General features: G+C 39.8%; 2 protein-coding genes across 2 annotated transcripts; one reads left to right on the top strand and one right to left on the bottom strand.

Annotated features, from left to right (window-relative positions):
* The first annotated feature begins 20,320 nt into the window (after nucleotides 1-20,320).
* rpl36 (ribosomal protein L36) lies at nucleotides 20,321-27,478 on the top strand. The gene is made up of 4 exons (XM_052037570.1): nucleotides 20,321-20,379; nucleotides 23,648-23,742; nucleotides 26,391-26,525; nucleotides 27,340-27,478. Exons 2-4 carry the CDS (start codon nucleotides 23,650-23,652, stop codon nucleotides 27,475-27,477), a joined length of 366 nt encoding a protein of 121 aa, XP_051893530.1. The 5' UTR covers nucleotides 20,321-20,379; nucleotides 23,648-23,649; the 3' UTR covers nucleotide 27,478.
* A 15-nt stretch (nucleotides 27,479-27,493) lies between these two features.
* On the bottom strand, nucleotides 27,494-60,859 carry lonp1 (lon peptidase 1, mitochondrial). Its single transcript, XM_052037569.1, has 18 exons — nucleotides 60,290-60,859; nucleotides 57,246-57,334; nucleotides 56,016-56,135; nucleotides 54,250-54,487; nucleotides 52,181-52,242; nucleotides 50,354-50,483; nucleotides 48,844-48,927; nucleotides 48,131-48,351; nucleotides 45,554-45,692; nucleotides 44,483-44,661; nucleotides 39,705-39,792; nucleotides 39,307-39,429; nucleotides 38,107-38,223; nucleotides 37,537-37,677; nucleotides 35,900-36,065; nucleotides 33,829-34,037; nucleotides 31,737-31,901; nucleotides 27,494-31,357 (listed from the first exon to the last, which is right to left on the bottom strand). The coding sequence occupies exons 1-18, from the start codon at nucleotides 60,770-60,772 to the stop codon at nucleotides 31,208-31,210; spliced, it is 2,904 nt and encodes a 967-aa protein (XP_051893529.1). The 5' UTR covers nucleotides 60,773-60,859; the 3' UTR covers nucleotides 27,494-31,207.
* Nucleotides 60,860-72,089: the final 11,230 nt, after the last annotated feature.

The following is a 72,089-nucleotide window of genomic DNA, read 5'->3' as shown; positions in this document are numbered from 1 at the left end:
AGTAGTGGGAAACTGGAAGATTTGGAAAACTTTAAAAAGCAACAAAGAACCACTAAGCAAGCAATAAGGAAAGGGAAGAGAAATTATAAAAGTAAACCAGCACAAAATATAAAAACAGATAGTAAAAGTTTTTATATAAAGCAGAAAAGGGTGGCTAAAGTGAACGTAGGTCCCTTGGAAGATGAGGAGGGGGGATAAATATTGGGTAATGTGGAAATGGCCGAGGCATTAAACGACTATTTTGTGTTGGTCTTCACAGTGGAAGACATGTCTAACATGCCAAAGAGAGATGTTATGGATGCGATGGGAGGTGAGGACCTTGATACAATCACTGTCACTAAAGAGGTAGTGATGAGCAAACTAGTGGGTCTAAAGGTAGACAAGTCCCCTGGTCCTGATGGGATGCATCCCCGGGTACTGAAAGAAACAGCGGCAGTTATAGTAGACACGTTTGTGATAATTTACCAAAATTCTCTGGAGACTGGGCAGGTCCTGGCAGGTTGGAAGACAGCAAATGTCACACCACTGTTTAAAAAAGGGTGGAGGCAAAAGGCAGGTAACTATAGGCCAGTTAGTTTAATGTCTGTAGTCAGGAAAATGCTTGAAGCTATCGTTAAGAAAGAAATAGTGAGACATCTAGATAGAAATGTTTCCATCAGGTAGACACAGCATGGATTCAGGAAGGGCAGGTCCTGTTTGACAAACTTACTGGAGTTCTTTGAGGATATAATGAGCACAGTGGATAGAGGGGGACAGGTGGATGTTGTATACTTGGATTTCCAGAAGGTGTTCGATAAGGTGCCGCATAAAAGACTTATCCACAAAATAAGGATGTATGGAGTTGGGGGTAATGCATTAGCATGGATAAAGATTGGTTAACCAATAGAAGGGAGAGAGTTGGGATAAATGGGCATTTCTCTGGTTGACAATCAGTGGTGAGCGGGGTGCCGCAGGGGTTGGTGCTGAGCCTGCAAATGTTCACGACATACATTAACTATTTGGAAGAGGGGACAGAGTGTAGCATATCTAAGTTTGCTGATAACACTAAATTGAGTGGAAAAGCAAATTGTGCAGAGGATGTGGAGAGTCTGCAGAGAGATATAGATAGGTTAAGTGAGTGGGCAAGGGTCTGGCAGATGGAGTACAATGTTGGTAAATGCGAGGTCATCCATGTTGGAAGGAAAAATAGAAGATCAGATTATTTAAATGGTGAAAGATTGCAGCATGCTGTCGTGCAGAGGGACTTGTGAGTGCTTGTGCATGAATCGCAAAAGGTTGGTTTGTAGGTGCAACAGGTTATCAAGAAGGCAAATGGAATGTTGGCCTTCATTGCTGGAGGGATCGAATTTAAGAGCAGGGAGGTTATGCTGCAACTGTACAGGGTACTGGCGAGGCTGCACCTGGAGTGCTGTGTGCAGTTCTAGTCTTACTTGAGGAAGGATATACTGGCTTTGAGGCAGTGCAGAGGAGGTTCACCAGGTTGATTCTGGAGCTGAGGGGGTTAGCCTGTGAGGAGAGATTGAGTCGCCTGGGACTATACTTGCTGGAATTCAGAAGAATGAGCGGGGATCTTACAGAAACATAGTATGAAAGGGATAGATAAGATAGAGGCAGGAAGGTTGTTTCCACTGGTAGGTGAGACTAGAACTAGGGGACTTAACCTCAAGATTCGGGGGAATAGATTTAGGATGGAGATGAGGAAAAACTGCTGTTCCCAGAGAGTAGTGAATCTGTGGAATCCTCTGCCCAGGGAAGCAGTAGAGGCCATCTCGTTAAATATATTTAAGACACAGTTAGATAGATTTTTGCATAGTTGGGGAATTAAGGGTTATGGGGAAAAGCCATGTAGGTGGATCTGAGTCCACAGCCAGATGAGCCATGATTTTATTGAATGGCAGAACAGGCTAGACAGTCTACTCCTGCTCCTATTTCTTATGTTCTTATGACTGGTGTGCTCTACAAAGAGCTGTCACAGACTTGAAGGGCAAATTTCACGTCATATAAGACAGGGATAATAAACCTGATTCTGAAATGGCCTCCTTCTGTGCTGTAGTAATTTTAAGCCAGAATAATTGTTGTTGGCTGACTTCCTCCTTAACTTTAATAATCTGAATGAGTTTTTTATGGCAATATTGTAGATTCAATTCACCCTCGTTGAGAATATCGTTTCTCAAATTGCAGATTCTGACTGATTTAAATAATCATTGGCTACATTTAAGTTCCTCATCTGGCATGATGGGATTGGAACAGTACAGGTTTCTGGATTTCTAGTAATGGAACCATTATACCTTATTTATTGTGATAAAGACTAGAGTACATTAAGCACAAACTATGCACAAAAATTAAGCAACTGGAGGATGTTGAGATCTATTTTAATACTAATGCATTGCCAGTCACTTTTGTGTAATTCAGTTATGGGCATACAGGAAATGAGTAATATCTTTCTGGACTCTGTCCCAAATGACAGACATTTTGCAAAAGCTACCAAAGTGAACTATGCACTCTAACTAAGATGTAAATCGGTGTAGATTGGCACCTCACAATACCTTAAACTTCTATCACTGCTGCATCAGGTTGAGCAGAGATTAAATATTCATGACAAATAGAATTTTTACCACAAACACTGTATTGTACCTTCATCAACGTGTGATTCACATCCAAACATTACACTCTTGTCCTTTTAACCAGGTTTGAACAGAACTTTCTTTATATGGAGATGAAATATTTTTTCAACCAATGAGCATTGCAGAGTTTCGAGTGCTAGGGATGATATTCTCAGTGTAAGGTTCCTGAAGTGTCTGTTGGTTTCTTCTTTGTTGCTGCCAATTTTAGCAAATAGACAGAAGTACCTATAAAACAAATTTTTAAAAGGTAGCTGGCACATAATGCACTACTCTCCTTTTTTGCTGCTTTATTTTAAGCATATCGGGCTGCTTGTTCCTTTGTTATCTTAGTGGTGAATTAAACAAAACACTTCCTGTGTTGGTTCTGGTTTCTTCATTCCCGTGCAACTCAGTGCCCTTATTGATCTAGATTAAAGTAATTAAGGAAGGAAGAACGATATGTAAAGAGCACTCTGACACCTAATGGTTTATTTACTGAGTGTCACTAAGGTGAAGGGATTACTTTGAACATCTTAACAAAATGACAAAACAGAAACCACAGTTTAACAATTTGTTACGTCTTTGTGGGGAGGAAAGAACTTTTGTCAGCTCTTCATCTACCACTGAGGAACTCTGATTTTGAGTAGACTGTGGCTTTGAAAATGAAATCAGTGTACAGTTTGATTACACAAGTTTTCTTTCAATTGATGTTTCACTTCAGAATGTTTTAAACTTAGAATTAATGTACTTACTTGCACTGTTTCACAGAGGTCAAATGTCAATTCTCAGACGCATCCTTGTACTGCCCTCTGGACTACAACCCTGCCGTTTAACATCAATCCATTTTCTCCCATACAGCTATGGACCTCATTTCCTCAGGAGGTCTTCCTTCCTCATCTTCCAGCCTCGTAGTCTCCCAGCTGCATCAGCCTGCTGACCAAGATGCATAGGCAGGAATGTATGGGCAGACCCATTATTTCAGTCTGCTCTTGCTCCACCAAACTTTTTTTCTTTCCACTTTGACTCCATTCTTTATCCCCTGGTCCAGTACCTCCTAACCTACATATCTGGTACTCCTCACATTGACAGTTTCCAATTCTCTTGTCCCAACAGACTCATCTTCACCATGGACATACAATAGCTCTACATTTGCATCCCACATCAAGATGCTCTGAGGGCCCTCTACTTCCTTGAAAAGAGGCCTAACCAGTTCTCATCCACCAACGCATTGATTGAGTGAACATTCTCACATTGAACAATTTCTCCTTCAACTCACTTTCTCCAGATCAAAGGTCTGCATGGTCCCAAGCTTTGCCTGTTTTTTTGTGTGGGATACATTGTTTCAGTTCGACTCTGGTCACTTCCCCCAACTCTTTTGCTGGTACATTGACTATTGTATTGATGCTGCTTCCTGTACTTGTACAGAACTTGAAATTTTCATCACTTTCACTGCCAATTTTGATGATGCTCTCACCTACACATTCCCTCTGACCATCCCTTTCCCTTTCTGGCCTCTCTGTCTCCATCTCAGAAGATAGGCTTGCATTGCATGTTTGTCGTTAGCCTACGGATTCTGCAACTAACTTGATTATACTTCCTTCTACTCTGCCTCCTGTAAAGACTCCATTCCATTCTCCAATTCTGGGAGGGAAGGGAACAATGGGATCTCCTGGTGGCCAGCTATTTTAATTCCACTTCCCATTCCCACACTGACATGTCTGTCCTTGGCCTCCTCCACTGCCAAGTCAAGGCAAATTAGAGTAACCGTATCCAACCTGGTGGCATGACATTGAATTCTCAAACTTTGGGTAACTGCTCCCCCCTCCTTTCCCTTTTCCCTCTCCTCCTGATCCACCTGGCCTCCATCACCCTATCTCTTTCCCCTCCCCCACCCTCTCCATCTGCCCATCACCCACACATTCCTCTCACTGGTTCCCCTCCCCACCTCCCTCCCTTTATTCCATACTCCACCTTCTTCACCTATCAGATTCCATCATCTTCAGCCCTTATCACTTCCACCTATCACCTCCCAGCTTCTTACATCATTCCCACTCTCCCCCCTCCCTTATCAGCCGATTACCCTCCTCGCCTGGATCCACTTATCACCTGCCAGCTTTTGCTCTACCCCTTCTTTTAGACTGGCTATCTCCCCTCTTTCTTTCAGTCCAGATCAACCCGAATCGTTGCTGCCTGACCTGCTGAGTTCCTCCAATGCTTGTGTTGCTCCAGATTCCAACATCTGTGGTCTCTTGTCTCCCAGTTCCTTTGTCTCTAACTGTTTTCCCTCAGTGATGAGACTTTCCACAGTAGTGCCACTGAAGGAAGAAGGTCTTCCTTCTTCATGAACTGCGGTTTCCCCTCTACCATGGTTGACAGAGCCCTTAACTGCATTTCATCTAATTTCCATACCTCTGCTCTTAACTCCTAGTGGACAGAGCAGGACAGAGTTTCCCCGGTCCTCTCTTTCTCCCCTATCAGCCTTTGCATTCAACTGACCATAATTTGTCATTTCTGGCAGCTTCAACAAGGTTGTATCACCTAACACAACTTCCACTCCCCTCCCCTTTCAGCATTTTGAGTGGACTGTTTCCTGTGTGATTCCCTAGTCCACTCTTCTGTTCCTGTTAACCACTCCCCTTCTCAAGGCTCTTTCCCATCAACTGCAGGAGATACCACAACAGTTCTTCTACCTCTTCCCTTCCCACCATCTGGGGATCCAAACAGCCCAAGTGAAGTGGTAATTCTCTTACACACCTTCCAATTTACTGTACTGGATTTGGGGTTCACAATTCAGTCTCCTCTAAATTGGAGAAAGTAAATCCTGATTAAGTGATCACTTTGCAGAGCATCTGCATTCAGTCTGCAGGGATGACTTGGAGCTTCCTATTGCCTGCCACTTTAATTCTCCAATCCACTCTCATTTGGACATCTGTCTGCAGGGGGTAGCACCGTAGCACAGCCAGTAGAGCTGTTGCCTCATAGCTCAAGCAACTTGGGTTTGATCCTGCTCTCTGGTGCCATTTTTGTATAGTTTGCATATTCTCTCTGTGACTGTGTGGGTTTCCTCTGGGTGCTCTGGTTTCCTTCCACATTCCAAAGATGCGTATGTTGGTAGGTTAATTGGCCACTGTAAATTGCTCCTAGTTACACGGGTAGTAGAATTGATGGGAATGTGGGGAGAAATGGCTAGAGGGAAAATCAGTGGGGGAATGAAATCGCTCTGTGAACCACCATAGACTCAATGGGCTGGATGGCCTTCCTCTATGTTGTAAGGAAGTATGGAAAAGAACAATACCCAACGTAAGCTTGAAAGATGGCATCTCATTTTCTATCTGGACACGTTTGTTACTTCATTTGGCATTGTTTTTGTTTTCCCTTGTACTACCTCAATGCACTGATGTGATATGATATGATATGTATGGATGGCATACAAAACAAAGTTTTTCACTGTACCTCAGTACATGTGACAGTAATAGACCAACTTACCAATCTTCCAGCCTCGATATCGAATTCCACAACTTCAGGTAACTTGCTCTGTCTATATGTATTAATTCTGGGCATTTCTGCTGCAAGTCATCCATCTCTGATACTGGCTCGGTTTTTCTCTCTCCATTAGCAGAGCCGGATCTGCTGGTCATGTCCTGTAATTTCTTCCTTATGTTCCTTTATCTGTATTCTCACTCTCTCACTACCCTCATCTCATACCTCATGTTCTTTTTTTTCCTAAAGACAGATATTCCCTTTGTCTTATCTGTGCCTCGCCAGCTTCTCCACAATTTGTTTTCTCTTTTCCAGTTCTGAGAGAGTTTTCAATCTGAAACATTAACTTTGTTTTTCTTTTCACAGATGCTGGCTGACCTGTTGAGCATTTTTTGTTTTTATTTTTCTTCTACTGTCATTTGTCAACTGAGTGCATTCACATAAGCGTATTTATTAAGTGTGTGCTGGGAGAATATTTTCATATTTCCATCATGTTTTCTCACAATGCAGAAAGGGGGCATTGGCCCACTGAGTCCAGGCCACAAATCCTATTCCCCCACTTATTTCCCTGTAACCTACCCTCTCTCACATGCCCATTATCTTCCCTCTGATTCTTCTACTATCCACCTATACTAGGGCTAAATTTACAGTGGTCAATTAACCTATCGACCTGCACAGCCTTGTGAGATGGGAGACAACCAGAACACAAGGGGGAAGCCCATAGAAGATGATGTGTCTGTCAATTGACAGTATCTTAAAAAAATTCCCTACAAACCAAAAAGGGGTTAACTTTTGGCAGTTCAATCATGTCCAGTCAATGTTTTAATATGCATTTCAATATGCAAATATGGGCATATCTGCTATGTCACATCTGATTCCTGTTAGGTGTGACATGCAGGCTATGATCTTAACCAACAAGTCCACACAAGACCCAAATTCAATGCAGACTGGTGTCAAGAAAGGCTGCCTTTCGCCCCAATACTTCCAATCATAGAATCATGTAACATGGAAACAAGCCCTTTGGCCTACCACATAGTCACCAACTAGCAAGCAACCGTCTACCCTAATCCCATTTTCCTCCTACATCCCCGTCAACTCCCTGCTGATTCTCCTGCCATCCATTAACACAAGGGGCGATTTACAATATCCAGGTAGCCTACCAATCAGTAAATCCGTGCCATGTGGGAAGAAACCAAAGCATCTGGGGGAAATCCACTGGGTCACAGGGAGAATGGGCAAATTTCATGCAGACGGTACCCAAGATCAGGATCAATTCTGGGTCCCTGGAGCTATGAGGTAGCAACACCAATTGCAATGTCACTGTGCTTTATTGCCACAGTGCTGCACTTCACTTCCAAGAGGTTTCCCACTGGAATGGAGATAAACTGCAAGGTAAAAGTGAGACACTGTTCAGCTTACATTACCAGAATCAAGATTAATCCAGCTTCAATAATTGAGCAGAAATATGCAGAATGCCTTTTACACACATTCCGAGGCTAAGCTCCAGTCATTGTTGATCTCTTCACTTAAGTAAATGAGAGAATAAGATTTACTCTGAACATCTGTGAACGAAAGGTCCACTACTAACTTTGCCCCACTTTATAACACTGCCTCTGACAATAAGACCCTGGAAAAAGAAACCTGCTTTCTATAGCTTATGAGCTGTCTTTCAATGAAGGTGGATGTTGGTGATGAAATTCACAATCATTTGTAGTGTGCTAGCAGAGCCTTTGGTCATCTGAGGAAACAGATGTTTGAAGATCAAGACCTCAAACCCAGCATAAAGCTCATATCTACCAGACAGCAGTGACCCAGCTTACGGCATGTCTCTGAGTCAAGGACTACCAAAAGGAGGCACCTCAAAACACTGGAAAAGTAACACAAACAATGCCTCCGCAATACCTTCCAAATCTACCGGCAAGTAAACCAAGATCAGCTTCTCCTCCCAGTCTAACATCCCTAGCACACTGATTATACTCATTCGGCTCCTCTGGACAGGCCACATTGCTCGCATGCCCAACACCAGATTCCCAGAAGAGACACTCCATTCTGAGTTCTATCACTGCAAGAGATTTCCAGGTGGATAGAGTAAATAATTCAAAGATGTTGCCAAAGCCTCCAAGAAAATGTGTAACAATTCCATCAATTTGTGGGAATACCTATTCTTAACCACTCAAAATGGAGGAGTACTTAGAGTGGCTTTGAGAACATACAGCCCATTTGTTGGGGGTACATAGAAACTCAGAGCAAATGGTAGAAGGAACACATCACTTCCCAACATTGTTAATGGAATCATCTGATTAATAGATTAATGGTGGCAGTTAGAGGGAGTGAGAAAAGAAATAAAGGGACACATAAAAGCTGTGAAATGCAGGTCAGTGGGGTTGTTGGGACCTGAAACCAAGAGGATATAAATGAATCCACTTTCCAGTTTTGGTATGTAATTCTGTAGGTTATATCACTACTGAAAGTGCTCATCCACATACCCTAGAAATGTATTGAAGCTTTCTTCCTTCACTACATTCTCAGGCAGTGAGGGCTAGATCCCTGCCACTCTTTGGGCAGAATTATGATTCCGCAACTCCCCTTGTTGAATTACCTTAAATTTATGTCCCCTAGTTATTGACTTCTTTGTTTATATGTCCTTCGCTTTTACCACGTATATCACTTATATTTCTATAATTAGTTCTCTTCAATTAACTTCTCCCATTAGCCTCCTTTGTTCCAAATAAGACAGCCCCAAAGTGCTTCATTGTCAGTGAACTACCTTTGGAAATGTGGTGCACTGTTTTATAATATAGGTTGTTAAAGATGAAATTAGACAAGTGGAAAATTGAATCTTTATTATTAAGAAACCATTTAATTATGTCCAAGCAAGACTGAACAACTTCAGCAGAGGAAGACAAACAGGAAAAAGATGATACTTCATTGTATGTTTCTCTTATCCGTTATCTACCTATCTCTTACCTGCATCTACCTATCACCGCCTTGTGCCCACCCCGCCTCCTCTCTTTTGTCTACCTATCACTGCTCTGTTCCCACCCCCCCATATATTGGGCTTCCCCTTTTCATATCTTCAGTCCTGAAGAAGGGTCCTGACCCAAAACGTTGACCATCTGCTTTTCTCTATGGATGCTGCCTGAGTTCCTCCAGCATCTTGTTGTTTTTTCATCTGGATTCCAGCATCTGCAGTCCTTTATTTCTCTATTCTCTTCTCAGTATTTAGGTTAAAATGTTAAGAGCCACTGAAACCAGAAATTCACATGTATTAGCAAGGTTCAACTCCTTTAGCTGAGGTGGAGTGAAAACGTTGAGAGGAAGAGAAGTAGAAAAAGTATAAGATTATATAAACATCCATTTTTCCTTTTAAGTAACAGTATGATTTATTTGGTCTGCTGCAACAACTCACATTGTTTTTAAGTAGTAATATCTTTGAAAGCAGTGACCTTCTTGAACTCCAGAGTATATTTGCAAGTTTCTCCTAAAAAGGGAATGTTTATGCAAGAGGTTCCTTCATCTCCATAAAGTGTGCTTGTCATCCTCTAGTGGACAGAGTACAACAACGTGACTTGGCAAAAAGTTGTTAATTATATTTGTCAATTTCTGTTCATGTACCATTAAGTATGAAAAATGTATGAATGTACTAAATCCTTTATTTGCAGTTTCTAGTTTTTGGGGAACCTTTCTGTTGCACAAACGTCAAAGTTGAGTTTATTGTCATCTGCACAAGTACACATATGCACAGGTGCAATGAAAAATGTACTTGCAGCAGCATCATAGCATCATATAAACAGCATTCACAAGAAAAAAATACAATAAAGTATCATCTTTCTCCTGCTTGTCTTCCTCTGCTGAAGTTGTTCAGTCTTGCTTGGACATAATTAAATGGTTTCTTAATAATAAAGATTCAATTTGTCTAATTTCATCTTTAACAACCTATATTATAAAACAGTGCACCACATTTCCAAAGGTAGTTCACTGACAACGAAGCACTTTGGGATTTCCTGAGGTCATGAAAAGCTCGATACCAGTACAAGTTCTTAATTAATATTGTTTAGCTAGGAGAATGAAGTATCATGATCCCAATGCTGCTCTACATCCAGTCACTTGCAGAGGTAAATGTGGTCACTAATAACTGAGGTTATGTTTGGAAACTTTTCATGGCAATTGGGCTGAAGATGGGAGCTTCAGTGGTGAAAAAGTATGGCAGTAAATCTGATCCTCACATCTTTTTAAATTCAAGCTGAAGCTGCTCATCTTGTTAACAGCAGCCAGAAAGGGAGAATAAGACAATGTATGAAACACAATAGCATAGGATATTAACTTCTAGCTCCACTAAAAGTACTTGCATAACTGCAAGGTTTGCTTATTGGGTAAATAAGACAAACTGTGGGCAGCTGAGCAATTTCAATTGGGAATGTCCAGACTTGACCTCCCTTTTGATGATCTTGCTGACCACAGTCAGGGCTTCATCAGGAAGGTTCTATGGTTGGTCTAAATGGTCCATGATAAGAAGAAAATCATCCTGGATTCTAATTCCTAACCTCTGCTGGAAACTGCAAAGCATCAGAGTTCTAATGCATCCAAATGTGCTAGAAGGTCATAGCACTGGCATGCCAATGACTATTTCAGTCTTGGTCCTGCCTCTACAGATTTCTGTATATGGAGAGACTATTGAAAGGGCACTGTATAAAAATGTTCTTTTTCTTGGTAAATGGGGAAGACAGGTTCATCAGTCAGAATCTGAGAATCATGGCTTGGCATTTGGTTGGTGAACAAGTAGCCAGGGATTGGGAAGAGAAGTGGTTCAATAAGAAGGATTGGGCTGCAGGTGGGTGGGGTATAAAAGTTGGGGCTGTAAAGACAGTGGGGAGCATGGAGAATTGGACTTCTTTCATGGGACTGGTCTTCAGAAGCAAGATGGGGAGGTATTGGTGCTATATGACGAATAACCAAAGATTCAAAAATAAGTGTGGGGGGAACCAATTCAGCACTGTTTTTAAAACCCTGTTATCCTGAATATACCCAATGATGGGCCTCCCAGAGTAACTTGACCTAATTTCCTCTACAATGCTCCAAAAGAATGCATGGGTAATGACTTCATCCTGTGCATGATTGAACACCACCAACTAAATATTTTTATCATGACATGGAAAATATATCACCAGTCCTTCATTGTCACTGGGTCCAAATCCATGCCCAGCAACATTGTGAGAGTACCATCACCAGAAGACAGCAATGGTTTAAGAAGGCAGCTTACTGTCACCTTTTAAAAGGCACTTAGGGATAAGCAATAAATGCTGGCCTTGCAAGTGATGCCTTGATCCCCAAAATGAATTAAAAAATAAAAGCTAGCTGGCACAATGAACTGCTCTGCTATTATATTGCTCAATCCACAATTATTTGCTTTTACCTAGCATGTTAGAACGGATTTGACAAAGGTAAAAGTTTCAGTGAAAAACAAATATTAAGCTTCACACTAAGTGTGGCACACCCACAGATTGAAATGCATTACTGCAGTTTATTAATTTAAATCTGTTCTACAGAGATATATTAATTTGATATTGAGAAATTAGGCACAGTTGTTAAAACATTGTTTAAAAATATATAGGAAACAGGAGCCGAGTAGGCTATTCAGTTCTTTGAGGCTGCTCTGCTGTTCAACAAGATCACAGCTAATCTTCTACCTCAACATCAACTGCTCTATCCCTATATCCCTTGATTTCTTTAATATCAAAATATCCATCAATCTCTGTTTTCAATGTAATCAATGATAAAATCACCACAGCTGTGTGGAGTTGAAAGTTCCAAAGATTCATCATCATGTGTGAAGAAATTCCTGTCCTACATGGCCTCTCCCTTATTTTAAAATTGTCCCTTTGTTCTAGACTCCTTTGCCAAAGGAAACATCTCATTCTATCAAGCTCTCTAAACATTTTTGGTATGTAAATATGAGGTCACCTCTCACTCTTCTAAATTCTATAAGTTGAGACCTAGCTTACTTAATCTCTCCTCATATGACAGACCCGCCATCTCTGAAACCAGTCTGGTGAATTTTCCATAGTATCTTCCCCACGTATATCCTATCTTAAATCCTGAGACCAAATTTATACATGATACTCCAGATCTGGTCTTGCTAAGGCTTTATATAATTGTAGAAAGACATCTTTACTCTTGTACTCAAATCCTCTTGCAATAAAAGCCAAAATGCCATTTGCCTACCTCAGTGCCTGTGCATTTGCACATTAACTTTCAGTGGCTTATGCGCAAGGACACCCAAGTCATCAACATTTCTCAATCATGCACCATTTGAACAATAAGCATTTTTTCAAGCTAAGTGGAGGATGTCACACTTCTCTACATTGTATTCCATCTGCCATGTCTATGATCATTCAATTTGCTTATTGATATCCCCTTGAAACTTCTTTGTATTCTCATCACTACTCACATTCCACTTAACTTTGTGTTATCAGTAAACTTGGAAATATTATATTTGGTCACCTTAGCTAAGTTGTTGATACAAATTGAGAATAGTTGAGATCCCAGCAATGACCTTTGTGGTACCCAAATAATCACAGCCTGCCAACCTGACAAGGATCTGTTTATTTCTACTCTTTGCTTTCTATTTGTTATCTCACTCTCAATCATTGTAGAATATAACACCCAATCCCAAGTGTTTCAACCTTGTTCATCATCCTCCAGTATGGGATCTTATAGATTTCCCCCATGAGAATCCACAAACACCTCTAGTTCCTTTCAATCACCCTATTAGCTACCTCTGCAAAGAACACCTATAGATTTGTTTAACATGATTTTGTTTTCATAAATCCATGTTGACTCTGCCTTAATGTATTATTATTCTTATGTACTGATATTGCATCTTTTATCATAGATTCCAGCATTTTTCCATCTACCAACGTCAGACTAAAGATCAGTGTTTACTCTCTCAATACTTTCTTACTTAGTGCTTACATATTGTAACTCTCCAATCTGCAGGAATCATTCCAGTATCTATATTATTTTGCAAGATGATAATCAGAGAATGCACTATCTTCATAGCCAACTCTTTCAAAACTCTTGGCGTAGATTATTAGGGTCTTGGGATTTATTGATTTTCAGGCTTATGAACTTTTCAAGTAGTACTTTTTTTTACTAATACAAATTTCTTTTATAACCTTATTTGTACCAGACCCTCCATTCTCCGGTATTTCCATGAGGCCTTTGTGTCACAAGTACAATGTATTTGTTTAATTCCTCTGGGATTTCCTTATTCTTCATTATAAATTCTCCCAACTCTGTCTATGCAGCTGTCACACAACTCCAAAGGGTTTGAATCTGACCTCTGGTACAGTCAGTATGTTTGCCCTGTGATTGCTTGGGATTCCCCCAAGTGCTCTGGTTTCCTCTCATTAAACATGTGCTGGTTATTAGGTTACATGGCTATTGTAAAGTGTCCACATTATTGGGTAGTAATCAGAGGTTGTTTTAATGGGCTTATGTGACAGAATAGGATACAGGGAAATCAGTGGGGAAATGGGGTTGATGGGATTCCTCTACGAGTTGGCATTGACTCAGTGGGCTGAATGTTATCCATGTATGTCATGAGGAAATATGACTATGGTATGAAAAATGCTAGTCCTTTCCTTTTTCCATACCTACAGATACCTTGCAATCTGTTTTTAATTTTCTTGACAGTTTACTTTCATATTCTATTTTCCCTTCCTTTATAAATTCCTTGGTTGTCATTTGATAACTTACAAAGTACTTCCAATTCTCAAGCTTACTGCTTTTTCTAGCAAACTTTCTTTAGATTTAATAGTCTTGAATTCTTCCAATAATCCACTTTTCCTGTTCTGTTTTTTTGTGCCTTAAAGGAATACATTAGTGGCAAATCATGCTAGTTATTGCCTGTCCAATGCCCTATGCTTTAATGTCGTTTCCCAATCTACCACAGCCAAACTGCTCCTCATACTTTAAATAAAACAGAAAATGCTGGGAAAAGCAGATTAGGCAGCACACAAGGAAAAAGAAACGTTTCTGTCAAAGATCCTTCATCAGCTTCTTCAAGGTTGGCATTCCTGGAAATGAAGTGGCAGTGAATTCATACCTTCATAGTTTGCTTTGTTTAGGCACAAAAAAGCACAACAGGAAAAGTGGATTACTGGAAGAATGCAAGATTGTATTAAACCTAAGGAAAAAGCTTATGTACATCACATTCAAACAATGCAATATTCTACCAGATTATGGTCCCTCTTTCTCTGTTGTAAAGGGAAGTCCCTTTACAACAACATTATTAATTAAGCCTTTCTCATGTAGAGCCTGTTGCCTATTTTGTTTCTCAATGTACTGTACCCATACCAGGAATCTATTCTCTACATTGTTAGTGCCAATTGGAATTGTCTAGTGTATATTAAGGTGCCCCACGATCTAGGGTAATTTGGCAAATCAAATCCAAAGTTAGCTTTATAATTGGAGACAAAGGGTGATTAGTCAAGGGTGCTTTTATGACTAGAAGTCTGTGACCTGTGGTATACAACCAGGATTGGTGTTGGAATCCTTGCTGTTAGCTATACACATTAATGATTCGGACGTGAATGTTGGAAGCACGATTGTTAAGTTTGTGGATGATGTGAAAATTCGTGGTGCTGCTGATAATGAGGAGAGTAGTTCTTTGACTACAGGACAATATTAATGAGTTGTTTACATGGGTAGAGCAATGGTAGATGGAATTTTATCCTGAAACATGCAAGGTGATGCATTTTAGGAGGACTACTAGGGCTAGGATATACATAATACATGTATGAAGTACAGAGGAACAGAGGGACCTTGGAGTGCATGTTCAAGGATCTCTAAAGGCAGCAGCCCGGGTAGGTGAAGTGGTTAAGAATAGTTGCAGGATACCTGCCTTTATTAGCCAGGGAGGTTATGGTGCAAATTTATAAAATATTAGTTAGGTCACAGCTGGAATCCTGTACACAGTTCTGGTTGCCGTACCATAGGAAGGATGTGATTTGCATTGGAGAAGGTGCATAGGAGATTCACCTGGATGTTGCCTGGAATGGAGTGTATCAGCTATGAAGAGAGAAGGGATAGGTTGGGGTTGTTTTCTTTGGAACAGAGAAGGCTGAGGGGGCACCTGAATGAGATATTCAGAATTATTTGGGGCATAGATAAGGTAGAGTGAGAAACTTTTCCCCATATCAGAGGTGTCTATGACCATAGGGCATTGGTTTAAGAGAAAGAAGATTTAGAGGGGATTTAAGGACAAATATCTTCATCTAGAGGGTTATTGAAATCTGGAAGTAGTTGCCTGAGGGAGTGGTAGAGGCAAGTATTCTCGTGATTAGCATAACAGACTATAGCTGAGTGCTGGAAAATGGAATTAACAATAGAAAGGCACCTGATGGTCAGCATAGACATAAGTGGGCTGAAGGGCCTGTTTCTGTACTATAAGTCTCTCTCTCTCTATGATTACTGCATTGTCCTGTTACATACACCTTTAATTTCCTTATGTAAATTTTACCTTACATCCGAGGGCCATAAGTTACTCCATAAATGGCTCTCAGCTGCATTCAAACTGATTTCAATTCTATACCATAATCTGTTGTGCCAAGATCCTTTCTAAATACTGTACTGATGTCATCCCTTGTCCCACCTTCTTTACCTTTTTGCCTGTCTTTCCTAAAGTTTGAAAACCCTGAAATATTTAGTTCCCAGTTTTGGGTCACTCTACGGCCACTTTTCTGTGATGGCCAGAGATATACCCATTAATTCATCCTCTTTCTTGCAGGTGTAGCATGCACATAGATATAATTAAATATTGAACTTAAATGCAATGAAATTAAAATAAGAACCAGCCTCTAACACACTATCTTGTGATGGAGATTCTGTTAGTTAAGCTACACACACAGACAATCTCAACTTGTAATAAACTAAAGAAAGAATTAACTATAGATAGGCTATATTCTCTCTAAATGTACAAATGGAGACCGTGGAGTCAATGCAGATTATTGATGAGACACATAAAATCCTCATTTTGCTGGCCAAAACCTCTGCTGATAGCAATGAACCAGATTAAATACAACTAACAATATAAAAAAATGTATTTAATCATGAAATATTTCAAGCACTGGCTTGGAACCCCAGCCACAAGGCTGGTAGTGATTCAGGTTCTATAACTGACATTCTTCCACTATTCACGCTTGGAAGAATGGTGAACTCAAATTCTGTCCTCCATTCTTACAGGAGTGCTGTTATCAGTATGATAAAACTTTTAAAATTTCTATTAGAGTTAGGAAATTACAAACTACAATACTTCTTATCTTCTAGTTTCCCTTCTTCATTAAGACCACTAAATTGTTGTCAGGCAGCTTTGTACCATCTCTCCCATCACTTTCTCTTCAAATTTATTTAGTGTCATAGAGCAATACTGCACGGATACAGGCCCTTCAGCTCAACCAGTCCATGCCGACCACATTGTCCACCCAGCTAGTCCCAATTTTTTGCGTTTGGCCCAGATCCCTCCAAGTCCCACCCCTCCATGTACCTATCCAAGTGCTTCTTAAGTGATATTATTGTACCTGCCTCAACCACTTACTCTGGCAGCTCATTCCATATATTCACCAACCTCTGCATGAAAGTTGCCCTTTTAAATCTCTCCCCTCTCAACCGAAACCTATGCCCCCTAGTTTTGGACTCCCCTACTCTGGGGAAAAGACTGTTACCATCCACCTTATCTATGCCACTCTCTTCAGTACCACTTTGAAAGCATTCAGTCCTGTTTCCACAGTGCAAAGCATTTTAAAAAAACTAATAATGTATTTTTAGACTGTAGCTGCAGTGCAGAATTTCTCTTCACTCTGTTAAGATTCCTGTGACATCTAAAACAGTCAGTCATTTCAGTTTCCTCCATCATCTTCATATGATCCATTTTGATGTTTCTGGTTCCCAACTAATGTAGGCTAAAAATGCTAATATTTCTTCGACAGTTTCTCCTCCAACCTCCCGACATTTACCTCAAAGCTCCACCTCTATTCTATTCCTTACCTATTATCTATTCCTTAGTGTTTATTGAACCATCGAATCAGATATACGATGTCCAATCATGGCAAAGTCAAAGTCAAGTTTATCGCCATATGCACAAGTACATGTATGTACAGGTGCAATTAAAAAATTACTTGCAGCAGCATCACAGTCACATAACATCAGAGACACAACATTCACAAGAAAAACATAAATTATACAAAATTATGCAAGAAAGAACATAATTAGAATGAAAAAAAACAAAATCCATTGTTGTGCAAAGTGGTCAGAGTGTTGCTATACTGAGGTAGTGATTAGGGTTGTGCAGGTTGGTTCAAGAACTGAATGTTGAAGGAAAGTAGCTGTTCTTGAACCTGGTGGTGTGGAACTTCAGGCTTCTGTACCTCTTGCCTGATGGTAGATGCAAGAAGGTGGCATGGCCCAGATGGTGTGGATCTTTGATGATAGATGTTGCCTTCTTGAGGCAGTGCCTTATGCAAATGTGGGATTTAAGTTTAAGATATTATAAGCATCTGGAATTAAAAAGCCAGTCTCAGTAATAGTGACCATAAAACTATTGGATTGTCATAAAACCCCTCTGGCTCACTAATGCCCTTCAGGAAAGGCAATCTGCTGTGCCTCACATGTGTGGCCCATATGTGACTTCAAACTCAGCAACGTAGTTAATTCTAGGGATGGATCATAGATGTTGCTATTGCCAGTAATATCCACATCCCATGAACAAAGAAATAAAGATACAATTTAAAATCAGGAAGATCACTTTGAACATATATTGATGACACCCAATTCTTCTAGCACCATCCTCGAATCCTTCAACACAGCCATACCTGCACCAGTGTAAGACAGCTTGTGCAATTTGTCTGACATTGCTTTATACTTTATAACAGTAACCACATTTCCTTTGTAAAACACTTTGAGATGACCCGATGTAGTGAAATGTGTTAATTAAATGCAAGTCTTACAACTGTTTTTGATTCCTGCCAGTTCTTTGAATTCTAAGGTTCAGAAAACTGCAGTGCCCAATGTCTCACTTCCCAATCACCACTCTTCTCCCCAAATTACCACTTCTTCAAATTAATGCTTTGATTTGGAAATCCTCATCCATATTACTCTGTGCTTCTGCAACATTATTGCAGGACTGACTCCCCACACCTACAGCACAAGGATATCATAGTTTCACACCAGCATTGACAGGAAACAGGTGTTTCTTTTTCATCTTGTTCCGACTCCACGAATACTGTATCGTTCTGGATAACACAGTCTTTGTTTTCATTTTCATATTTCAACCAGGGCTCATTCCATTCTGAGCGTGTAATCTTCATTATGCTTATAAGTGATGCTATCTTTGGCTTAATCGTAGACAATACATTTTTTTTTAGTGTTTACCTCTCTGTAAATCTTCTTGGAAGATGATTCTTACTTTAACATTACTATGCATTGTTATTGTGGTCAAAACTAGTAGAGATCCTGAATCAAAATACTTCAGATTTTCACTCGAAGCAGCAACTGCTACAAATACTCAATAGATCAGACATCATCAATGGAGAGACAAAGAGTTAACTGTTTAGGCAGAACATTTTTTGATACATTTTTGAATAATGGTCATCAATCAGAACCAGTAAATCCAGTTTCCCTCTTCACATATAATGTCTAGCCTAACCTGATAAATATTTACAGCAGTATATTGTACGAAAGTCTTTAAGTTGTTTCAGGAATATGGTAGCATAATGGTTATGTTCTGATGACAGTCTTCAACCTGAAATGTTAACTCTCTCTTTCCGCAGATTCCACCTGATCATCTGATTGCTTCCAGTATTTATACTATTATACCAATGCCTGGACTATAGATCTGAAGGCAGGAAGGAGTTTGAAATCCAATAGTTGAAGAATTTCAAGTAATGAAATAATTTTGAAATATAAAACCTGCACGAGTAATGATGAACATGAAAATGTTGGATTAATTTTAAAAAATCTAGCTCACTGTCTTAGAGGGAAGGAAATTTACCATCCTTACCTCATCTGGCCTATTTGTAACTCCAGACCTACTAATGTGGTTACTCCTAACTGTCTTCTCCTTTCAGGCGCAATTAAATATGTCCACATTCTGCAAATAAACAAATAAATAAATAAGGTCTTGTCACAAAGTGGTTAAATTACTGGACTATCATCCAGGAACTTGGGGCCATTGATCCAGTGATCAGAGTTCAAATCCCACCATACCAGTTGATTAATTTAAATTCGAGTAGTTAAAATGGCCATGAGATTACCAGATTGTTGTAAAAACCCATCTGCTTCACTGATGTGCTTCAGAGTGCAGGGAATCTGACATCCTTACCTGGTCTTCATAGAATAGCACAGCCCAGGAACAGAACCTTTGGCCCACGATGTTGTGCCCAATTAATTAAACTAGTAATTAAATGCCAAACTAAACTAATTCCTTCTGCTTACACACTATCTATATACCTCCATTCTCTGCTAACATTCATGTACCTAAGTGCCTCTGTCATATTTGCCTCCACTACCACCCCTGGCAGTGCATTCCAGGCACCGACAGGCACCTCTGTGTAAAAGATGTGCCCCACACATCTCCTTTGAACTTACCCCCTCTTACCTTAAATACATGGCCTCTAATATGAGACATTTTGACCCTGGTAAAAAGATACCGGCTGCCCACCCTATCTATGCCTCTCATAATCTTATAAACTTCTATCAGGTCTCCCCTCAGCCACTCCAGAGGAAACAACACAAGTTTGCCCAACCTCATTTTATAGCACATGCCCTCTAATCCAGGCAGCATCCTGGTAAACATCTTCTACACCCTCTCCAAAGCATCCATATAATGAGGTGACCAGAATTGAATGCAATACTCCAGATACAGCCTAACCAGAGTTTTATAAAAGCTGCAACATAACTTCCTCAATAGTAAAGGCAACAATAGACTCCTGTCCATCTCCTCAATTTGGGGACAAGTAGGAAAGAACAATACTTTGTCAAATAAAACAAAATGGTGGCATTGAAAAAAAACGATTTTATATTGATAATAGGTGAAAGTATTATTTCAAAACCAACCAAACTACGGTATTTTTTCCAAACAGAAAGTTTCTGTAAAACAAAACGCCAACAACACAAGTCCCCGCCGAGATGGCGGGTTGGTTTCCGTTCACATGGTTACCGTCGCCACTGGTCGACGGCTCTGAAATCCCAGCATTCCGCGCCCGCCCAGTCCTTCCGGCCCGGGCGCCATAACCAAGAAGTAGGTAAAGGGGAAGGTGCTGGAGGGGGTGGAATTTAAATCGGGGTTTTATCCAAACCATCCTGAGGCTGGGTGATTCTTGCTGGATGCGGATGGAAAGGGCGGCATTATATGCGTTGTTTCGACACGATATTGTATGCGTATGTGATGCGCTGGAGCTGTTATTTGCGAATTAAGGAGAGGAGCTCGTCCTGGGGTCTCCGCTTGGCGAATGGGACCAGACGTCGGTGCTGCTCCTTCTCCCGGAGCTTCCGATTCGTATTTCACTTCATGATTTTATTTCATTCCTTAAGACCTTGCCTATAGTGGGTGGCAAAAGTATTGCTGAGCGCACCCCCCCCCCCCTTCCTTCTCCAACACACCACCACCACCCCCACCCGGACCGTCTGCCTGCCGATTGTGCAGCCACAGTGAACTAACCAGCGTGGCAGGTCCAAAGGGTTTTAGCCCCATCTCGGAGCTAGGGTATCCAATAGGAGATACTTTTACTCTGTTTTGAAGGCTTTTTCCCAGTGACCTGCTGAGTTTTGTCCCGTATCCAATAACACAAATTGGGTGACGTTTCCAATATTTCAGTGATTGTGGCTGTATTAAAAAACGGCAGTGGCTGTATTCAGAAGTGATTGGCTGTTGTGTTTTAGGGTGCCCTGAAGGTGTGATTGAACCTTAGTTTTCACTTTAATCAGTGAAATAATAAAATATTTTTAAAGGGGTGTGAGTAATCTAAGCACTTCCTACAATAATGACATCTTAAGTATTTATTGTCAGGTGCTTTGGGGGTGTTGTGAAAAGAACTACAGAAATGCAGGTCCTTTTCATATCTGTATAGATTTTCTCACATGAAATGCCTATTGTGTTATTGTATGTGTGTAAAGGAAGACCTATGTAGTACAATACCTTTTAGATTTTTCACATAGAGCTTTACAGCCAACTACTTGAATGTAGTCACTATGCTAACATTGCAAATGAGGCAGCCAGTTTGTGTTGAATAAGCTTTCATAAACATAATGTTGACAAGATGATACATTTTAGAAACATTGGTTGATCTTGGTCAGGAAACTGGTGATAACCAATGCTACGAGATCCTTTGCAATCAACTCATTCATCAGCTGGTTCATCATGACAGTAGCTTTGGAGCCTCTAGCGTGCTTTGCACTTGCACAACAATGGCTAGATTTACTGGAGTATCTGGCATAGAACTTGCATTCAATGCCCCGGACTCTTGCAAGAGCACTACCAAGCAGTGAGTGAAATTTTGAATAGCCAGTGAATTTTTTCATTGAGGCTTTTCCATGTGATCTGAAACATTGGCACTAACTTCCTTCCCACAATTCTGCAGGCAGACTTGAATTCTACAGTATTTTCAGTTATCTTTGATTCCAGTTGTAATGTGGAGTCACAATTATAATTTACAACAGTAAATTTACAACCCTCTGGGGGAGAAATATTTCTTGTATTGGTCTTAGGTGGCTGACCTGTTGTCCTGAGTCTTGCTTCTTGTTCCGAGACTAATCAACCAAAAGGACCTCTTATCTCATCTACTCTTGTTAAAATCTCCTTACGAGTGTAATGTTTTAATGATGTTACCTCTTAAGTAAACTCCAGAGCATATTGGAGCACGCTTTTAAAAATTGAGTTGTTTTCCTTCCTCAATTTTAATAATGCTAGATAAGTGGAGGGGTAGCATACAATGGACAAAAAAAAGTTGCATTAACATTATTTAAGTGTTAAAGATGAACATTAGAACTTGTCATTAATCTTGCCATCTTTTTAATAAGAGACAATTTTGGCATAGTGAGGGATTGTGATAGAGTGGCAGATATAGAAAGGTTATTTTGTCAGAGTTTTGAATTGTTGACAGGTGATTAAAGGGAAGGTGAGACTTGGAAGCATCGAAATGTTGTACTTGATGGGCTTAATGCTCACTTCATAAATTTTAAGAAGTTGTATGGATACTTGGAAATTAGGGAAGTTGTGGGGTTACAGAGGAGTGGGAAACTGGGTCTGTACTTTGGTAGTTGCCACTCAATATCTTCATTTGCACCAACTCAGACACATTTTGGCCAAATAGCTGTTGATTGATTTGAAAGTTTCTTATTTGAATCCATGATTCTGTGTTAAGGAGTTATGTTGAAAATCATGGAGAACAAACTTACTTTGAAGTAGCACAAAATACATGGCTAGTATAGCCAAATCAATTACCTCTGAGATGGAACCTACTTGCTCTCTAGGCAAACGACAGCACTTTGTGGATAAGGTCAAGTGCATAGTTCTTAAAAATATTTTTAATATATTTGCATTTGGGGTTAAAGCAGAACTGCAAATGCTTTGAAATTTGAAAGTGTAGAAAACAGAAACTTAAAGATAGTAGGATTAAAGGGAGTTGGGGATGGGGGGGGAGAGTCACCAAGGGATAAGAGGTTTCTGAAACTGGATGTTTGAGGCTGAAACCAATTTCTTTTCAATTTACCCAGATGAGCACTTGATCATCCTCTTTTGGTCAGCATATACTCAGTGGACTGAATGGCCTTGGTCAAGGATTCTGTTGTACAGTGATTAGGTTATTTGCATCGAGATACCTGAATTTAAATCCCATCACAGTAACTGTGTGTTCAAATTCAAATGAGTAATTTTTTGGAATGAAGAACTAGCATCAACGCAAGTGACAATGAACAATAGCATGTCTATGACTCTGGTGAATCCTCACTGCCCTGAAAATCTGGTGAATTATTTAGTTCAAGGCAGTTAAGGACGGATAATAAATTCTGGCCTTGCTATTAACATACATATCCTGTGAACTCTATGTATGTGTGTGTATAGTCACAAAATGGATGAAGTAAAACACAGTAGTGTGAGGTGATACATTCTGATGTGAAGAATTAGAAACCATTGTTCCCACTAGGTATAATTTTAAAGTAAGTGCAAGAAGAAAGAGACTTGGTGATTTGTTAATAAATCTTTGATTTAGTCAATAATGTAGTTTGGTCATATTTAGTTAGGTTGCATTGGATGTTTACTGGTATAATTCCAGAGATCAGGGGACACATGAATAAAATGGAGAATTAGTGTTTTTCCCTTGAGGAAAGACGAGATTAGGCAGAAGCATTTGAAGTCAGTTTCCAGGTCATCTAATTTCTGTTATTGAGGTTGACAGCACACAGCTGAGGTGTCACAGAACGAAAATTCATATACAAATTTCCTCTGTTTTTGCATTCACTCTGTTAATTTGAATGACTTTAAATACTTATTTCCTACTTTTTCTGTATAGAAATGGCAATCAGGTATCCTATGGCAGTTGGCCTGCACAAAGGTCACCCCGTTACCAAGAATGAGGCAGGCCCAAGGCAGAGCCGCAGACGAGGGGTGAGTAACCACAGTAGCTGCATCTTTAATTTTAATGCCTGAAGTTATTTTTCCAGGCTTGGCATTCTCAATTCTCCCCTCCATCAGCAACCCCTGACAGCACCATAGTACTTTTCTAAAGAAATGCCATGCTGCTTAAATTTTTGAAGTCTTAATTTTAAGAAGGTGATTGTGAGGAATTAGAATAATATTTTTGGAGAAATATCAGTGGTTGCCATCACAACAATTCATTTTTTTTTTCTTTTTTTTGTCTTTTTGAAAATTTTTTCTTTTTGATTTGGTTTGATATATTGTTATAATTTTTCTTATTGATTGGGGATTTTTTCTTTTATATACACAATAAATCTTTTTCTTTCCTTTCTATTATATTCATTTACTAAGAGATCGTGGGATCTACAGATTTTTTTTATATTTTATTATTCTTTATGATTATCTATGCCATGACTGTTCTCCTGATCTCTTTGTATTACATGTGCAAACATCGATGTTATATATTAATCTGTATTAATTTGGAAACTAATAAAAAGATTGAAAAAGAAAGAAACAATTCATTCCTGCTTATGAAATGTATAACATTTTGCTGGAGTTGGCAGGATGGATGGCGGAGATGACGGAAATGTTGAGAGCCGTGGACCAATCTCAAAGTAAGGGGTTGGCCTTTTAAAATGGAGTTGGGAAGAATTTTTTTCAGAGAGGGTAGTGAACTTATGGTTAGTACATGGAAGTGACACTGAGGTAAAAGATCAGTCATGATCTTGTGGAATAGCAGAGCAAGCACAAGGGATGTCTACTTCTGTTTATGTTTACTTATTCATAAATAACTTGAGTCTTAGCAAAGGAGTTTGACTGTCTTTGCCCTCTGAGTTCAGCACCACAATTTAATGAGGGAAGATGAAGTTAATGGGAATCCCTTTAATTTGAGTACTTAAGCTTCTGGTCAGATTTCCATGTCTCATAGCATGAACTCCCAAAAGAGACTGTGGTGCCTTTGCAAACACTGATGAAGGCATTTGACGAGTTGAGAATAAAGCAATGTAACAGTGCAGGTTCATGCCTTCTATTTGTGGTTCATTCTGGTTTATAATATAAGGAATAGCAGAAGTAGGCTTTATAGCTTATGAGCTTGCTCTGATATTTGATTAGGCCATGTGATCTGATCTTTAGCTTTGATTCCCATTCTCCTGCCTAATCTCCACAGCCCTAAATTTCATTGTCCTCCACAATCTCTTTTAGTCTTGAATATACTAATGGAATAAATCTAGCTAGCCGTGGCCATGGGTTCCATAGAGAAATTGCCACTCTGGAAAAAATGTCAGATATTCGTAAACTTCAGTTTCTTCACAGTTTTGACACAAGCCAAAACTCTGCCTCAGCTTTGTATTTTATCAGTGGTGTTCTGGAGGTAAAATCTTGGGACTGCACTGCCAGAGATTTGCCACTGGGACCTTGTTGTGCCATGCCCGATACCTTCAGGATCCAACGCCCAGTGAGATTCCACCTGTGCCTCTGTACCAGCTTAGTGTGGTTGGCAGGTTCAGGTAGCAGGCTGGCTTCAGCAAAACTTACTCATGACTCAACCACAGGTCTTTTTGGCAATGAACTTCAAAGATTCGCCACCCTCAAAAGATTCCTCATATATGTCAAGAGGCCTGTTCCTTAATTCTAAACTCCAATGAAGGCAAACATCCTTGCAGCATTTATCTAGTCAGACAGAAATGAGAATATTGTTGTTTAGGAGAATGGGAGGTTTAAGTCCATTCTACTCAATTGTTTCTCATAAGTCAAACCCTCATCCCAACAATCAATCAAGTGAACTTTTGCTATGTGCCCCAAGACAAATATATTCCCAATAATGAGATTAAATCTGCAGATATTGAGTTATATTTTGCCAAATCCCTGTACAGTTGTAGAAAGACTTATTTATTTCTGTAACCCATTCTCCTTGTAACAAAGGTCAACATTTCATTTCATTTACTGCAGTACTTTCCATAGAAGAAAAGCTAGCATGAAACAATCTGTATCTCTCTGAAAACCAGGCAATTAATACTCACATCATAAATACTGATTTTATATTCTTCTGCCCTACAGTGGATAATTTTAATTTCCCAACTTTATACTTTGTCATATATTTGCCCACTCAGCCTGTCTGTTCCTTTTGCATATTTTTGTCCTCCACAACTTTCCCACCCATCATCACCCAACTTGAATACATTAAATTTATCTCTGTGTCATAGTTAATATTGATCATAAATAGCTGAAGCCCCAGCATTGATTCCTGAGACTTTATAATAGCAGCTTGCTAACTTGAAAACAACCAGTTTATCCCTACTGTTTTCTGTTAACTAACCCTCTAATGCTAATCTGTTGTCCTCAACCCATGAGTGTTGTGCAGTAACCTTTTGTGGTACATGTAAATAGTTTTTAGAAACCCAAATCCAATATATTCGGTGGTTTCCCCTTTATCTACCTGGTTGGATACTTTCTCAGTTAACTGTAAATTCTTTAAATGTGGTTTTTCTTTCATAAGATCTGAGGTAAAGTGATTTTAAAATGCTGTTGTACTGTTTATCTGCAGTTAGCAGGAATTTATCCACTAAAAACACTGGTAACAACTGGATTTGGAACTGAATTTGAGCTCTTCTTTTCAGCGCCTGACCAAGCATACCAAGTTTGTCAGAGATCTGATCCGCGAGGTCTGTGGTTTTGCCCCTTATGAAAAACGTGCAATGGAATTGCTGAAGGTCTCTAAAGATAAGCGTGCACTCAAATTCATTAAAAAGAGGGTAAGCAAATTATGCCCAATATATTTCATGTTTTCAGATAAGCATAATGTTAAACCTTTATTCTGGTCCTTTTGAAATATTACAAATATAACATGAATATAAATATTCCCTTAACATGTCTGAAGGCATTTCATCAGTATCATCAAACATTTCTAGCAGCACTTTGCCTCTTGTGTACTCAATTTAATCATTCTTCAACTGCAATTGCTTGCTTTTACTATTAATCCAGCACTGAAGTTAGAAAATATTAAATACACAGTAGTATTCTTTCTATAGATGATGGGTTCAACAATCCATGATGAAAAGCACAGCTGCATTACTTGATAAATCCAGTGTGATTGCTTGTTAATTAGAAAGAAAAATGAGGTTTGGAAGATGTTTGTTTTGTGCTGCATCATCCATATGTTTATAAAGCAGGAAGTATCCCACAAATAGCAATTAGTTGATTGTTATAGCAAACAGATAATCCATAGCTATATGCCAGGCATGTCTGTGAGAGCTGGATAATTTGTGAGAGAGAGGTGGCACTTGTGGAGCAGTAGTCTAACTCGCCTCGAACTGCACAGGTTGAGTAGCCGATGGAGAAATTAGATGTAAAAGCTGTAGCCAAGTATACATAATTGTTTATCTGGATAGTTGTAATGTTGTTAATTTTGGAAACTTAATTTGAATTAAAAACTGCAGATGCACTATTTCTAACAAAAGTTGTCCATATGTTCAACTCAAATTATATATTAGAGGACCTGGCAGAAAGCAGCTTTTGTTCACAACTGTGTAAAACATTCATCTAAATTTCAGTGTTCATTCCTTCCAGGTTGGAACCCATATTCGTGCCAAGAGGAAGAGAGAAGAACTCAGCAATGTATTGGCAGCAATGAGAAAGGCAAGCAGCAAAGAAAGATTAATCTGTACTACATTACCAATAAAATTCATTTTTAATGTTGACTTGTGAATACCTGGTTTGAATTTACAATTGAGAACTGATTTTTCATGGAACCATTTCTGGTACTTTGCAAAGCCTTATTACTTCATATCAATATGAAATTTGGCCAGTCTCGTCTAAACTGGCTCACCATGCAATCCTGTTTCCCCCAGTTAAACTTTTTGTTATCCATTCTCCCTACGCATCTATTAATTCCACCACTCATCTCCCTGGTGGCACTGGCCATGTGCTAACAAGTAAAGAAATGGGAGGGAAGCATGGATAAATGCATACAGAAGGGAGAAATGGTACATAAGGTAGGGCTGTATATTTTTTTTTACACAGCATGGTAACAGGCCCAACAAGTCCATGCCGTCCATCTTAAACCCAAATTAACCTACCCGTATGTCTTTGCAATGTGGGAGGAAACCCATGCACACACGGGAGAACGTACAAACTCCTTACAGACAGCGATGGGAATTGAACCCTGTAATAGCGTCGCGCTAACTGCTATGCTACTGTGCCGCCCTTTCCTAGGGCATTTGGACTAACTCTGGAGAAGGTGTAACCCATAAAGGCCAGACAACTTGTACCTCAGTGCTGGAATTAGTGTCTTTGAGGAAAGATGGCATTGGGAAAAATTGCAAAAAGATTGGGACCTGGTTAAGAGATTTGCAGTGCATGTGAACACTCGAATCATTAAAACAAGCTTCATGAGCTGCAAGTTACAATAAGGTAATAACACAGACAAAGTTCTTTTAAAAAAAAATGAATTCCTGGCTACTAGGTGTTCAGGAAAGGAATGGAAGACAGACTGATTAGAGAAACTATTGCTACACTGGTGAGAGGATGGCTTCAAGCAATAAAAAGATGCAAGTGAAGAGTTGTGTGATTGCACTTCTGGGACTATTCTGTCGCCACTGCCTAGGATAAAGGACAATGAGAAAACTTCTGACATCCAAAAACCATAGAATGATTAAAAAGTGATAAATAGTGGATGGTACTCCCAACTATGCAAATCAGATTAGAATGACAATATATTAAAGTATAATGGGCTGGTGTAGCTGGAGATGGTTTTGGAGAATGAGGCCAGGCCCAGTGAAAAATGAATCAGTGGAGAACATCTAAGAGACAATAGATTTAGAACAGATAAGGAAAATATAAATTAAATATAATTCAAAGTTCTAAAAAAAGATGTTAATAGGAGAAGGGCTGATTTCAATGGATTAAGAAAACTTCTGGCTTGGGTAAATTAGAATCAAAACTTGGATTGAACAATGAGAGAAATGTAGGAAAAAGCTTGAGCTTGTATGACCACAGAGTAGAGCAGAGAAAAAGCACACGACTGATCATTAACCAGGCTTCAGAAAAAAAATAAGGTGGGAAAAGGAAAAAATGAAGAGAATGAGAAGACAGGCAGCAAGTGTAAGGGAACCAAAATATTCTTTAGGCATGTAAACAGGAAAAGGGTTGTGAAAGAAGTGGGACCAACGAGAGGCAGAAAAGCATTAGTAGGAACCATTGAGTCCTTATGTCCACTTAGTTACTCATTAAGATCATAGCAGGTCATCTGTCTGGACTGCCCTTAATATCCAGACTAAAAAAGGAAATTTACTCAGAGAAAGGTATAGCTGAGGTGCTAAAGAGGCACATTATCAAATATGGCAATGAGGATGCTGGGTTCTCAAAGACACAGTTGAGATTCTGGATGGGCTAAAAACTGATAGAGGTGGTGTTGGAAAGGCCAGTTACACTTAGTGGATGAATCACCTGGTCCAGATGAGATACCTCAGAATGCTGAGGGAGAAAACTGCAGCAACCTTGGCCATAATCTTTTAGACATGCATAGATTTAGGGATGGTGGCTAAAGAACAGAACATTGGCGTAACATTTCCAATGTTCAAAAAAAAGGTACAGGGTTAAACCTGGTAATTAGAAGCTAGCAAGTTTAACCTCAATGGTGGATTAAGTCTTGAAACAATGATCAGGCAGAGAATTAGCAGTCAAAAGGCCACTTGTGGATCAATGAACAAAAAGCCAGCATGGATTTGGTTGAGGCAAATTGTTTCAAGGGACACGCAGTTAGTGACAGCAATAGATTTCCTAGAAGGTAATAGACAGGAGAAACGGTGATGGATTAGAGGGTCTTGATAGAATCTGATAGATGTATTTAATATAATGGTGTGTAGACAGAAAGAAACTAATGGCTGTGTCAAGACTAGAGGATACAAAATAAGGTGATCATCAAAAGGGATACACGTTTTAAACAAAAATGCAGCAAATGGGAAGTAAATTGTATTCAACAGGGAGATGGAAGCTATCTGGAAGGAAAGTGCAGGTTTTTGGGAGAGGGATTAGCTGGATTGCACTTTATTAGAGCTCTACTACAGAAGTGACATGCTGTAACCTTCCTGACAGAAGCCATTTAAATAAGAAACAAACAGATGCAGATCTCCCCTTCCCTAGGCCTCCAGTCTGTGACTTTCAAGGCTGAAAATGTCCTTACAAAATGGGAGAGGCACTGGCAACAGGAGAGCAAAACTTTGCAGTAAATTTAATCTCAATTCTTTTGAGGAGATTCAGCAGCAAAACTCAGTTACTTTCATCTGAAGAATCCATAAATCTTTAACTTCACACATACTTTGAAATACAATGACTAGTATACTGAAAATTTATTAAAACCTCAATTGTTCCCAAGTTTTTGGTTTCAATTGAAGCATCAAATTCCCTAGCAAAATAATAGTATTAATAGTAGTAGTAGCAGCTGAAACTAACAACTTTACCAATTAAGGCTCATTTCTCCTCAGGTAGAGGATGCGCTTTTTCAGATGACAAACAGACAGCCAAGTTGGCTTTTTAGAAGACTGACATGATTGAACCTACAAATACAGCTGTGGCAGTTGCAGGGAGTCATTGATAAATCAATCCAATTTGTATTCACCCAAAGGATGAAGAAGATCAGAGGTTAACCAACTCTGAATAAAAGGGCATGGTTGCCCAAGTAAATTAATGAATGCAAAGACAAGTTACTGAGAGAGAAAAAAAAATCACACTGGTTTGAACGTGTCTTATTCTCAGACATAGAAAGATTCCCTGGGAAATGCTGAGGGAATTTTATGGTTCCAGCAATGGTGCAGAACACTCAATTATCAGCATCTATCCAAGTAAAAAAAAACAAAATAACATAGACCATTCAGAATGTGTCAGTTTATATCTGGACATGGAACACAGATGCCAGACTCCTAAATGACTAGTGAATATCAAAAAGCAATTTGATTGAAGATATCACAGACTAGACTTCACTTTCACGAGGCAGCACTCACGCATCTCTAGATCAGGAACCTTGTTGAAATTTTCTCAATCGTCCAGTTGTGCCAAGACCAAATATATAAATTTAGCAAAAACTAGAGATAATATGAAGCCTTCCTGATAAATGTGGCTATCATACATAGTCTATTTATTCATAATCTACTGATGCCAATTGCCCCAAGGTTTTATTATATCAAAATTACGGAATAATTCTAGAAAATTTATTAAAATAGTCTCTTAACATAATTAATGATATTATGATGCTGAGATTTGTTACAATACTTCAGTAAAATAGCTACATATATCTTCATGCTCAATTTATTTTGCCATCTTAAGCTCTCCAGCAGTGTAATGGGACCAGCACATAACATCTGACTGTATTTCTACAAAGGGCAATTCACAGAGAAACGTCTTGCAATCAGTTCAATCATTTGTTCAACAGTCAATAATCTTATTTATTTGGAAAGACTGTATCATACACATCCTGGTAATGTTCAACAAAATGCACCTCCAGGCCCTCTGTAATAAACTTCGGTAGATCAAAAAAATCTTTTTTGTTTTCCATTGGTAAAATGATGCAGTTAACATCAGCTCGCTTTGCCTATACAGAAACAATAAAACACAGCTTAGTTGCAGTTAAACCTCTGGACTACTTGTTTTAAAATGTATTACTATTAAAATTTTAAAGTCCATTTGCAGACAGTGACCTATATCAAGAAAATTATCCAGATATTTGAGAATGTTTGAGTTTCACAATCTTAGAGTGAGGCAAATAATAAAATAGAAATTGTAAAATTTAGAACTGATTACAGAAAGAGCTTCAGCCAATTAAAAGAATTTAATCATTTACAAGGTAGTTAAAGTGAACTAATTGGACAATTCAAATTTTACTCCTAGTATAATGGCTCCAATTTTGTTAAAACTCTGAGCTATTCCTTATCGACTCCAGTTTTGCTTTCAGAAGCTTCATTATAACTTACAGCAATGGTCTTCTCCTTAATTCCACCAACAGGCAAGATTTTTCCAGTCAATGACACTTCTCCAGTCATGGCTAAATTTTGCCTTGCAGGTTGATCCATCGCCAGAGAAAGCAATGCAGTTACAATTGTACAACCTGCACTTGGACCATCCTTGGGGGTGGCACCCTGGAGAAACAAACCAGTCATCAGAAATAAGGTTTAAATAGTGTCACTGATAGTAAGTTTCATTAAAAAATTCCTCATCTGCAATGTATAGGTACAGTAAACTCTGATAATCCACCCTGACATTTTGGAAATCCCAATGGTTCAGCAGCTGGCTCACCAGGTGATGTTTGCTGCATTGCTGACATCCACTTTATTTCCCACATTCCCTTTAACCTGGTTCTATTGGCCACACTCCTTTGAAACTTAACAGATTTACTAGGATGTCACTATGTAACATCTCAAAAATAAAAGTGAATTAACAGTGTATTGGAGTAGTAATGTAATAGCATTTGATAGTCTGGGTAAAGAAAATGGTCTAGTCCTGCACTAAAGTCCTGGGTGTGCTGGATTAATGGAGTTTTATGAACTATGCAATTGAGGCTCCCTGTGGGACCATCCACACAAGTGTTCATATCAAGTCTTTATCCTTGTATAAACAAAATAAACAAGTACTTCATACTAGATACATTAATTATTTGGATCAGTTACACAGAATTTATTGCTTATATTAACAGCATATACTCAGCGAACTGTCAACACTGGAAAAGTAGGGAGACAAATGTTTTCCCCACAACATCTGCAATATGTATAAATATTCATCACTTCCTCATATCTGCAATATTTATTTATATCACGGGAACAAAACTTCATGTTGATAGTCTAATAAATACTGATGTGACAATAGGATGAATATGCCTTTTTAAAAGATACAAAAATATTTGCAAGAAATAGTAACCTGCTGAATGCAAATAACTTGAGTGAAGATATCTACAACCACACTTGTGCAGTCACAGATTTGCCTCAAGTTAAACCAGCTCACTTACAAATGAGGCAAAAGTTGAAATTTAGTTTATGATCACTACTGCAATATGAATTGTTATGGACTCAGTGAAAGTCCCTTTAAGATAGAGAGTGTGTGTGTATGTGTGTGTGGGGCGTGCTTACGTCAATAGAAGATAAAGGACGTAATGACGTTGTTGAAGAAAGCAGAAGAAGAAGGAGAGTGAAAGAGAAGGGAGAGAGACACAGCCTGCTTGTTTTCTCTATCGATGGATGAGAAACAATAACTGTGTTTGCCACTGAAATCCATGTATGGAAGTTGGAGGTAATCCGGTGGAGTTCACTTTGTTGCTGACCTGTAGAAGGAAACAGGTATTTGTGTGTGGACGACCACGGTTCGGATGCTTTTCGGGGTGAGGAAGTCACTACCGAGTAAACACTGAAGTGTCGTTTGGGTTCCATCGTGGAACATTTGGATTTCGTATGTACTCTCTCTATGTTTTTCTACATCTACATCTTATCTTCCGACAACGGTGGTTGTTGAAGAAGCCCTTGCTCATGTTTCACCTTATGGCTTGCGGAACTGAACTTTAAGAACCATTCCGGAACTGGGAGTTTTGGACTTTGTCACACACACACACGACGAGTTTAGTTTTGGGGTTAACGTTCGAGGTTTAACATTCTTGAATTCTAACATACTAACATTTTTACTTTTATTTTACGTATTATCATAAGTAGTGATTAATAAAATAGTTTTTAACACTAAATCATGCTCTGTGTGTTTCTTTTGTTGCTGGTTTGTGACAGAATATTGTAGCCAACTGGCTTGCACAGTTTTGCATTGACTGGAAAAGCACAACTACATTGGTTGAATGCAAAACACTTGTGTGAAAGTAGTGACAATTTAATAGAGTTGCAGCATAGTGTATTTAGCTAATGCATTCCTTGGTGTACAGCACATAAGTATAAACTAAACAGAAAATGGCTTGTTTATTGTGTATATTTAGTTGTGAAAGTAAAGTTGTGGCAATTAATTCATGCAATTAGGATCACTTTTGTGGAATAAAATACAGTTGCAGACGAAACAATGAACAACTCAAAAACTTACTTCAGGCACATGGAGGTGAATATGAGACTGAGTCAGGAAATCATTAGTAGGATCTTTCTGCATGAGAAAGGCCCTGGCAAATGTATAGGCAATTTTTGCACTTTCCTTCATCACATCTCCCAGCTGACCAGTCACTTCAAGAGAACCATCTTTACTTTCTTTGTCCCTTGGTCGACGAAGGGAAGTTTCAATGAAGAGAGTTGAACCACCTAATTTTGGATTATAAAGTGTACAATCAATTCCGGAATCTTCCATTGTTGGAAACTCTGTTTTCTCCCCCGTCTACTTATTTAAAAGGGTGGAAATGGGTGGTTGTTGAAGAGATGCAGGGAGATCAAGATATTTACAATTAAAATACTTAAAATTTATAATGCTGGTTAATGATCCACTGGTTTCCTAGAGTCTGCTCATTTTTTTCCTGAAAAAGAAACTAAGATTAATCACATGAGGTCATCTACATTTTCAACAGCTCAACTGAATTCACACCAAGAACATTTGTGTATTGGTATATTATGGTCATATGTACGGCGAGGTGGATTGGGAGATCAAGATTTCATCTTTTAATGTATGAGAGGTCCGTTCAAGAGTCTGATAACAGTTGGATAGAAGCTGCCCTCGAGTCTAGTGATGTGTTCTTAAGCTTTTTATCTTCTGCCTGACAGGCAAGGGGAGGAGAGAGAATGACCGTGGAGGGAGGGGTTCTTGATTATGTTGGCTGCTTTAAGAGTGAGAATGTGAAAAGGAAGTCCTCTTGAGATAAATGCTTCCATTGTTCCTAATGGTCACTTGGGAAATGGAGCAAGTTCCTCATCTTCCCTGTTACGATGCATGTAGACTGGTCCACGAGGTGGCAGGTTCGTCACTTGAGGAGTAATTACACAGGGTACATCTCCACATTCTTAGGAGTTTAGGATGCCAGAGGTACATGACTTGATTTGAAAAAAACTTATGTGAAAGGGCTCGACAAGGTAGATAAAATGAAGGTTGTTTCCCCTAGAGTCCAGAATAAGACATCATAGGCCATTTTGGACTGAAATGAGAAATTTCTTCATGTAAGAGGATGGTGAATATTTGGAATTCTCTTCACCAGTGGGCTGTGGAGGCTCAGTTATTAGTTGCATTAAAAATGGAGATTGATACATTTCTAGTTGATAGTGGTTGGGTGGGGGGGGGGGGGGTGGTGCAAGTAGTGCAGGAAAATGGAATTTTTTGAAGGTAGAAGATCAGTCATTATCTTGTGGAATGTCAGAGCAGGCTTGAGCACTTGAGTAGCTACTCCTGCTCTCATTTCTTATGTTCTTAAAGTAGATGGAACAGAAACAGCACCTTCCCCTCAGAAAATATAGGATAGCATACGATAAACCAAAGTGTGTTCTCTTTTTCTTGCTGAAATATTGACTTTAATTATTGATTATGTAAGGTAGCTTAGCTTAGAAATCAACACACGAGAAACAAAAAAAACTACAGGATTTTGGATATCTAAAAACAGAAAATGCTGGAGATACTCTGTTATTAGGTTAGGCAGCAACAGTTCGGATGGAAGATTGTTAGCCGTTTCTCCTTCCATAGATACTGCCCAATCAGCTGAGTATTTCTAGCATTTTCTGTAAGTATATTAGAACCTAACAAACTGAAGTTACAGGCATGATTCCAAGGTGTTCACTGGGAGTGGGTGGGGGTGTGGGGGGCAAGCAGGGAGGTTATAACATTGAAGTTAAAGAAATAGGAATGGTAAGACCGTGTTTGAGAATTTTGAGGAAAAAAAAGTAGTGGTGCAGAAACCATTTTCATTTAGTAAGCACAGGGATTAAAAAAAGGATTCAGTGAATTTGATTGAAGGAAAATGGAGTTGGAGTTTGGGACTGGCTCTGTGGATGGTGGAAAGTGGCAGACAAGGTCGGTTAAACATGAGATTAGTCAATTCTAGAGGTAATAGGTATGCACAGTGGTATCTCAGCAGATGGGATGAAGCAGGGGCAGAGACAAACAACATTAAAAAGTTGACAACTGGCAGGAATATGTTATGGTCTCATTGTGAATCATTTCTTAAATTCAAAGCTCATCCACTTACCCATAGCTGTCCAGGCTAAACCCATTACAACTCCTGAAGGAGTGACATCATACATCCGGTCCACCGTGAAGATAGGTTTTCCAACAAAATCGTGGAGGTTCTCTGGTGTTGCCACTACCCTGTCAGTCTCTTTATGTACAATTTTATATGCAGCCTTGCGCAATACCTGTAGGAGAGTAATCAAGTAATTTGTGGCTACAGAGATCCACTGAAATTATTTAAATGAGAAATTGAAATGCAAGTAAATCCAAGTAATGCATCAAAATGTTTAAAAACAGCTCAGAGAAATCTCATGTAAAATCATGCCAGTTGAACAGAATAATCTGCAGCTCTCCACATGCATCCCTCTCTGTACATGGCAGTCTATAAAATTCACTTTTCTAGTAATACCGACTGCCATATCTACATGGAAAAGCATTCTTGGTCACCCTCCAGCAAAATTTATTGGATTTGCCAAAAATTGATGGCACTTTTATCACGAGAGTGCACTGTACTAAGGTAGCTTTTGTATCAATGGAAGATGCAAGTTAAATTCACAACAAAGCCTGTCATTTAATTATTGCCAATTTCAAACCTTGACACTATCCATGACAAAACAGTCCATTTGATAGACATCCCTAAACATTCATAACCTTCAACAGCAGTGTACCATCTTAGATAGGCAATAAATGCTAACCTTACCAGCAATGCCCAGGTTCTGAAAATGAAAAAAATCTCTCTGGCATTACAAATCAACTGTTATGCATGCATTCCTTTTCTTCAAGTATTTATTGTTGAAGAAATTTTTAAACAAATGGAAAAAAATCATTTTTCTCCCCCTCCCCACAACTCTCTGTCTGTCTGTGTTTTGCTCTAGTACCCGATTTGATGCTGAATCTTTGCACTCCAGACACAAGTTTGTTCAGTGTTCTTGAACAATCTTTCAATCTGACTGGTTGAGATAGTTGCTTTCCTTGTTTGCTCAGGTTCCAGCTGCCTTGTTTACTTTACTGTAACTATTGGCTTGCAACTTTATCACTTGCCACATAAAAAAATTAAAAATTGAACTGTCAAGTGCAAATCCAACTAGACACCATCGAATACTTGCCTACTTAGAGACAATCAAAAAATTTGTAAAGGTTTCATGTTTTAGGGTGTATCTTATATGAAGAGAGAGCCCCAGTGATTCAGGGAGGGAATTCCAGGGATAAAGATTAGATACTGAAGCAAAACTGTAATTTGTGAGGTGAAGTAAACATGGAACAGGGACAGATGTATTGATGGCCACCAAGTTCACTGTTGAACTAGTCATAGAAATAGAAATGGGCAAGACCATGAATATTGGCTGGAAAACCTATTTTTACCTACTTTTATTTTGCATTTATGGAGTGATGCATTGTAACTTCCTGCTACAGCAAAACCTGGATTGTAATTGTGTTTACAAAAAATACAAGGCATGAACCCCCTCTTCTATACCTTAATTATTACAAGATGGTGAATACAATGGAGAGAGAAAAAAATTATATCAGTATGTCTAATCCTATGTCCTATCCAGCATAGCTGAAAATTAGACTGCAAAAACTTTTACATTTCAGATTTTTATTTTAATAAAGAAATTTAATTCATATTTTGATGCATGATGTAATTCATGTACTTACCTTTTCCACCTGTTTTTGCAGATTGCGAACCCCACTCTCCCTGCAGTACTGTTTGATCAGAATAGTTAGTGCTTCAGGTGTGATCTGTGCCTTCTCTTTATCCAGGCCACAGCTAGTCATTGCTTGAGGAACTAGATAACGCTGCAATAAGAGTCCAAGTTTACTATCACACATCTGTATAGTACCATACTGTATGTCCTCAGGATGCTTCAAAGTGCAATAGACTACAGTGCAGTCACTGTCTTTTTGCTAATAGACAAAACATAGCATCTAATCTGTGCATGGCAAGGATACACAAATAGCTGAAGTATAATTCAAATTCATGATCTTCTGCCACAAGTTAAGAATACTTAGAACTGAGAATGCAGTCCCATAGTTAAATAGTGAATACAGATGAGGTTCTTCCCTTTTAATCCATGCAACCTAGGCACCATTAATATTAGGACTTCTCATGTCCACAATTCAATACAAATTCTAGAATCATGGCATACACCTTCATATTCTTATAGAAACAAGTAATATTTTGTTCTTGCCATCTATTCTGTCCATTTAAAAGGTGAACAGATTTACCTCAGCAATTGCAAGCTTCTCCTGTGCTACGTAGCCGGAAACATTAATCATCTCCATTCGATCCCGGAGAGGTTCCGGAATTGTTTCAGTCACATTAGCAGTGCAGATAAAAAGTACCTACAAAATTTTAAAAAAAGAAATGGTTGAACAGAATTCGTTTTTTGAAAAAAAATAAGGTCCTTTACTTCCACTTCAATGCCAAGAGTTCCGATTCTCACTAGGTGCTGTATTACAGGTGTAAGCTCGTCTGAGACAGATGTGTGTCACATTTAACACTAGGTGACATACTGCCCAGTCCCCATGAAGCCCAAGCAACCTAGCCTTTTGACAATATTTCTTTGATTGCTTATTCCGAATGGTTTAAGTGGCCAACAGCTATCAAAAGGGATGTTTCAGCACAAGACTATGAAGTACATTCTTTTGCAGCCTATAAAAATACATGCTTGGACATTCTGCCATAGTTTCACACTCATTTGATCAGCTGTATTCATATTCAAATGTTGTCAGAATATTGCCAGATTTAATTATGCATTATATTACAGCTAATCCCAAGTTTTTCTTCAGTTGATGTCCACTCAGGCAATTTCCAGCAACAATCACCACAGAACAATCAGAAGTAGAAACCAGACTGATTTTCCTGATCTGTTGGCTGGGACATTGAGATCATTTATAGTTTTCCTATATCACCCAGATAAAAATCAGCTAAATCACCATGGTCTAAATGTGAGAACATTATCTATATATTCATACAGCAAAATTAATTCCAAACAACACTCAAATCAATATGAAAAAGTCCCCTACTTTTAAATTGAGGATTCCTAGCTTTGGCTGACAATTACAGCATATTAGCTTGTATTCTTAAGATTTCACAATAAGTGAATACAAAACAAAATAAGATGCCTTCCATTGTACCCTGCCTACTGATGGAAAATTAAGCTCTGATCATATTAAAACAGATAATCAAATGTTATCCCACAAATTGATTTGCATTAAGTTATATAATGTCTTACTGAGAGTTCCAACTGGAAGTAACAGACTTAATCTTCAGTCATTATCAAGTTAGGTCCTTTTGATGAAAGCTGTCAATCCAAAATACTAACTCATTTCTCTCACCGTAGATGCTGCCAGACCTACTGAATATTTCCACTATTTTGCTTTTGGAGAGGCAAGGCTGAAACAGCAAGGGAACCCAAAACATACCTTTGATAAATCAACTGGCACATCAAGGTAATGGTCCAAAAAGTTAAAATTCTGTTCTGGATCGAGAAGTTCCAGGAGTGCTGAAGATGGATCCCCTTGATAACCACGACCAATTTTATCAATCTGTAGTAAATAGGTATAAATGATTGATGTGATCAGAAATGTAAAATTTCTGCATGCTACTTAACTAGCTAAAGACAAGAACAGTAGGTCAATAATGAACATACTACTTCTGTAACTGAAAATCAGCAAAATGTAATTAAATGCTTGGGAATGCTGAATGCACATGAAAAGGCAATTATACTCTAAAGTCATAATGAATTTTTCCATCCCCACCGGTTCAAAGCTTTCAGATGTTGGGTCTTGGTGTTAACTACAACTACATTAGAGTAAGTTACCTCATCAATAAGAACTAATGGATTTTCAGTTTTTGTTTTCTTTAGACACTGAATGATTTTTCCAGGCATAGCTCCAACATATGTCCTCCTGTATTAGAGAAGCATAAAAAGATTATCACAACCATTAATACACTGTTAGTAGACTTCTATGTTGAGCACTACTTGGAAGCAAAAGTAGGGATAGCAAAGGCACATATTGTGGAGTGGGAAGCATAATTGTCTACAAATACCACACTGATTAAGCTGGCCATTCTGAAGACCAAACTAGGTCTGTGGCAGGTGGTGATTAAATCAAATCAGATGATATAGTCCACTTAACCTCCTCCTCTGCAATCTTACAGTTGTAAATGCACCTGTCTTTGACATTATTAGTAATAGAAAACCACTTCTAAGTTCTGGTTTCACATTGAAGATGTTCTGAAGATGGATCCCCTTGATAACCATTTCTTTCAATAATACTGTTTTGCTGAGTGGGACAGATTCAGAATAGGATTTAACAACTCAAAACTGGAACCCCATGGAGGAGTTGTAGGCCATCAGCAGCAGCAGCTGAATTTAATTTCACCCAAAGCCGTAATCTTGTTGCCCTGTATCCTTCACCACCAAGGCAGAAATTGACACTGGCTCAATGAGTATAGAAGAACAGAGTCATACAGTTATACAGCACTGAAATGTGTCCTTTGGCCACCACATCAATGCAGACCATCATGCTCATCTATACTAATCCCACTTGCCTGCATTAATTTCATACCCCTCTATACCTTGCTAATTCAAGTATCTGTCCAAATGTTGTTACTGTTCCTGCCTCCACCGCCTCCTCTGGCAGCTTATTCCAAATACCAACTACACTGTGTGAAAAATTTACCACTTAGATCCCCTTTAAATCTTCTCACTTTCACCTTAAACCCATGCCCTCTAGTTTTAGACACCCCCACCATGGGAGACAGAGTCTGGTTATCTACACTATCTATGCTCTCAATTTTATATACCTCTATCATGTCACCTCTCAGCCTCCTGTAATCCAGGGAAAACAGACACAGCCTGTCTAATTTCTCCTTATAACTCAAGACCTCCAGTCCAGGCAACATTCTTGTGAATCTTTTGCACACCACCTCTAGCTTAATCATATCTTTCCTGTAATGTAGCAACCAGAACTGCACACAATACTCCAAATGCGGCCCAACCAATGTTGCATACAACTGTAACGTGACGACCCAACCCTTGTACTCAATGCCAATGAAGGCAAGCATGCCATGCGCCTTCTTGACCATCCTGTCTACCTGTGTTGCCAGTTTCAGGGAACTATGTACTTGCACCCCAAGGTCTCTCTATTTAACAACACCCCTCAGGGACCTGCCATTCCCTGTGTATGTCCTGCTCTGGTTTAACTTTCCAAAATGTATTACTTCACACTTGTCCAAATTAAATTTCATCTGCCATTCCTTTGCCCACTTTCACAGTTGATCTGGATCCTGTCGTAACCTTAGACAACTTTCTTCACTGTCCAGTATCCCACCACAATTTTGGTGTTATCTGCAAACTTACTAATCATGCCATCTATATTCTTATCCAACAAACAACTGAGAACCCAGCGCCAAACCCCGTGGCACTGGTCACTGGCATCCATGCTGAAAATCAACTCTTCACTAACACCCTCTGCCTTCCACCACCAAGCCAGTGTTACATCCAACTGGCTAGCTTACCATGGATCCTATGTGTTCTAATCTTCCAGACCAGCCTACCATGCAGGACCTTGTCAAAGTCCTTGCTGAAGTTCATGTGGACCATATGTCAGAACGATTAAAAGGCATCACCAAAAATTAATCTAGTGAAACTACAACACAGGACTATGCTTGCTCAATAGCAGAAGCCATATTACAGACAGATGGACATTCCAAAAACCAATGGACGAGTTTGAAATTTCAAACTAGTGTACAGCATCTAGCCTCCTCTGTATTAGAGAAACCAAATGCAGATTGGGTTTCCCACCCCTTTCTCTTTCTCCTTTGTATCTGAATGGCCACTTCTTCTATAGAACATCCATCTGATTATTAACTCTTTTTCTCTTTCCACAGATGCTGCCTGATCTGTGTATGTTCCAGGATTTTCTGTTTTTATCATAGTTACCTTCAGCCGGGGAATAACCCATCTTAGCCCCTGCCTGAGGTCCCCATTATGGTACATGTCAGACTGGGCACTCTTAATTTCTTACAGAGTAAATTCAGAATCTGCTGCAAATACCATATAGAGCAGAGGCTTTGAGACACAATATTCTGGCTATAATGACGAGGACATGCTTCAGAGCTGCACACGTCATTCTCAATTAATACAAGAAGTCATGAAGAGTGCCATCAGATAGTACTTGCTCATAATTGATTTTCTTACTAATGTTAGATCTGGCTTCCAAGAGATCCTGTTATTTTATGCAATATCCTTTTGTTTGGAACTAGAAACACCTTTAAACTCTGGTTATATAACATCTACTGATGTCCCCTTATCATGTTACATTCTCAAAAAGGCTATGTGATGTCAAGCAAATCATTCTGTATATAGAGTACAATCCCCTTTTAAAATGCCCAACATATGATCTGCCATCCTAATTACTAGTTAACACACCAAGGTGCCAATGTACACAAACATTTACTGTTTTTTCCTGTTATCTCTCATTTTCCTCACATCATACTCCCTATGCCCCACCTTTCACACTCACTTGACCCACCTGCATCATCTTGTGCTCTTCTCATAGTTCACACAAGCATCTGGATTTGCTCAAGTTTGGCTACATTGCATTGTCTTTTCAGCTAACTCATCAACTTAAATTGTAATTGACAAGGGACCAAGTCACCTAGACTGCACTTGGTCTGATTGGTGTAGAAAGGCAAAAGACTTGCTTAAATCTGGAATACTAGGGCTATTTTGTGTTGGTTGTGTGGAAGGTAGTCCTTAAGCCGTAGAGACACATCAATGTGTTAGACTGAAAAATGGCAGATGGAGTTTTATCCAGACAAATATGAGGTTATGCATTTTGAGAACACTGATGAGACTAGGATATACACCTTGGGGAGTATTGAGGAACAGAGAGACCTTGGAGTACAACTCCAAAGATCCTTGAAGGTGGCAATGCAGGTAGATAACGTGGTTAGGAAGGCATATGGGATACTGATCTTCATTGGTTGGGGCATTGAATATACAAGTAGGGAAGTTATGCTCCAACTTTATAAAACATTGGCCAAACCTCAGCTGGAGTACAGTGTGCAGTTCTGGTTCCCAAGGATGTGATAACACTGGAGAGGGTGCAGGGGAGATTTACTAGGATAACGCCTAGGATGGAGCAGTTCGGTTATGAGGAGAGACCCCATACCCCTCTGCCCACCAAAAAAACATTTTTTTTTTAAAAATCACCCTTAACTCTGCTTTTTTTGAACATCAAAGTTCAGTTGCTAGCTTCAGAACCACTGGCACTATTCCAGAATATTCTGGAAACCCTCACTGATGCAGCCGTTTTCACTATAGCCGCATCTTTTAAAACATGAAGGCCATCGGGTCTGGGAATTGTCAGCTTTTGGCCTCTTGTTTCTCCATTAATTTCTCTTTAGTGGCATTAATTTCATTACCTCCCTAACTCTCATTGACACTTGTTTCCTTGTAATTTCTTTTACATTTTTCAGTAAGAAGAGCTCTTGCCTTTAGGATTATAAACAGATTCTGTATTATAATTTTTTTTTAAAAAACCTTCTGCAATTTACCAGATAGATTTTTTCCAGTTTATTGATAACAACCTCTGCCTCGTTGTGTTAAAGGTAGACTTGTTTAAATCTGTAAGATTAGTGGACATTTTGTGTTCCTTCCTTTCAAATGTAACATTTAATCAGTAGTACCCATGATGTAAATTATTTCAATTTATTTATACTCAGTCTAGATGAAGGGTCTCGACCTGAAAAGTTGCCTATCTATTTCCCTCCATACAAGCTGCCTGACCCATTGAGTTCCTCCAGCAGCTCACTTTTTGCTTCAGATTCCAGCATCTGCAGTCTCTTGTGTCTTCACTCACTGCTGCTTGTTAACCTTTAAATCTTAATACGAGCTGCCCTCTTAGTTCTAGGACAGTTTTTCCAAACACCATCCTAAACACAGAAGAAATTCACTATCCCTTTCCGACATAAAGCTTGGCCATTTAATTTAATCTATCTGGAAGTTAAATCCATCATTAAACTATACTGCCTTTGCAAGCTTATTACTCACTGCATTCATAAATTCTGCCACTTCTCACCTGTAATAATCCTAGTAAAACTCTTGGTATATCATTCCTTACCATAAAAGGTAAGGAATATATCATCATAATATCTTAAATCACTGATGCTACTCCCCCACTATTGGGTTCCATATCCCATAATGTGGTGTATTTAGTTCTTAGTCTGAATGGACTTGCAGTTTCTCCAACAGTTGCCACACTGTCTTAAAAAAATTACAGGTACAAATTCAGGTGAACTTTTATATATCTGTTGGATAGGAACAGTGTTTGCATACTCTTTCACCTGGTTACCCTTTAATCTGTATAATAGTGGTCACATGAACCCTAGTGTGACTCAGAGATGCAAACATTATACATTTTGTTATGTGATTAAAAAACTAACTAGTGCTTTAAGAAATCCATTAGAATGGCATTCAAATCCAGATTAATTGTATTCAAAGATTTAATACTAATCACGACACCACCAACTGGAAGTATTTCAAAAGTGTAATTGCATGGCTTTCATGTAATCAGATGTTAAAAGTACCTGTGACCTTTGATTTCTGCCACATCAGTCATTCCTCCAACACTGAATCGAAAATATTCTCTGTTCAATGCTCTTGCTATAGATCGAGCAATGCTGGTTTTGCCAACACCAGGAGGACCATAGAAGCACAGAATCTTCCCTTGAGTAGTACCACGCAGTTGGCTAACTGCAATAAATTCCTGGAATCACAGAAGAGATGTATGTTACAAAATCAAGCTGAAAGATATGCCTCAGTCTACGGGGATCCATGTAGTTTATACAATTAAGGGTTTTTTTACAGCAGAGTTAAATGCATCCATATTAGGCAACTTTTGCAACAATGTCACATGGCTTCCACTGCATAATAAATCCTGTATCAGATCCCAGATTGTGGCCAGAAGAGGCTAGGCCACTTGAAGAAGGCAACTTTAAGCCATCAACGGTTGACAGGACATAAAGGACAACTGCAGTGCATGGGCTGAGAGTATTTTTAAGTTCACCTAAAGTTAATTAAAGAGCTGAGACATTAATCTGAACATTTACTTTCCTATCAAAAAGAGTAAGCAGAGAAGCAGGGCCTTTCCTAAATTTAAATCCACATAGTGATAAGAGGGTGATGCCGAGCTGAACTCAGAAGGCAGGCACACAGTGCAATCTGCTGATTCAGGGTTAAATGCAGCATAAGGGCTTGGTCACATTCGGAACATCTCAAACCCAAGCTCCATGCCAGAGCCCATACAGCACCAACTAGGATCTACGTATAATTAGCTTCAGTTATTCCCAAGGGAAAAATGCCTTGGGCAACTTACCCACCTATTCCCTGTAGGGAAACAGGTCACGTCTTTCAGAACTTCTGATGAAAGGACATCGACCTGAAACATTAACGCTGTTTCTCTCTCCACAAATACTATCTGACATGTCGAGAATTTCCAGCATTTTCAGTTTTTATTTCAGGTTTCCAGCATGCTTTGCTTCTCAATAGGCATCTAAACTGCTCGAGTGAAAACAATACAGGCTACAAATCTGTATGTCAACACATGGATTGTTGACCTATGAATATGATTGATCAGCAATCCTATACAATTCACATACCAGGATGCGTTTTTTGACCTCTTCCATGCCATAATGATCTTCTTCCAGCACCTCCTGTGCTCGTTTCAGATCCACATTTTCTTCACTGCATTTTCCCCAAGGCATTGTTGTCAGCCAGTCTAAGTAATTTCGGGTCACACTAAAGCAGGTGATGCGAAAACAGGATGTCAGCAAGAACACAATAAAATTATTTAAATTGTTTGAATCTGATTATACTACTTAAAGTTTGTTATGAATTAATTTAAAAACACTGAACAGCTATCTTGTTGAGTTGACTATTGCACTGATTTGTAATTACTGAAGCCTCAAACAACATCATGTACAACTAATCTTTGTTTAGGGTTTTTTTGTTAGACCCAGAAGTCCAACTGTAGTAAAAATAAGCCCAGTGTCACTAAAACTTTAAGCTGTAATTGCTAAACAAACGTTTGTAGACTGACATGTTCTTAGAAATCTACTTCCTTCACCATCTCTCATAGAACAGTACAGGACAGGACAGGAATAGGCCCTTTGTAACTCAATGTCTAATCGCATCTGCCTGCACATGGTCTATTTTCCTCTATCCTCTGCCTATTCATGTGCCTGTCTACATGATTCTTAAATGTTGCTTTCGTCACCTCACCTGGCAGTGGGTTCCAGGCACCTACCACTTTCTGTGTAAAAAAAACTGCCTTCCAAATCTCCTTTAAGTTTTCCACCACTCACCTCAAATTTGTGCCCTCTGGCATTTGATATTACCATCCTGGAAAAAGACCATCTACCCTATCTATGCCTCTCATAATTTTATAAACTTCTATCATGTCCTGCCTCAACCTCTGCCACTCCAGAAAAAAAATAACCCTATTTTGTCTAACTTCTCCTTATAGCACGTGCCCTCTAATCCAGACAGCTCCTGGTAAACCTTTTCTGTACCCTCTCCAAAGCCTCCTATAATGGGGAGACCAGAATTGAATGCAATACTCTAGATGTGGCCTAACTAGAGTTATATAAAGCTGCAACATAACTTCCTGACTCTTGAACTCAATGCCTTGACTAATAAAGGCAAGCATGCCATACAGAGACCTAGGACTCAACACCTCCCTCTGTAACTGGATCCTTGACTTTCTAACAAACAGACTGCAATCAGTGAGGATAGGCAGCAATACCTCCGGCAGGATTATTCTCAACACTGGTGCCCCACAAGGCTGCGTCCTCAGCCTTCTACTCTACTCCCCATGCACTCACGACTGTGTGGCCAGGTTCTGCTCTAACTCCATCTACAAGTTTGCAGATGATACCACCGTTGTAGGCCGTATCTCAAACAGCGATGAGTTGGAGTACAGGAAGGAGATAGAGAGCTTAGTGGAATGGTGTCAATGACAACAACCTTTCCCTGAATGTCAACAAAACAAAAGAGCTGGTCATTGACTTCAGGAAAGGGGGTGGTGTACATGCACCTGTCTACATCAACGGTGCTGACGTCGAGAGGGTTGAGACTTCAAGTTCCTGGGAGTGAACATCACCAACAGCCTGTCCTGGTCAAATCACACAGATGCCATGGCCATGAAAGCTCACCAGCACCTCTACTTCCTCAGGAGGCTAAAGAAATTCGCTTTGTCCCCTTTGGCACTCACCAACTTTTATCGATGCACCACAGAAAGCATCCTATTTGGATGCATCACAGCTTGGTATGGCAACTGCTCTGCCCAGGACCGCAAGAAACTGCAGAGAGTTGTGGACACAGCCCAGCGCATCACGGACACCAACCTCCCCTCCTTGGACTGTCTTTACCTCTTGCTGTCTTGGTGAAGCAGCCGGCATAATCAAACACCCCACCCACCCAGGTCATTCTCTCTTCTCTCCTCTTCCATCAGGTAGAAGATACAAGAGCCTGAGGGCACGTACCACCAGACTTAAGGACAGCTTCTACCCCACTGTGATAAGACTATTGAACAGTTCCCTTATACAGTAAGATGGACTCTGACCTCACCATCTACCTTGTTGTGACCTTGCACCTTATTGCATTGCACTTTCTCTGTAGCCATGACACTTTACTCTGTACTGTTATTGTTTTTACCTGTACTACATCAATGCACTCTGTACTAACTCAATATAACTGCACTGTGTAATGAATTGACCTGTACGATCGGTATGCAAGACAAGTTTTTCACTGTACCTCGGTACAAATGACAATAATAAACCAATACCAATACCTTCTTTACCATCCTATCAACCTGTGCAGCCACTTTCAGGGAGCTATGGACTTGGACCCCAAGAACCCTCTGTACATCAACACTCGAGGGTCTTGCCATTAACAGTGTACTGTCTCTTTACATTTGATCTCCCAAAGTGCAACACCTCACACTGGGCCAGATCCTGCTGTATCTTCTTCATTATTCACAAATCCACCAATTTTTGTGTCATCTGCAAAGTCAGACCATTTTTTTGTCCAGATCATTTATACATGCCACAAACATTTTCAAACTTCAATTTTTCTTTCTAATAATATGAAGCTCAAGAAATGCTCTGTTTCCCTAAATAAAAGGGCATTAAGCTATCAGGAAAAGCTAAATCAGTAAAATTCTCCAGGAATCTCACTTGAACTCAGAGGAATGATTATCAAGCAAGTTGAGTTTGTTCAGCTCCTCATCAATAACCTCCATGACATGCTTTGGAATAACCAGTTCCTTCAGCCTTTCCTCGAACTTCTCCTCAATGGCATCTTTATCTTCTTTCTCCAGCCCCAGCTCCTTTTTAATAATCTTCAGCTGCTCTTGAAGCAAGTACTTGCGATGAGTCTGCTTGATTTTCTCTTCTACCTATGAATGAACAAATCCACTGAATTTTACATAAGGATCAACTTTGTAGCTCAGAAAAACAGTAACGACACCCAGGTGCTTATACTTTTTTTATATAAAAGCATTTTAAAATATTATAAGAATTTGCACTATCAGAGCAAATGTGCCTGCTGGAGAGCTGACCAAATACTCGCCCAGTGTGGTACCAGGCTCACATTTTCTACCTCCAGTGTGAACTGAATTCTATGATCTCAGCCAAAGAAGAGGAGTTGCTACAACTGGCTTTAAGGTCTCTAAGCTAGGAATAAAAAAAATGATCCACAGTTCAAGATCACTGGGAAACAAGTGCATAAGTGAAGCTAATGGTGCTTTCAAAGATTGATAGTTATTGTGATTTGCAGAGAAATAAGGGCAAAGACTTGATAATGTAAATAGTTTGTAACTTGGCAAGAATCAATAATGGGGTATAAAGTAGGGAATAAAAGCAGGAACACAGATAATATGTCTATTTACCTCTCTTCCAAGACGCTGCTGTAGTTTGCTCAATTCAAACTCTTTTTTCAACAGAGACAATGCCTTATAGAGTCGTTTTGGAATCTAAACAAAAAAGGGACAAAAGAGATAACACAGCCAAAGATATTAATTTTATATATATAGTAGGTTTCTTTAAAAACCCTTCAACAAGTAAATAATCTGAGAATTATTCAGTTTCCCTATTACACTTTAAATAATACAATATGTTTTATTGACATTGGGGTTTGGGGTAGCAATTTGGTGGCAGCACAGGAATGAGGGAGAAGCAAAAGAAATAAAAACAAAAGCCAAATGAGTCATTGAAATTTGGAAAACTTGTTTTGAGATGTTTTTGGAAAAGGTAAAGTAAGTAATGGAAAGCAATTGTGATAGAGAGAAATCCAGAAGGTAGGGTTCAGGTTTGGGATGAAGATGGGAGGGGAAAAGCTGGAGGACTAAAGAGTGCAGGAGGGGGCTAGGATTGGAGGGGGTGGGGGGGGGGGTGGTGGGAATGCAAGGATAGGTACTTCATGGACATATAGGAATTTTAAGATGAAAACATTGGTTTTAAATTCAAGGTATGATCTGCATGGTAGAAAATCTATAAAACTCAACAACTACAAGAGGCAAATAGGGCAGGAGGTAAACAGGACAGCATATTTAACTGAGTTTTTAACATTTTTAAAGATTAAAGATTAATAAGTCATTTTAACAGGTCTTTTGTGGTGATGGAAAAAGTTATGTGGGAAGATTGTTGAACTTGAATTGTTCTTCCAAAGAGAAGGTCAAGTGAATTAAGAGAAGAGAAATCATTTCTGAAGACTGAACAATTGATAAGCAGAGAACATGATTTAAAAGAACTAGTGGTGAGATAAGGGAAAAAACCTATTATGAAATGAGTGGCTAGGATTTGGGATATACTAGATACGGCTTCAAAATGGAATTGGAGAAAAATAATTAATGGGATTCAAGGACAGAATGAGGGACTGCAACAACTGCTCTTCAAAAAAGCCAGCACAGATTCTGTGATTTTAGGAACATGGATTATTTTCTTGACAGGAAAGTACATTTTAAAATACAACACATCAAAATTTGAACCTCAGCTCATAATATTGAAGTTTTCAAGATCATTGTTTTCAAGGTGCCTATTTATCACATAAATCAAAAAATAGTTTAAAAAGGAAAAACTATTGGATTGTCTAAAGAAAAAGTTCACCAATACCCTTTTGGGAAGGAAATGTACCATGTTTATCCAATTTGGCTTATTTATGACTCCATTCCTGCAACATTATGGATAAGTCTAAACTGTCACCAATATATCAAACCACAAAAATGGCACAATAAATCACCTTTGCTGCTCTGACTGTTCCTTATCAGAGCAGGGCTGCATATAATGCTCCTGATGAATTTGTCCAATACATTATATGCAGTAACAATAATAATATGGGAAAAGGCAAAACACAAAATGGGTTTGTTTTAAATATCAGGACAACCTGAATTGACAGCTTACGTTGGTCTCCTCCAGAACTTCCTGTAGTTCATGTGATTCTGCACCTGTGAGAGCAGCTCCCATGTCACTCAAATAAATTGGGTTGTCCACTACCCTTTGTCCAGCCTGCATCATCTGAAGCACTGACTCTCTGAAAAATAGCATAGAAAAAAATTACATTTAATGTGAAGTCAAATAGCAATATTAATACTATATTACAGAAACTCAAAGAATTATTGCTAGAACATAAGAGGAGCAAGTGGAAACCAAACAGGCCCCTTGAATTCCTCCACTATTCAATAAAATGATGATGATCCCATCTTGCTCCCAACATTACCTTCCTGCTCCTTCCCCATATCCCTCAATTGTTGTTGCCAATCCCCACCCTGAATGTATTGAATATATTTGCTTCTACAGGTCTGAGGTAGAGAATTCTTGACCTCCCAATCTACCTCATCATGGCCCTTGCACTTTCTGTTTATCTGCACTGTACTTTCTCTGTAGCTGCTACACTATATTCTGCATGCTGTTTTCTTTTTGCTACTTTGAAGTACTCTTGCATGGCATGTGCCTGGATGGCATACAAACAAAAGCTTTTCCACTGTATCTGGGTATACGTGATGACAATAAACCAATACCAATTCATGACCCTCAGCAGAAGAAATTCCTCATCCTCTCCATCTTAAATGAGTGACTCCTTATTTTGAAATTATGCTCCTACTTTAAGATACCTCCACTAGGAAAAACATCCTCTCAGCATCCATCCTGTCAATCCATGTCAGAATCTTCTAAGTTTCAATAAGATCACTTGTCATTCTTCTGGTCTCCAATCAGCATAGGCACAGCTGCTTCAATCTTTATTCATACGTCAACTCCTTCATCCCAGTTATCAATCTGGTGAACCTTTGCTGCATCACTTCCAATGAAATGCAAACCCTTTCTTAAATATGGAGACCAAATCTCTAAGTAATACCTTAAGCATGGTCTAACCACTGTCCTGCAAAATTGCAGAGAAACTTCCCTATTTACATACTCCTATCCTAATGAAGGGCAACATTCCTTTAGCCTTTCTAATTACTTGCTGTACCTGAATGCTTACTTTTTATGTTTCAAGTATTATAACTTCCAGATCAATAGGTACTGCAACATATTGTCTCACACCTTTATAAAAATATTTTCATTCTTCCTTCCAGTGGATAACCTTGTATTTTCCCACATGATACTTCATCTGCCAACTTCTTGTCCACTCACTTAATTCTTCTATATCCTCCAAAACTTAATGAATGTGCAGAGATTATTGTAACAATGGAGAGGAACAAAGTAGTCTACAACTATTCCCACAAATAACAATATCTCCAAGTGCATAAGGTTCATGACACTACCAAACTGATGCTACTCATTTATGTGCTGGAGCATAAAGTCAAATAAAGCACATTTCCCTACAAAATGAATATATTTATAGCATGGAATTAAATAAGTACTGGATTTCAGTATCCAAGTTGAAAAGACCACCATGACATGGGAATGAGATACAAGTATGCTCACCTTTTCCAAACTAAACTCTAAGTTGTCCACAGAGTAGTCAAATGATAAACTACAAAAGCATACAATATTATACCTCCCACTGCCAGTGAAAGGCAAATCAAGTTCACAGCTGTTCATATTGCCATTACTCCTCTAAACTTCCTTAGCACTTATTATGTGCTATGCATAGTGCTGTGACATACTTCTTCTGTTGAAATACCTGGGTTTTTCCCATTACAAATACCTGAAGAAGACATGAACAGCTGAAAAAAAGTTATTTTAAAATAATATTAAGCAAACAACACAGAATGCTCAAATAGTTACCTGTAAAGTGGATTCAGGGCAATGATATCACGTATAGTTTTCACAATTTCTGCTGTAAGTGCCTGTTTAAAAAAAAGCTAGTTAATTTGTTTCTCATCATTATGAAATATTTGTTTAATCCATTTGGAGAATTAGAATAAAAACAGTGTACATTTAAATAAACCTGCTACTATCTTCTCATAAAGAATTAGGAATGGTCATTAAATCTCAACGGACAGCACAGCTAATAGTGCTATCGTCTCACAATACCAGCAACCCAGGTTCGATCCTGATCTCTGATGATGTCTGTGTGAAGTTTGTATATTCTCCCTACAACCGCATGCGTTTCTTCTGGGTGCTCTGGTTTCATCCCACATCCAGAAGACATGCAGAATGGTATCTCAGTTGAACATTATAAATTGTCCCAAGTCTGCAGGTAGGTAGCAGAACCTAGATGAAAATAATGGGAATTGGGGGATGGGGGTGTAAATGGATGCTTGATGGTCAGGCTCAGTGGCATCCTCACAACTCGGCCAAGATTCTGGAGGCTAGTAAAGACCATGAACAGCAAGATGCTTCAGAGGCAGAAGCACTTTGGGACACTTTATTATGTAAAGGCACCATTCAAATACCCACTGTTGCTCCATAAAGTGGATTCAATTTGGAGAGTGGGGAACAAAAGTATTGGCACCAGTATCTTTACTTGCTTTGTTTACTAAATAATTTATTATGGAAAATTGTTGGAAAGCACCAAAACAGGAATATGTTAACATGAAAATCATTACAGGTACAGGAAATCTAAAATAAAAATCAGAAAATACTGGAAATACTCAGTGGGTCAAGTTGCATCAGTGGGAAGAGGAACAGAGTTAGTGTTTCAGGTCAAAGACCTTTCATCAGAACTGGGAAGGAGACAGAAGGAGAGTGTTAAGTTGCAGGGAAGGTGACGGCGGAAGGACGTCTCTGATAGGGTAAAACCAGGGTGACCACGGGAATAAGCTTTAAACGTTTAGGTGGTCAGTAAGTGAATGGGAACAGTTAGAGAGCAAGAACATAGACAAAATAATGTAGGAGTTGGGAAATTCAGAGCACAAACACATGCCCAGTAGGTCAGGTTGGGTCTCTCCTCTACTCGCAGATCAACACCTTATCAAAGACAAGGAGTGAAAGGGATATCACTAAGGGCAAACAATGCAAGAGAGAACAACAGAAATCCTGTTGGAGAACAGAGTTGAGCTTCTTCGGGTTAGGCATTCCTTTAAGAGAAGTGGCAGTGAATTCAACAAGTAAGTGATTTGCTTGCATTTCTTCCAATCTGATCAACTGCATTCAGTGTTCACAGTGTGGCCTCCTCTCCAGTGGAGAAACTAAACACAGACTGGGTGACTGCTTAGTGGAGCACCTGTGTTCAGTCTGCAGGGGAGACCCCAACCTTCCCTTTGCCTGCCACTTTAATTCTCCGTGCCACTCCGACGTATCCATCTGTGGTCTCCTGTACCATACAACGCAGACAGAAGATGAGATGCTGTTCGTCGGGTACAGCATCTCATCTTCCATCTGGGTACATTGCAGCCTTCTAGACTCAATATTGAATTCGACAACTTCAGGTACCTTGATATCAGTGATCCACCTGTAACATTAGCCGAGCTGGTAATTTTTTTCCCTCCCTTAGAGCGGAGGATATACTCAGCCTGACCTGCTGGGCATGTTTTCCTGCTCTGCATTTAGAAACTTCCATATGTTTTTGTCCATGTTTGTTTTACTACATTCTCACTCTTTAACTGATCCTATTCATTTATTGACTAGATAACCTTGTTTATAGCTTACCCTCATGGTCACTCCAAATTTACCTTATCAGAGACACCCCCCTCCCCCACCCTCCCTGCAGCTTAATGAGTTTCTTTTGTCTTGCCCAGTTCTGACAAAGGGTTTTTGACCCAAAATGTTAATTCTGTTTCTATTCCCACAGATGTTGTCTGACCTGCTGAGTACTTCCAGCACTTTCTGTTCTTATATAATGCAAACAGAACTGAAGATAATGTAACAAAATTTAGAGAACGTGACACTTCGACATTCCCCTTTATACTTACTTTGACCTCTTCTGTGACCTGAAAGTCTTCATGAGAAACATTTTCTACCTCTACCATCAGAAGTTCACCCATTGGAGGTAGATGGGATTCCAAGTTTATGGACATCTCTGAGCTTTGGCCATTGGCTCCATCTATTCCATCAGGTTTTTGTTTCCTCTGAGCTATGTGTTGATTCTGCTCAAATTCTTCAGATACTGATTCATCTGCCTCTACTTCCAGCTGCCTAGTTAACTGGATTCTAGGGAACAACATCAAGAAACTCTTAAGATTCAACACAAGGCAATATCAAAAAAAATAAATCAACTAAGGGCAGCAAAACTGGCTCAGTGGGAACACCATTTCCTCTGCGTCAAATGTTGTAGGCTTAAACCCTAATGACAATAATTGAATGGTAGTTTGTTGATTTTAAAGTGCTTCAGGACATTATGATTATTAAGGACTCCATACATTTTAGTTCCTCATGAACACCTTCATGGAATTGGGGGCTCAAATGAAACAAAAATCTATTGAGAGCTGCATAAATGTAGAAATAAGATTATGGATCACAGTTTTATAGTTAAAGGGTATTGAATGTAAATAGAGAATTTAAATGTTTTTAAATAAAGAAATATGGAATAAATTTTAAGGGGTGGTAGAACAGATTAGGAAAGGTAATATAAAAGGAAAAAATTTGCTTTATGATGTCAACCAGATCTGTTTTTAGAAACTGCCTAACCTGCATTTTCTGTTTGTATTTCAGTTCTTAATCTTCTGGCCAATACTGAATAAATTTAAAGTTATCTGTTACAACAACATAGCGGAAAAAAAAGGTGGCAAGAAATTAAATTATTAACATTCACAAACTCCTGATGCATCACAGTTTGGTATAGCAACTGCTCTGCCGAAGATTGCAACAAATTGCAGAGAGTCATGAATGCAACCCAGTCCATCGTCCAAACAAACTTCCCCTCCACTGACACCTCCCACTGCCTCGGGAAAACAGGTGACATAATCAAGGACCCTTCCTACCCAGGTCATTTTTTCTTCTCCTGTCTCCCATTGGGCAGAAAGTACAAAAGCTTGAGAGCACGTACCACCGGACTCAAGGACAGCTCCTATCCCACTGTTATCAGGCTCTTGAACAGACCTCTCATACACTAAAAGGTGAACTCTTGATCTCCCAATCTACCTCATCATGGCCCTTGCACTTTATTTGTTTACCTGCACTGCACTCTCTCTGTAACTGTAACACTATTCTGTATTCTGCTTTCCTTTTTACTAACTCAATGTACTAATGTATGGAATGATCTGTCTGCATGTCACACAAACAAAAGCTTTTCACTGTATTTCGGTACATATCAGATGGACTATGACCTCACGATCTACCTTGTTGTGACCTTGCACCTTATTGCACTGTACTTTCTCTGTAACTGTGACACTTTACTCTGTACTGTTATTGTTTTTACCTGTACTACATCAATGCACTCCGTACTAACCCAATGTAACTGCACTGTGTAATGAATTGACCTGTACGAAAAGTTTGTAAGACAAGCTTTTCACTGTACCTCGGTACAAGTGACAATAATAAACCAATACCATTACCAAAATCCAAACAATTTATTTTACTGAATAGAGGGCAATTATAAATTATTATATAACCCACACATTGACATGCAGGGAGAAAAGTTTATAAAACCTCAGTTATGACAAAAGCCCTTTAAGATGCAAATCTTTGATTTAAAAAAAATAGTAAGAAATCGAGTAACTCAATGCAATGTCTAACTTACCTTCTGTGTCCCATTACAATCATACGCAGTCTGTCTCCCAAATCCTGCATCTCATGGATCTGAACGAATGTTCCCGTCTGGTAAATCTCACCCAAACTTTCAACTACATCAGATTCATTGCTGTGAGTTTGTAGAAACAAAAACAAACGTCATCACTATTGCAGATTTCTCTACTTTGTAACATTCTTAAAAGCTTAAAAGAAAGCTGCAACAAAAATTTAAAAAATTGGAAAACAAATTTTTGATAGTACCCATATGAAACTGTAAATTCTCCTCTATGTTTAAACATTAATTGCATTAAACTTAATTCAAGAGATGGAATCTGAATGAGGTAGAAATAAAGTAGCTGACTTTTTAAAAAATTTTTCTTTCCAATTTTCTTCCCTCCTCTCCTGAAGTCATCTACCCAGTGATGAGTAGTCAAGCACTAAATGTGCTAGATGGTGGGGATTAACAGGCTTTCATCGCATTCTGTCTTCTATCCAGTGAAGACTTTCTAGCAGGAATCGCTAGGAGAGCAGGAGTGAAAAGCCAAACTGATTACTTTTCTCTTCTGATGACAGATCACCAACCTGAAACATGAAGCATTTCTCTCTCCACGAATGCAACCTAACCCAGTGAGAATTTCCAGCGTTTGCTTTTGATTCCGCCCCCCCCCCCCCCCCCCGCCATGTAGTCCAAGGTATTGAAGCTGTTCATATAGTCAACTGAATACAGATCTGTTTTGTAATCTATCAAGCTATTATTTGTTGGTTAAACTATCTGAGCCTCTGGGGAGGCTAATACAGCTAAAATCACTGCACTAACTATAATATTTTTTCAAAGCATTAAGTTTTCCAGCTTCTTAAGCAAAGTTTGGGTAGAAAATTAGGGAAGCGGAAGAAACAGCTTTTCATTTTAGTCGAAGACAAATAATCTGTCTTCTGCAAACACTTTTATATCTATTCACAAGTTTGACTGTAAGACACTTGTGACATCACTGCTCACCAGTACTGGACTGACTTTCTAGGGTCAGAAATTTGCCATTCTGCATGAATGGCCAAGATTTATTTTTTACTTTTTAGGGCTCTGAGAAGAGCTTTATAATCACACTGCATATGAAAAGGTTATTTGCCCCATTGAGTCTTGTAGATCTCTGAAAGAACTGCCCAATTAATTCCATTCCCTTGCTCCTTCTCCATAGCTCTACAAATTTCAGTGTCAGTCTACTAGAACTGTTACATCACCTACTTGTCATCTTTTTTAAGAAATACTCCTGCATATGGCTGAGCCAAACGCACTTTCCTTCGAAGGAGTTCCATTAACTTTTTGTTTTTGACCTAAAAAGGAGTAGATATTCATATTATTGTGGTAGAATTTTTTCTTTTAAATACCAAAATCCAAGACCTCAAGTTTAGACCCAGAAGGAAAATTGTAAAACACTCAACAAATATAGACTTTAGTGATAATTACCATTACCTCAAAAGATGAATATATAGATTAGTTTGCAACTATTGAGGCATTTGCCACACTTCTTGCTATCGTATGGCTCCACAAGTGCTAGGTGCTATCTCATTTTTTTTTTCTTACGATATAGGAAGCAGCACTCTGACCTTTTGGGTCTATGCCAGCTCTAAAAGAATTCCAATCAGTCCTGTTCTCCCATTTATTTCCCTCTAACCCATTCTCTCTCTCTCTCACGTCCATGCTCCCCCCAATGATTCTCCTGCCACCTACCCTGACAGGGGTAAATTACATCACCAATTAACCTAAGAGCATCTCCTTGGAATGTGAGGGGATGCTGGGGCATCAGGAGAAACACGTGGTCACAAAGCAAATGTACAAACACCAGAGGTTGGGAGCTTTGCTACAGCAACATTAACTGCTATGCCACTGTGTTGCCTAAAAGTAGCTCAACTGAACAACCATTATTTTTAAGCAAGCTTTATTTGGCAGGTTGTTCCCCCACAGGAGGCAAGACATTATCTGGTCTGAGTCATCCTCAGACAGTAATCAAGAACACTCATCGACTCTGGGACACTGGTGATAGTTAAAGATCAAACCAATATGACTAAATCCTACACTGGGCAATATTTACCCACATGGCTGACTTGAGCCACAGTATGTTTCTTGGTACAGCATCACCATTGCTCATTCAATTGAGTCGAATCAAGTTGGTTGTATGCTTTTATATTTCCTGAGTGTTATAGATTTGCTATTGTACACGTGCCATTTTGTACTCATGAGCTTCCATTTATTTGTCTAACGGTTTCAGCAAAAGGACGGTAATAATCAGCCTATGAGCAAACAGGAACTGCTCACTTAAGTATACAGATTGACCCCTTTTAGTTTTATGACATCAGCAAAGCAAACTGATTACGAAAGTCATTAGATGAGTTATCCACACAAAACTCAACTAACAGCCAGGGAGAGTAGGTTTTCTTATTCAAGAATTCTTGGAATATTATAACCAAATATTTTAATCCATTAATGCAGGATTTTAACAATGTCTTGCATCCAAATTAACCCTGAATAATCAAGTCAACTCAAAGGTTCTTATTAATGGCACATCTGATGCAATTTCATGCAAGTCTTGCCTTGTATTGCATCAGATCTGCAACAGCAGTGACATGGCCTTCAATTCTCTGGCCACATGAACAGGTTTACAATCAGTAACTCACTAGCATCGGTTCCCCAAAGCCTTCCCACCATATACAATGCACCTCAGCAGTGCAATGAAATATTCCCCACCTGCTTGAACATGAAGTTTCAACACTCGAGAAACAAAACTTCTTGAAAAAGACAGTCTGCTTGACCCAATTCACCACTTCATTTACAAAGACAAGGTCCTCTACCTGCTTCCAACAATAAAGGTTCATGATGAGACCCTAGAAAACATGGACCACGTCCAATATATCGGGAACTCTCTCTCAGTGAAAGAAAATATTAATGATGAAATTCACCACTGCCTTTAATGCACAAGCATAATCTTTGGTTGCTTAAACAAAAGAGTATTTGAAGATTAAGATTTCAGACCTGGCACTAAACTCAATCTACTCAACATCAGTGATTCCCGTCATCCATGTTTCTTGAGCCTTGGACTACCTACAGAAAACATCTCAAGGCCCTAGAAAAATACCAATGCTGTGTCTCCAAATTCTGGAAGGAAATCAGTGTGCCCTCCAATCCAACATCCCAAAGCATAGAGTTGGCCTCGTTATTTGCATCCAATGCCAGACTCTCAAAACAGACATACTATTCTAAGGTCTGTCGTGATAGGAGATTACCAGGCAGACAGAGGGGGGACAAAAAAAGATTCAAGAATGTGTTCAAAGCTTCCTTGAAGAAGCAACAGTCCATTCACTCCTGAGAACATCTGGCCCATGAATTATCAAAGTGGAGAAAGAACTTTCAGGATGATATAGAGAACCTCGTGGCCATAAGTAATGGAATGACTGCATTATATAACAAAGTCTGTTATATCCTGCCCCATTTGTGGAAGAGTCTCACTAGCCAGCACAAGACCCACAAAGCCAGAATGGGAGCAAGTCATCCTTAATCCTGAGGTAATGCCTAATAAAACAACTACATCTCCTACTGGCTGCAGCGCTTAACCTCCACAACTTGCTTTTCAGCAGTTCCACAAGTCTCCTTCAACAGTGTCTTCCAAACTAAAAACCTCTATCAAAAGCTCAAGAGCAGCAGGCACATTTTTGTACCATCACTTCCAAGTTCTGCTTCAAGCCACAGCATCCTGTCTTAGATATTATTATTTCTTCACTTCCACCAATTTCAAATCCTGAAACTTTCTATTTAATGGCACTGTGAGAATCCCACCACCTCAGGGGTTTAGGGGTATAAGATTGGTTTATTAACTTCTCAAGGGCAATCACAGCTCATTTTTACCAACCACACCTACAGCCCATGAATGAATTAAAATGTGCAGCATACAATAGTTGCCTGCTTAAAATAATGGTTAGCTGCAAAAACTGATTAAAATTATCTAACCATGCATCTAAAGCTTACAATATTGAAATATATTTACACGTGATCTTTTATTTGTAAATATGAGATTTAAATTTAAGATCCACACACCCCTTCCCATTGCCTTTCAAAGTAAACCACTGCATTATCCTTCCATGCGTTTCCAGTTAGATATATCCGAGGAATTACTCGCATGTAATCTTAGGTCTCCCCATCCACTCCAATAGGTCTGGATTCAGCTGTACACATGTTAAACTGGATGTTTGCATTTCGTAAACACGAGTGTGAATAGCCTGCCGCGGGCTTCTTACCTCAATAATTTTAATAAATCTGGGAAACACTGGGTTCCTGGTGACCGCGATCAAGGGAACATTGGGGAAAACATCCGGCACGATCATGGGAGAAAGCGCCGTCATGGCAGGGGCCATACCAGCAGCCCCTTCCCCACCATCGGCAGCTCCGCCTTCCATACCATCATCCCCGGAGTGAGCAGAGGTACCGCCGCTCCTCTCACCGAAGTCCTGGAAGGTTCGCCTCTGCTGGAACCAGGTACCAGGGGCCATGCCGTCGCCGCAGGCCGCTCCTGTCACCCTGGTTACCATCCAGCACCGACTGCAGCCCAGTAAACCCTCGGGCGCAACTGAATGCAACTGCTTTATTAAACAAGCAACAGCAGCCCCAGATTTATTATCAACTGGAGCATGACTGGGGACTGCGATGAAAGGCCGACGTCGGAACCTGCTGCCTCCGGTGAACAAGCGACTCAGCCACCCGAGCCGCACGTACGCTGACATCTTGAATTACACACTACACTCCCACAATGCGTCTCGGCGACATCTCCCGGGTACTTCCAGGGAGCCCCAATCACCCATCGTCATTGGCCAATGTTGTCCCCTGAGCAGGAGGTGCGGGTAAAAACGAAAGGCGGGGCTTTCTTGCAGGTTGGTGCTCAATTTTGTAAACATGAGGAGTACAAAAATCACTGCCAAAGGCAAAATACAGGAGTCTGAGGACACGGACCACCAGACTTAAGGACAGCTTCTATCCCACTATGATAAAACTATTGAACGGTTCCCTTATACAATGAGATGGACTCTGACCTCACGACCTACCTTGTTGTGACCTTGCACCTCATTGCACTGCACTTTGTCTGTAGCTGTGACACTTTGTACTGTTATTGTTTTTACCTGTACTACAGCAATGCACACTGTACTATGTAACTGCACTGTGCAATGAATTGACCTGTACGATCAGTATGCAAGACAAGTTTTTCACTGTACCTCAGTACAAGTGACAATAATAAACCAATACCAATACCAAATTCTACAGATGCTCAAAATCTGAAATAGAGCGTCAATATTCACAAGCAGTATTTGGGGAGGTTGAAAGGTTCCAGGTCTGATGCTGTCTAAAAGCTATCACTGTAATTGGAATTAGGGTTTGATTGTCATCCAGGGATTTGATTAATAAAAATTGTGATTTTTGATTGCTGACTTGTCGAGTTATCTCCAGACTTTCCTGTTGTATTTAAAACTACTACTGCTATTTATCTAACTCCTTTGATGTAGTCCCATGGACTGGTCCTGATGCAGGATCTAGACCTGAAACGTTGACTATCCCTCTGCCTCCACAGATGCTGCATGACCCACTGAATTCCTCCAGCAGTATTTTTTTTACACCTCTCTGTTTATACACTTTTCCACTGAAGTTCAATGTACACTCATGGAACAGCAGCTCAACTTATAACTAGGCACATTACAGTATTCTGCATTCGAAAGTGAACTCCACAATTGCAGATGATCAGCCATTCCATCTTTCCAATGCTCACATGTTCTTCTTTTAGTAATTTCAGATGTTATTCATTGTCTCCTCTTCACAAAATCCCCAGGCATACCTTTTCACTAGCATTCCCACTTAGGCCATTAAACTTCTCTAGCTCTCCACTGGCCTCCCTTTTTGTTCTCTCCATTCTCCCTTTATTTGCAATTTAAAACATTTCATTAAAAAAATCTGTAACTTGTCCCAGTTCTGATGAAAGGTCTGAAATGTTAACTGTTTCTCTCTCCATAGATGCCGGCAAAGCTGTTGAGAATTTCCAGGTTCTTATTTGTTTACAAATCTCTATTATCCATGGCATGTGAAAATCTTTCCTCTCTCCCGAATGTTTAGACCATTTTCACAAATTCTGGATTTTCCTTTCAGCGGAAATAGGGTCTATAGTTTCAAACTCTCTGTTCCCCTTAATATCACACACACGTTGATCAAATCATCACTTAAACCTTTCATGATCAGGAGAATGCAATCACAATTCATGTTTCTTCTCCTTGTAGGCTAATTTATAGCATCTAAGTGTAATTTCTGTAAACCTACGCACTCCAAGGCCAAAGGAGCAGGAGAATGGAGAGAAGGGAGGAAGAGAAGGAGGGGGCAGGGAGGAAGAGGGGAGGGAGGAGAAGGGAATGGGAGAAGGTAGGAGAGTTGAGAGAGCAAGAGGGAACAGGAAGGGGACACGAGGGGGAAGGGTTTGGGTGGGAATAGGAGATGTGTTTGAGATTATTCAATGACCTCTCAAATATTTATATGATGATGTGGAGACCATAAATGTCGTCTTTGGTGTAAATGTTGAATAAATGTTGGTTGAATTGGTCTTTTGGGAGCACCATGTACATTTCAAGTCACATATCTCCACATAGGAGCCTCTGCACTTCAAGATAACAAACACTCTAGTTAAGATCCAAGTCACTTGTCATGAAGTACTGTTTGTTGATTGTGATGCAATGTTGGATGCTATATGCAGCATATGGGTAAACAAATCTTTGTCAGTGATGAACTTCGGTTAGAAACCATCTTCATTATACAGATTAAGATTTGGTAGTTAGCCTGCAATGGATCAGCCAGGTCTAATACCTGCTTGATCTTGTGTAAGCTTACATTCTACCAAGGGTGAAATTTGTTATTGTATGAGACATTCAAGGAGTTTTAAGTAATGTTGAAGAGGAACGTTCATTCCTTTGTTTGGCCAGAGCTATGACTCTTGCCTTTCAGCATACTGATGATACTTGTTTACCCATATGCATGCATTGAATGGGTATTGCATCATTTCAACAAATATGTAAGTTACTCTTGCCTTCCCTTATTTTTAGAGACCTTTGTCAGTTCTTCTATGATAAATAGATATTATGTCTTCAGTACTAATGTGTTTATTGTGAGGATCTAGCACAACATCAATGTTCCACAGCATTCATTCTGTTGTTGAACAGTTGTTCAACCTGATTGGAAGTGGCAGTTGATAAATCCGGAGAGGTGAAGTTGTTGACCCCTGGTTTTTCTATAGTCATCCAAGGTTTCTTGCTGTTATACATCAGGTTGGTGTGCCTATAACAACATAAGAAACAGGAGCAGGAGTAGGGTAGGCCTTTAAGCCTGTTCCAACATCTAGAAGATCATGGTTCCCTTTTCTTGGCCTTGACTACACTTTACTCCTTGTTCCCTATAGCCCACAACTTCCCTATAGATCAAATATTTTTCTGTTTGGCCTTGACTGAGAGAAGAAATTCCTCTTCCGTCCTAAAAAGGTGACAACTTATTCTGAAACTGTGCCTTTAAATCCAAGCACCACCAATAGGGAAACATTCCTTTAAGATATTTATTTGTATCATTAAGAGACCTTCAAAACTGTAATGGGTACTGGCTCAATCTGCTGAACTTGTCCTCATTAGTTAACCCCTTCATACCTGAATACAACCTAATGAATCTTGTTTAAATTGTCTCCAAAGTCGGTTTTAATCTTCTTTAATTAAGGACACCAAACTGTACACAGTATCCAGGTATGCTCTCACCAACATCTTGCACTGCTGAAGCTGGACTATGCTGTTATATTCAATTCCTGTAGCAATAAAGTTCAAAATTCTATTTACCAACCAAATTACTTAATGTACTTGCATGTTAAATTTTTACATAGAACAGTTCAGCACAGGAACAGGCCCTTTGGCCCACAAGGTCTGTCTCAACGACGATGCCAAATAAAACTAATCCCATCTGCCTGCACACGATCTGTAGCCCTCCATTTCCAGCCTCTTCATGTGCCTGTCTAAATGCCTCTTAAATGTTGCTAGTGCATTTGCTTCCACCACTTCCCCGCCAGCATGTTCCAGGCACCTCACTCTCTGTGTATAAAAACTCATCCCCTAATCTTTCCCCCATCACCTTAAACCTATGCCCTCTAGTGTTTGACATCTATGCCGCACATAATTTTATATTTCGCCCCTCAGCCTCCAACGCTCCAGAGAAAACAATCCAAGTGTGTCCAACCTCTCTTATAGCTACATAATACTCTCTAATCCAGGCAATCTCCTGGTGAATCTCTTCTCTGTTTATCTATTCCTATCTAAGTGGATAATCTTGCATTTCCCCACATTATAATCCATCTGACATCTTTTTAGCCATTTACTTAACTTACATATTGTAAGAGTGGCACCAATAGTTTCTCTACAAGATCAAGCTTATTGAGTGTGAAACTCTATACTCAACACAGATGATAGTTGATGAATAGCTAAACAGCCCTTTGTCTCTCGAGCTCCTTGGACCAGTTGACTTTGTCTTCAATCTGCTTTCTTCTTTTCTAAGGACTTAGGTATGAATCTATTTTCCACAATACTTAGCTTTATACCTCAGTTCTCAAAGGCTACCCAATAAATGTCCACGTATGGTCTTTTACAGGGTCGATTTGATTTCATTGACTCCAATGGGAAAAAATACCATAGCTACTAGAGATACCAGATAGCATTTTCATTCCATCCCAGCACCTGTCACTTCCTGTATAATGTGGTCCCTTGAGATTGAGAATGACTTGCTTCCACTCTGGTTTAGTGAGTTCTGAGTTGACCTGACCCCTTACCCTTCTATCTCCCACATGCCCTCCCCACCCCACCCCATTTCACTTCCTCAAACTACCCCACACAATACTCCTCCTGTTCCCCATCTTCATAGCCTTCCCCTCACTTCCTTCCACCACTCACCTCTTACAATATCCCCCACCCCTGCCACTCCCCTCCCCATATCTCCTATCCCTTCCCCACTACCCAACCATAAATCTACACCCACTCTGTCCTTCTCTCTCCAGCTTAAGTCACAGCCCTTTCCTCCATTCTTACCCTCTGATTCCACTACCTCTCACTGCCTCTACTGTCCCTCCTAATTCCACCTCTAATGTCCATCTACCCCCCACTCCATCCTCCTCCCACCACCCCTAAGCTTTCTGTCCTTGCTCCTTCTGCCTTTCTTCTACCCCCATTCCCTGCCCTCCCACACTGCTAATGTCCCCCCACCCCTACTCTCTCCCCCACCCCACTCACTCTCACCCCCACCCTCACTCTCATTCCCATCCCCACCCCACTCTGCTCTGTCCCTACCGTAACCGCTACTTCACCCTTCCTTCGCTCCTCTTACGTTGTCTCCCCGCCCCTCGGCGCGGGCACTGATTCCGCACGGTTCCTGGCAGTTGGGCGAAGTGGGCGGTTCGGGCGCGCTGGCGGCAACGCCGTCCATTTTGAATGCGCGGACTTGTGGCGTCCTGAGCAGCCGAGTTACTGTTGGAGAAGGGACAGTGAGTGAGGTTGATTGAAGGGGTCTGAGGTGCAGGGTGTCCAGTGATTAATTTATCTTTTGAGAATTGTTAAAGGCATGAGTACGGGGTTAATAATTCTCCTTTTAGCTCAGATGCTTTATTTAAGCAGTTCCATCCCGGAAGAACTTTGTAGGTATGGAAAAGTCCCGTTTATTTTCCCGTTATTTTTAAGAGGTATTTATATAGTGCCTTTCACGACCTCATGGTGCTTCATAACCAGCCGGAATTCATGAACCATGAGGAACCCTTTTGTCAGAAGAATCCTTCATTCTACTTAAACAAAGTCTGTTTTAGATGACGATATCGGGATCGGTGCAGAAAACGTGTACCCATTTCATTTGGATATCGGACTTTATTTAAGAGAGTAGGATTGAAGTTTTTGAGTTTATTTCTTTTGTTATTAATCAGCTTGCTCTTTGTACAGCTGGAGCCACCTAGAGCGGCGGTGGCCGCTGCGAGGCCTGTCGGAGGATCCGAACTGCCGCCTTATGCCGCTCACTGGCGGCCCCTTCTCCTCCGCAGTACCGGGCAAGAGTGGTGGTCATCCGGCGCCACTGGACAATGGGTTGAATTGGACACACTTCCTTTTCTTATACGAAAAGGCAGTTAGAATTGAGAGGATACAGTACATAAATTTACCAGAATGATGCATAATTTAGGAATCTATAACTTCAGAGAAACAGGAATTTGGTTTATTAGTTAAAGGGAAATTCCGTAAGTGTGAACAAACCATTTCAATGAGCTCCACATCAGTGGTTATATCATCATTACATGGCGCGCAAGCGCTTTTTTTTCCAGGAATGCTTCCATGAATGGTTGTTGCTCGAGTTTTATGCACTAGCTGATAGCCACGCCGTGAAAGGGCTACTTCCTATAGAAACCCAACAACAATCACAGATGCTTTGCCTATCACGGAATCTCCCCTCCTTAGGATGGCAATATTGTATTTAAAAAATAGTGAATGGGGCCACAGCAATGCCCAGGTATATGAAACTGTACCCTGGGAGCAGCACTGGTTCAATGGTTGAAATTGTCTCCTATAACTGTGGACATTGTATGAAATAAGTGAAACAAAAAAATGTGTCAGTTACCAGGCTCTGAAAACTGACCATAAAAGGCAACACTCCAGATGAAAGCTCATTTTTTTTAAAACTAGTGGTTCACACTTTAACCTCAGCAAACATTTTCTGTATTTCAGGAAGCTGGATTATGTTTGCTCCCTATCCATCATCAAAAGCTGTTGTCCTTCAAGCATCAAATTTATCTGGAAATGAGGATTCTTTTACATAAGGCTATATACAAAAAAGGGCCAGAACAGGAATGGTGGTTCAAAGAATCATGGAGACTATTATGCCTGCAAAAGCTTTCTTAAAGATCTATTTGAAATTGCAGTACCAATGAAGGACTTGTTCATGCCTTGATGTAGCTTGGGCCCAACCATCAGATATGACCTGGGTACAGGCAGACAGTGGGAGCAATTGAGTCCTTTCCTGTAGTTTTCAGCTAATCTCCACTGTGTTTCTCCATGTCATAAGGGTAAATCAGGTGATGATCTCATCAATCATTCCTTTTAAGATGTGTTGATGACCTGCTGTTTCCTGCCCCTGCATCCACCTTCTCTGTGGTTTTATGGGAAAATGGGCATGTCATATCAATTTCATATAAGACATAACTTTAAAACTTTCCTTTTAGATATATGAAGTCCTACGCAATGAGTCTGTTGATAGCCCTTGCACTCTTTCCCCCACTCAGGTTTACTGACTATGACCTGGAAGGGACCAGAGACCCTTGAGAGCTACATTTGGGAGAGACTGGCAGGAAGCTGTGCATGTGCTGACTCAATGCAGGGAAAAATATATTTCCTCATAAGAATATAATGGGGAGAGCTTCAAAGCTTACATCTTCCTGGGGATACTACCTCCAGGCACAGTAATCAAGCCTTCATCCACGGTCACATCTACACATTGCTATGGGCATCCATACATATAGAACATCTCACTGTTGCAAGCCCATACATGAAGCTAAGAGTTCAGGAACTTCATTGATGGACTGCAATAAATTGTTTCCCATTCATTTTGGGCAAAGCTGTTGTATAATTGCAGAGAAGGCATCCTGTTAGAATGGGAACACTTGTGATCAGTGTCTCACAAGACTGGAAGAAAGTATGGTCCTCCTCATGGGGATTATGTCAGCCCTGTTTCTAGCCAAAGCCAGTGTAGAGGAGACTGAATTTCTGTGCAATTGTTCATTCCCCCCCAAAGCAACATTCATGCAACTGTTACGGACTCAGTGAAAGTCCCTTTAAGATAGAGAGTGTGTGTGTATGTGTGTGTGGGGCGTGCTTACGTCAATAGAAGATAAAGGACGTAATGACGTTGTTGAAGAAGTCAGAAGAAGAAGAAGAGAGAAAGAGAGAAGGGAGAGAGACACCAGCCTGCTTGTTTTCTCTATCGATGGATGAGAAACAATAACTGTGTTTGCCATAGAAATCCATGTATGGAAGTTGGAAGTAATCCGCTGGAGTTCACTTTGTTGCTGACCTGTAGAAGGAAACAGGTATTTGTGTGTGGACGACCACGGTTCGGATGCTTGCGGGGTGAGGAAGTCACTACCGAGTAAACACTGAAGTGTCGTTTGGGTTCCATCGTGGAACATTTGGATTTCGTATGTACTCTCTCTATGTTTTTCTACATCTACATCTTATCTTCAGACAACGGTGGTTGTTGAAGAAGCCCTTGCTCATGTTTCACCTTATGGCTTGCGGAACTGAACTTTAAGAACCATTCCGGAACTGGGAGTTTTGGACTTTGTCACACACACACACGAAGAGTTTAGTTTTGGGGTTAACGTTCGAGGTTTAACATTTTTGAATTCTAACATACTAACATTTTTACTTTTATTTTACGTATTATCATAAGTAGTGATTAATAAAATAGTTTTTAACATTGAATCATGCTCAGTGTGTTTCTTTTGTTGCTGGTTCGTGACACAACTAAATTGTGCCTTTGTTGCAGCTAATCTGGAAAAATCCCTATTTCCCATCTCCCATCCCAGGGGGTGAAGGGGTTAATATATGATGAGTGGTTGAACAGGTTGGCCTTATATTCATTAGAGTTTAGAGGAATGAAAGGTAATCTTATTGAAATATATAAGATTTGGAAGGGTTTAACAGTGTAGATGCTAACAGGATATTTCTCCTAGTGGGGGTAAATAGAAGTAGGAGCATAATTTCAAAATAAGGAGCCACTCATTTAAAATGGAGACAATAAGGAATTTCTTCTCTCAAGGAGTCGCAAATATTTTAGAATTCCCTACCTTGGAGAGCTGTGGAAATAGCTGGCTCCATCTGCCCATCATCCCCCACCTCATCTGGTTCCACCTATCACTCAGCCCCTGTCTTACCCCTCCCTCTCACCTCTTTATACTGGCTACCTTCCTTCTACACTCTCGGTTCTGATGCACAGTGTCAACCCGAAACGTCGACCATCCCTTTGCTTACACAGATGCTGCTTTACCTGCTAAGTTCCTCCAGCAGTTTTTTTGCTCCAGATTCCAGCATCTGCAGTTTCTTGTGTCTCCATATTCAGGATGGGAATTGACAGACAGTTAAACTAAAAGAGATATGGGTAGAGAGAGAAGGAGAGAGAGGGTAGCATTGAGACCAAGCTTGGATCAGCCATGATCCTATTGCATGGAGGAGCAGTCTCAAAGGGGTCAACTGACCTGCTTCTGTACGTTACATTCTTAGGTTGCTACCGTAATAGGATGGGGAGGAGCAGCAACAGCAGAACAAAGTAGATTATGAGGTGGAGGAAGCAGAGCACTCTTTATCATTGTGCCTGATACTGTTAAGCACTACCACAGAAACTGAAACCATGAGGGCTGAACAAAAAAAGGTTAGAGTGTTGGATGGCAGAAAGAGAGTTAGCTAGCACTAGTGGGCTGTGGTCAGACAGAAGACTAAGGGAATTTTGTGAGGGAATTTACCAGAAGGAGGTACTTATGCGAATACAGATGCAGTTGCCTGACAGAATATGTGGAGTGGGCTGGAGAAGTGAGAGAAGTGCACTCTGGATCACAACAGATGGGCATACCATTATCTGTCTGGTCCACTGAAAGCTCCTTTGTTTTTAGGAGGCATGGTGTTGTATAACAGCCTCAGGAAGTCACCTCAACCTCCACATCCACGTATCACCCAACTATCACCTCCCTTTTTTCGCAACTTTCCTCTGACCTTGTATCCCCCATGCTCTTCCCATTGTTCACATATCCAAGTCCCTGCTCCCTCCTTCATCACCTGATCCCCCCCATTTCCTCACCTTCTGCCCCCCATCCTCCATTCTCCCCATCCTCCCCATTGACATGGCTCTCTCTCTCCCTGCCCAGTCATCCTCTTCACCGCCTCCTCATTCAAACCCCACTGGTCCAGTCACTCTCCTCTGCATTACCCCTGCTTCCTGATGCAGTCATCCTCTGTTGTTCGTCTCCTTTCCCCTCACACTCTGGTTGCCATTCCCTTTCCTCCCGACCCTCCCAGATCATCTTCTCCCCACAGACACCCCCTCATTCCCTGCATCCATCTCACCCTCAGCCCATTTTCATACAGATCCATTTTCTTTCGCTTCACGCCTTTCTTCCTTCCCCTCTGCTGGAATAAGTCCAGTTTCCTGGATTTTAGAGCATGAATGACATTTCCTATTGCTGTATTAATTGGATTGTATCAGTGGCAACTAAGTTATACTAGAAACACTCAGAAGTGGTGTTGCATGGGGACTGATGTCATGAGGTGCACGCTAACTGTTGAAATTATGTCAGACACATAAATGTGTATCCGAACTGAAAATGGTCTGATGAATTTTAGGAGTAGTTTAATTTGATTTAGGTTAAACCCATTTTTATTTGCATAGCCGCATGAAAACTCGATCATTTATTCAGTGATTCAAAACTAAACCAGTTAAAATGAGCTGACAATCATTTTGATACAATTGAATTATCCAATAAAGCAAGACAAATAGTTATTAAATAACAGCAACAGATTGTCAACTGATTGAATGTCCGCAAAATATATATTGTTTTGTGTATTGTTGACAAAAACACTTAATAGAAAGTGCTATTTCTGTTATTGTGTATAACATCAAAATAATTAATTACCTTTCCAAATGGGATAAGCTATCTTCTTTCACATTTTTAAATGTGTTGTTTTTAAATCATCATTGGCTTATGTGCTTTCTTATTAGTGATTTGAAACTCCTTTATTCTTTAAACATTGAAGATGATTCATTTCAGAAAGAACATGTAAGTAAACTTACAAAGATGTGTTAATAAGTGTACTAATGGAAACTGCTGGAAGTACTCAGTAGGTCAAGTGGGATGTGAGAAAAGAGGAATATAGGTAACATTTTAGGTCAAGGACTAAACTGGGAAAAGTTGGAGATAAAGCAAGTTTTAAGACAGTGAAAGGGAAAGAGGAAGAGAGAACAAAAGGGAATACTTGTGATAAGGCAGCAGGCAGGAGGAATTAAATGGCATAATTAGTGTTAGCACATGATGAAAGATAGCAAGGATAAGGGGATGAAATGTCATTCTGGAGGAGCTGAAATGCAAAATAATTATCTGAAATTATTAGCGGAAGTTAGAATAAATACTTAAAATCTGAAATGAAATGCCGATGATCTGAAATTTTTGAACTTATTGTTGAGTCCAGAAGACTGTAATGCACTGGTTGGAAGTAGAGATGGTGTTCTTGAGCTTGCATTATGATTTATGGAACAGTGTCAGAAGTTGGGGAGGTGCAATCTGAGTGGGAATATCTTGTAGAATTAAAATTACCGACGACTGGATGCTTGGTGTCATTTTTGTGGACTGAATGGGGTAAAGCTGTCACACCAGTCCCAAGTTTGGCCTCTTTGATGTAACGGAGTCCATATCATGAGCAGTGAATGCAGTCCATTAAATTAAAAGAAGTCAATCACTGCTTTACGTGGAAAGTGTTCTTGGAGCCCTGGAGGGTTAAGAGGGAAGAGATGAAAAAGCAGGTGTTGCTTCTTCTGCATGGGATGTTACCATAGGAAGTGGTTTTGGTCTGGTGGGGGGAGGGTGAACCAAAGTGTTTTGAGGGTTTGATCCTTTTGAATGTTGCAAGGATAGAATAGAGGAAGATGCAATGATGGTTATATCACTTTGGGACATCTCTGAAGGCTACACAATTATTTGCAGCAGCAGTCCTATAACTATTATGAGGGTTATGCCATTTTCTCTTGTCTTCATCCTATCGCAGACATTCCCTTGTTTTACCACCACTAACCCTTCTCTTCACCTTAAAAGTGTGCCTGATTTATAAATATTCCTGTTCCAATGAAAAGTCATTACCCTGAAACATTACTGTTTGCCTCCCCACAGATGCTGCCTGATCTGCTGAGAATTTCCAGCAATTTCAATTTTTGTTTTAGATTTCCAGCTTCTACAGTTTTTTGATTTCTGTGCAC

This window comes from Pristis pectinata, chromosome 24 (genome assembly GCF_009764475.1).
Source record: "Pristis pectinata isolate sPriPec2 chromosome 24, sPriPec2.1.pri, whole genome shotgun sequence".
NCBI classification, from domain to species: domain Eukaryota; kingdom Metazoa; phylum Chordata; class Chondrichthyes; order Rhinopristiformes; family Pristidae; genus Pristis; species Pristis pectinata.
This window is presented reverse-complemented; position numbering and strand designations above follow the sequence as displayed.

Bases quoted from the DNA above. Each gene is read 5' to 3' on its own strand.
- rpl36 (XM_052037570.1), top strand. From the start codon at position 23,650: ATGGCAATCAGGTATCCTATGGCAGTTGGCCTGCACAAAGGTCACCCC. The intron at 23,743-26,390 runs GTGAGTAACCAC...TCTTCTTTTCAG, and splicing joins GGCAGAGCCGCAGACGAGGG to CGCCTGACCAAGCATACCAA. The intron at 26,526-27,339 runs GTAAGCAAATTA...CATTCCTTCCAG, and splicing joins TCAAATTCATTAAAAAGAGG to GTTGGAACCCATATTCGTGC.
- lonp1 (XM_052037569.1), bottom strand. From the start codon at position 60,772: ATGTCAGCGTACGTGCGGCTCGGGTGGCTGAGTCGCTTGTTCACCGGA. The intron at 54,488-56,015 runs GTAAGTTAGACA...GTTGTTCCCTAG, and splicing joins ATTGTAATGGGACACAGAAG to AATCCAGTTAACTAGGCAGC. The intron at 45,693-48,130 runs GTGAGATTCCTG...CACCTGCTTTAG, and splicing joins AATCATTCCTCTGAGTTCAA to TGTGACCCGAAATTACTTAG.